A 72,089-nucleotide genomic window follows, 5' to 3' on the forward strand; every position below is an offset into this window, starting at 1 on the left:
TCGATAGATGTCAGGAGTATTTGAAATGTTTGCAGACATAAGGCGGGAAAGGAAATACAAAGAGGAAGGACACGTAGCAAAAGGAGGTTGGGTCAAAGGCATTTGGAAATTTGGAAAGACTATAAAAAGGCTGGATGAGAAAGAAAAGATTTATTCCTGTAAAATAGGAGAGAGAAAGAGTGAACCAGAGAGAAATTGTAACAAATTTTATCATCAATCAATAAACACGTCGCTTTTCTTCAGTTCTTGGAAATCTTTCATTCATTTCTACATCGTGAGTTGTGTGAGTTGAGAACATTAGTTAAGATTATGTGTTCTTGGCAATCACAAACATCTAACTGAGTTTTTCCTACAGTTAACACAAGATATAGGAATATAGGATGTAGTTCAAAAACACCATACCCAAATATTATCAGATTTTGAAGTCATATAAACGACGTGAATATTTAAACATACAAATCTTGCATGTCCGTCAGTTCATGGAACGGCATTTTGATAGTTGTTGCAGTATATTTATGGTTTCCTCTCCTTAGCTTTCTCGCTTGGGCATGTAAAAGAAAGGAGTTGGCTTAGGGTTGTTCTCTGGCAATTGGCGATTAACTGAATACATTCGCTTGATACATTTCGGATTTCCTTTGCGTTTGCAAGTATCGTCATAATATGATAATGTTGCGACTTGCTAAGTAACAAGGGTCACTTCAAAAGTTCAAAGTACTCTATACATCTCCATGAAGAGGAAACCCCAATCCCCACCAGAATTTCGTAAAGAACCACACAGTTCATATGTGAACATTTTATTCGTTACCTACTATTCAAACATTTTCAGTCCCTAAAATCTGCTTAAATAAGCTTTGTAGTGTTCAGACATCAAGCCCCTTTCACGCACAGCTAGCCAGACTGAAATGTTGAAGACTTGATAATTCAGAATCCCTAGCAACATGAACGAAAAAAATACATAATAAAATAAAATTTTGGTTGGAAAATCGGGGCCTCAGGGGGCCTCATAAGTCGAGGGGATAAGTCATCGCATCTGCCTGGCGAAACAATTCAGTTTGGTCCACCAGGTGGTCAATCACCATCACACATTAAAAAAACATAAATGCTAAAAAGTGCAAATTAAAAAAGAGAAAACTGCACATAACTATCTACGCTTTAAAAGGAATTAGTTGCGTAGTGTTTATATACATATATAAAGTTATAAACAACATTAGCCCTTGGAAAACATAATTACAAGGCTTACCATACCTATCATCATCAAACCAACAAGCAATTTGTAATACATTCTGTACACTTTCTCTGCTATAAAAGAATCTGTTTAACTAACTGTACACCTGCATGTAATTAACAACCATGTCAAACCCGAGGATATTTGTGTAATGAAATAAACAGAAACCAGATCATTGGCTCTGCTACCCATCGATTAAGTTAGTTATATCAATTGCAGGTATACCACATGCAACTGCAATAACCTCATATCGTTAAGTATAAGCAATGAGAGGCTAAAAAAGTTGAGCAAATATAAGATGGCAAGAGTAACTTACATTATACAAACACAGACATCACGAGCTTGGTTCCAATCCTCTGGTTGCAAAGCTTTTAGCCTATACAAAAGAGTGGTACAAGGTTCAATACGATAAATTGTGCGCACAATTTATAGATAAGATTGACTGTTAGACTCATCGTACTTAAGAAACAAGGAAGCTATAACAACCGAACCATTATCTGTGCTCCTGAGGTTGAACTGGCCCCAAATATTTTTCCATGGATTCTTTCTTATGTTCAGGATCCAGGCTGCAGATGCAAAGACCACATTTAATAATTCTGTCATAAAACTTCAATAGGAAGTAATTATTCGACCATAATTGAGAAACCATCAGTTAGTTAATAAATTGTTACCTATTTCTAACACCGAGAAGAGCACAATGTACAGCGCGCACAGCAGCAGAGGCAGGAGCTATGGCAGCTGAAGGAGCTGCACAAACAACGCTAGCCAGTGCAGATCCTGCACCCCCACCACGCTGATATGTTTTCAATGGATTTCCAACCAGGGCCGAAGCTGTTTTTCCAAGGCCGTCACTGAGACTTTCATAGGCCTGTCACCAAGCAGAAACAATAGAAGCTTTTCTCATTTATTTAAGTATCAAGTAGTGAATGTTTTAGACTCTATCGGCCTAATCTGAACATCCATATACTCAATGAATGTACTACAGAAGTGAAATGAATGCAAGCTACCTCCTAATAATAAGCAAATGTTCACGCTTTATATATGTAGATGCATAATCGATCTCTAACAGCTGTCATTTGTGGAGGCACACTCCCAATGCTGCCTTGCGGACTTCTAAAGGATACACACACAATGGGAGAAGCTTTCAACAGGTAATTGACAATGTAGACAATCATATCTTATTTAGTCGAGTCAAATGGAGTTACAACATACATTGCTATAAGTCTATACAGTATGATGAACAAGTACTCCACAAGAACCCATCTGTCTTTCTCCACATCAGTCGCCTTTTGACATGTCAACCTAAAGTATGTATGCATTTCAAGGAGTACCTGCATTTCAGGCTGATGTGATGGAAAAGGAGATGGAGTTCCTTCACAGTTTGGTAAATGATATCAACTACAGAGCAATGAACATTTGCCTGTGCTTTTTGGAAAAAACCCATTTTGATATGATGATTAACAACTGCAGCAAAGGGGCAGTTTCTTTTTTCTTTCCATTTTTTGTTGAATAGATTCTACGCACACATATTTGCAAGTCCGCTGGCGCAGTACTTTATACAATGTAAACTAGATCTTAGAAGTCTATTGTCTTAAGGTTAACACCATACATTGTACAAAAATAGACTAATTTAAGTGCATAAGACACTGGTACCTGCTGGATTCCTTGTTGAGCATCCTTTGGTTGGTTGGATCGTACGTTTGTCTTTCTCTTGCATCTCCTAGGTGAAGATACAGGAGGTGGACTGCTTGTAAAAATATATTCTGTTTGGAGCAGGACGTCATGAGCTCCAGCAGCCAAATGTACCCCTAGTCCAACAGCTTCAAGGGAAATACTTCTGAGAAATGCAATGGCACCTGATAAAGATTGTCACTACATCGATGTTAATTTCTGAGAAATGTAATGGCACCTGGTAAAAATTATCACTTCAACTACATTAATTTTTTTTTTGGAAAACAATCAAAGACATCAGAAGAAAAGGTACTGCATTAGCATCAAATAAAACTGAGCCCACAACTCTATACTGCAGCTTTAACAGAATATAAAGGTGCCCTGCATCAGGATAGAAGAGCTATTTTGGTATCACTATCATCTATAACAGTAGACGTAACTTTTCTTTTTGAAAAATAATTATTTATTAGTGGGAAAATAAATATACAACATAATTAAAGTTGGTCGGGAACTCGGGATAACATATATGATTTTAGGAAGGTAAGGACCAATCTGATGAAATTTAAGCCCCTAACTCCAACACAACTCTGTATGCCCAAAACATACTAAAGGGGGGATTTTAATAACATCGGACCATCACAGCATCCATGAATCAGAGCTCCATACTACTAGGCAGGAAGAGCTTTATCATAATCACAGACCTGACCTAAGTCACCAGATCGTCAAGCGGGAGCGGGAGCGAGAGCGGAAACGGGAGCGCAAAAGCGCCCAAGTTGAGAAGCTCCGTGATCTAGAGTGTCCGTGGAGCAGCATTTAATTTGTATAAAAATATATATTTTTTATATCAAACATATATATTTTTGTCCAAAAAGAAATACAATAATAAAACTTTACCAATAAATGAATAAACCTTTTGAATCCTAATTCCCATATAATCCAAATGGAAGCAAACAACAAAGTTTGGACGGGTACATCAAGTAATTACAAAGTGAAACCCATTGGTCTGAACCAAAACCACTTTCTCAATTGATCAAAACCCTGCAACTCTTTCTTCAATTCAATCGCTCAAATGATTCAACCCGTAGTAGATCGCAACGTCATCAACCTTACTAATGCTTAGCTTTTTAATCTTTAGTACTTATTCTATCTTTGCAACCTTAGAACAACGAGGATATGGGGTTCTGTTATTGTGTTTCTTGTGGTTAATCATCAGACAACATATTTCACTTGATTAACTTTGCTTCTTGAACAGTCTACACCATTTTGATGGTTGAATCTTTAAACTTTCCGTGCTAAATCCATCTTGACAAGACTGCAAAGACAAGAATTAGGTTTGCAAAGGTGGTTTGATCAAGATTTTAGAACAAATTTCGAGAGCGCGGTTTTGAAAAATGGAGAGCGCGGTTTTGAAAATGATAGAGCGCGGTTTTATAAAGCTTTCACTTCAAAACCGCAAAAGCGCGGTTTGAGATCGGGAACGGGAGGAGTAGACCACAGTTTGGGTGACTAAGGACCTGACACAGTCACACAGTTGATGCAAAGTTTTTAAGGACGCATACCAAACTCATATTTTTATATTAGTGAATGAGCAGGGATACAATTACAGGCTATAAGTAGTGCTCCTCATTTTCTCTATTCCTTCTAAAAAATTAATATATATGTATACAAATATTAGTTAAGCAATTGCACTAATATATTAATATTACATATATTAATATATTTGTATATAAAAAATTAATATATATGTATACAAATATATATGTATTCATTTTATCTTAAAGACCATCATATTGGTTACCAATTGCAAAATATTAGTTAAGCAAACTTAAAACTAAAGTTTACGTTGGGGGAAACATGATCAGTTTTAAAATTATCATGAGAACAACATTTCAGAGATTGCACTAATAGCACAACTTTCAGACCAGAAATTTATGCACAAATAAACATGCATACATCAAAACTAATGCAATTGATGTCTAAAACATACAGTTGATTGTGATACAGTCGAATTTTAAAATTCAACATTAAGTAAAAGTTGACTTACACTTCTTAATGGCAAAGAGCGAAAGATAAACATTTTTTTTATTTTTTTTCTAAGTTAGCAATTGATGTATTACATATAGGGGTGATAAAAGGGCCAGGCCGGGCTAGCACGGCCCTCAAACCATAAAAGCCCTCATGATTGAGGGCCGGGTCAGCCCGCCCCTATTTGATATTGAGGGCCGGGTCGAGTAGGGTCAAGTATGAAAACTCAAGCCCTTAACCCGCCCCTCGGCCCTCATTTTTGAGGGCCAAATGAGGGCCGGGTCGGGCCCGGTCTAATTATACTTCACTAGTTTACTATTTTTTTTTTTAATTTTTTTTTTTTTTTTTTTTTAATTGATTTAATGATATGTATATAAGTATACAAAACTAATTCTTATATCTTTAGAAAAAAAATAGATAGAGATGGTGGAAGAGATGATGTTCTTAAAATATCTACATTTTTAATACTTAACTATGTTGTTAGGTTGGATTTGCTTTATGTATGACTTATATACATATCATTAAATCAATTACAAAAGTGCATGTATTATATTATGTTATAATTTATCCCCTATTGAAAACTAATTTAATAATTTTTTTTATACAATTTAGATAATTATAGTATAATACATAAATATAATGTAAAATAACAAGAAAATATGGTTTTCTTTTAGGGTTTACACAAATATATAATATAATACATAAATTATCACCTCTATTTTGGGTTTACACAAAATAATCATAATTCACTTTTCTTTTTATATTTGAACTCTTTTACTCAAATTACAAAATACCTCATATGATATGTGGTAAACTACTATTATTAAACATCATTTGTAGTGAAAATATTTAGTTCAAATAGGGATAATTGTGGTACCTTACATATATAATGTAAAAAATAAAATATATCTTATCGAAAAAAAAAAAATACGAGGGCCAAGTGAGGGGGCTTGGAAGGGCCAAATGGGCCGGGCCTATGCTCTTAACCTAGACCCTAGCCCGCCCCTAACAAGCATGAGGGCGGGCCGGCCAAAAGCCCAAATCTGTGAGGGCTAACTTTTGAGTGGTTTTGACGCCAAGATTTTTGAGGGGTCGTCCTTGTAGAAACTCCATAAAAAGGCGTCGTTGAGGGCCTGAGGGCCAAATTATCACCCCTAATTACATAGAGGCCATGGTTATGGTTTAATTGTTTTTAGTAAATCGAAATTTTACTAAAAACAAGTAAACCCAGATTTTATTATTTAAGCATGACTTAGAAGTGTCTAGGAGTCTAGTTTATGGGTTCTAGTGGTCTTAAAAAGTTACTATTATCATATATATAGGTTAGGAAAGTGTTTCTTAATGTTTTAGAATAATTCTACGATGATTTGAAGGAGTTCTCTATAAAAAGAGCTTCTAGGACGAAAATTGTAATCAACTCTCCAACATTATCAATTAAAATTATGTTTCAATTCGCCTCTTTATGTTCTATTGAAATTTTTTAATATCGCTTCCGCTACGCCAACAATATATTAATATGGTATAAGAAAATAAGTTACAATAGATTGTCCAAGTTGGGAGTAAATGGTTCCCAACCGACCTTAGTAGAATCTGAAGTACATTGAATCAGACGATTCCCAACGTTTTAGCCAGTTAGGTCTGCCTTCATACTACTTTTTCTAGCGAAAGGAAAACATAATCATATAGTAATAGAACACATTTCAACCACTACGTATCTCTAAGTGCATGTTCACTTTGAGAAAACCATTTTAGCTATTCAGAAACACAAGTTAATATTGTTGAGATGTTCGATACAATCCCACATAACATGTTTTAAGCCTTGCAATATAATATAAAATTATAAACGTTACTGAGGCCACTCCACTCATTGCCAATTGGTTTTAAGTTGGATTCTCCAAGGGGACTAAAATAGTATCAAAGCAGGCTATAGTAAAATGCCCGTTTACTCCATGTCCCCAAGTATGTTAGGCCACGAGTTAGACTCAACTAACGCCATGAGAGTTGATTTGGTCCGCATGGGATGTTTAATGCCTTGCAACATAGTAAAAATGTTCCTGAGGCCTCTCCACTCATTGCCAATTGAGTTTGAGTTGGATACTCCAAAGTTTACGAAATGTTAGTCAAAATTTGAAACCAGATGTTTGGCTATTAAATGAAATAATCTTGTCAAATGCCAAACTTAAGAGCAGGAAAGAGCCTAAGTAGATATTTTCAAATCATAATAATATACTCAATAAGTGGTCATTTAGCAAGCATGATCTTGTTTTTTTTAGAAATATTTAGAGGGTTAAGACAGACCCACACCGGTTACATTGAGGGACCCAAGCCCGAAGGCTCTCACTTAACTATCTGATAAAATATACAATTTGTCTGATTTCTAATGAAGTAACAACCCTTGAAGTTCCAATCTCATATATAGTAGAATATGGGCCATAAAACAGATGCTACAAATCTAAATGCATGTATGACAAGTGTAGTTGAGTACCTCTTTGAATCCCTTTCAGTAACCTGTGATCCTTCTTATAACTCTTAACAGGCAAAGACACCAACTTAGCAGCACCAGAACTAACAGTGAACAACGAACGAATAGGAGGAAGGCCTCTTAAAAATTTATGAATCTACACCATGAAACATACCATTTATAAACATCAAGTAAGCAAAACTGACAGCGGAATAACATCAATCTCTTAATAATCTACACAATCATATCGAATATAAACCTGATTGTTTGAAATATCTTCCAACCACTCGCCCATTATTGTTTCACAAACACTGCTCCAGCCATATATACCAACAGCATGAACATGTTTGAGCTTTAACTCAACACCCTGCATCAAACATTGCCAATACCATCAGTACTCCTTAGCTGCATATACTCAAGCCACAAAAGCACAAACTAATGTCCAAAATTATAGGTATAACTCGAAGTAGGACCTAGATTTCATATAAGAAAACAATTTTATAAACTACGCTCGCAGATTTCAAACTCAGGCAGCATGCCACTAGGAAATGAAGAAAATGAAGGACTGGGTGTCAATCTAGAGAGTGAAGGAAATTAAGGTACTACTTACACCACAAAGTACACTATCGATCATAATTCATAAGCGTCACATAGGTGTGACAAAATACAACCATTAGGCTACAGCACAAGTAGTGTACCATTGCTAGAGGTCTTCATTAGTTTTGCCAATATTGAGCAATCACATAAACACCAGCACATTCATAGAAAAAACAACTCAATTGCTAGAAAGCTTATACTAGAAAGGCTTTGGTATGCCGTCCTCCTCTGTTTTAACTTTTAAGAGTTTTTGTTACACTTCTTGCCGAAACCACAAACAAATAGAAAGAAAAATATATCCACAGCAATAGTTCCATGCCTCCACGGAACAGAATCTCTTCCATTAAAGTTTCTTGAAATGACTTTCGCATACACACATTTAGAAAAGGCTCTCAATAAGAAAAAGAGATTACGTCCAATAAAAGAATTCACGGCACAAAAAGACAATCATGGATATTATGTGTTTGTTTGGTGATGATAGCGAATCAGAAGTAAATGTTACAAAGAGAAACAAACATCATACCTTCCAAGGAACAAGGTTAACAAGATGTACGTAATTGCCTCCTCGTAATGCTGCTAGATCGACACGACGAGGACTGTAGTCCACACGAACAACAATAGGCCATATGTCGAATTTCTGAGGGAAAAAGGAAACAATACTGCTGAGAAATCGACCAAACTGAAAACTAAGGAAAGTAAGAACTCAGGTCTTATAGGAAAAGACCAACCATTTATTAAAGTATCTTCCAAAGGATGGCACACAACACATGGAAAAATAAATTAATGTCACGTATTTATGGAAATACAACTTCCTTATAAAACAATCATAAATGAAATCATAACGGATAAGAACTCTAAAGTTGAAATATCATTTGGCGTGTTTCCTTCTTTACTTGGTGTTCGGTTTTGGGTAGGATTCTAACCATTGATAATCTTCGAAAAAGAAAAATGATTATTGTCAATTTCTGCCCTTTCTGCTATGATGATTCAGGAGAATCCATTGCTCACATTCTTATCCTTTGCCCTTTTTCTTATGCCATTTGGAACTATTTTCTTCAATCTGCCTCAATCTCCTGGGTGTGTCCTCAGTCTGTTTGTGATCTTTTGATGATGTGGTTTTGTCTATTGTCCCCCACCTGCACTAAGAGGAAGTTGTGCAGCATCATTCCCTTCGCGATACTATGGGGCATATGGTTGGAAAGAAACCAGAGACATTTCAAGGATAGAAGCATTGACGTTGCACATTTGATTCTTCACATCAAAGGATTGATTTTCCTTTGGTGTAAACGGTGGAAGGAGTTCAAGGAGATACCATTCGGGTCCTTTGCTTTTTCTTGGGAGGATATCATCCAAGATGTTTAATTCACTGTTGTTTTTTATTTTTCCTGGTTGTCTATTGCTTTCAGTTCTTAGTAGGATATCTCATCCTATATATATATATATATATATATATATATATATATATATATATATATATATATATATATATAAACTCTAAAGTTGACAAAGAACAGACCATTTTTAATTTCGGATAGTTACAAAATACAAATACAAATGCATGTCAAGTGTAAACCAATGATAAAGGACCCAATAAGATGCAAGGTGATGCTCAAAAGGTAGAAGACGACAAGATAATGAAAACACTTGCCTGGAAAAAAGGAAGCAATGCTTCCTCGACAATAGTATACCCTCCAGATTCACTACTCTTCACAGAATCGTACACATCGCGTGGAGGACTTGGAGATTGGTCAACTAACGATTCCTTTCCCCCAAAGAAGCTAATCAGAAAATCAACCTGATCTTGATCAAGATGCAATAGAATAGGCAGAAGTGCAAGGCGTAACCTAAAAAGGTAAAAGGGCAAATAAAGTTAAAGAGAATACGAGCAACCTTAATGCCACTTCAAAAACATGACAACACGATTTTGCACCCATCAAACAGAAATTAATGAAAGTAGCGATCAAGTTAAATTTTACCTGTACTCTTCAAGAGGAGTTGAAGGATCAGGCCTGACAGCTTCCAAGTCAAACTTGAATGCTTTTGCAGAGGATTCTCTAGGATGATCTTTTGAGTGATAATGTCCAAGTACCTTCAAAAAAATATTAAAATTAATAATTAGTAATTTCTAGGATGACCTCATACGATGAGGATGTGAGTATCCACTCCATAGTCTAGTAATGCACTAAATATAGAGGTATACCAGCTTCCAAGGTGCATCCCGGCTTTGATCATAAAGATTGACATCCTGAACCGATAAAGAAAGCTTTGATACACATAATTGACCATCAGGGTACATGTCATACTGAAGATCCACCGCAGATAATGCAAGTTCTAGACAAACACTAGTATCTCTTCCACTTCCATCCTCACTAAGCATTCCATTCTGTGTTGGAGCATGCCAATCAGATCCACCATACATTCTCCATCTCACACCAATATTCTTAAGAAGTACCCTTCCTCCTGCTATGCAGATGTCAGCTGGACTACTGCAGTTCTTAGAAGGACGCTCGCATTTTCTTGGAATTTCTTCCTGTCCAGGTTTTTCAGTTACTTTAGGAATATGATTTTCTACAATCCTGAGAGAACTTTCTTGATACCATCCAGAACTTGCACGTCCAACATCTGCATGAGCCTGATTTCTGGACTTGCACTTGATTGAGTTTCTTTTGTCAGATGTTTCTGCTAGAGGAGATAACCCAGATATGCAATGGCTTTCTATTAGATTAGGGAAAGAATTTTTCTGTGGAGATGATGTACAAGTGCTTCCCGATCCTCCTAGAGGCACTGGCCCATTAAAGGAGACATTGTGAGAGAAATATTCAGGGTTGCTGATATTTGAGCAGTACACCTCTCCAAGATGACCCTCATCAAGTGAAATGGTATTTTGTAATTCACAAGGATCAGATGCACTGGTTCCAATCCCTTTAAATTGAAATGCATCCTCACATATATCATCCATTAGCCCAACCACCTCATATCTTCCGCTGCCAGATGCATTTTGACCTGAAGGGGATGAAGCAGAACCTCCGACAAAGATATTCGTGTTGTTGATGAAATCATTTGCACAGTTAAGCTGCTGAACGGCTTTCCACCTAGACTGCAAATGCACCATTGACTCTTGCAAATCAGGCGCAAAAAGCTGCTGAAGTTGAGCAGCCAAACGTACAAGGCCAGAAGTAGTGTCATGGCATGTATCCAAGTTAATATGGGAATCACAGCATTCTAATTCCCATAGGAGGCCATTTTGACAATTTGTTCTCAAAACTGCCTCCACAAGAGCCTCACCAGCAACCTTGACATATCCCGTCTTGTGAAGGTATTCTACACCATAGGTGTTTCCTTTTTGTGGCCCAGAAGATGCACAAAGAAGAAGCCCTAAATCCTGAAATCTAATTTTATAGTCATTTTCAACAGAACTTGCAACAGTTTGATTAGAAAGATGCAATGAAGCAGCAGCTACGAGACAGGCCACATGTTCCCCAAATTCTTCACCTACATTTGCATAACTGTTGAAGTCAGGTTCCAGAACTCTGTCACTCATCATTAAATTACTTAGCCAGGGCTCATAACTCAAAGCAGAATCCACCAAGTTAAGAACAAAGGATTCTCCATAACCTCTACTATCTTCTGACTTAGGAGATGCTACGTCACTTTCACAAGGTAAACTGAAAAAATTGTATATCACATTCAACCAATCCAGACGACCTCCTGGTGCAATGATAGTCCCACCTCTGATTGTCACATTTGTGAAATTTTGCAAGATCTGTGGATCAGAGAGATAGACAATAGCAATGCCAGCAGAACCTGAGGACAATGCATTTGCACCTTCTCCATCACCACGTCGCATTGCAGAGGTGCTAGAAGAGATCAGAAGAAATTCATCATCTGGAAATGCATCAACATAACCCTGTAACTGACCTTCACCATGGCCAAGCCAAAAAAAATTGCCACCAGAAATTCCTCCAATATTTGACACAGAGAGCAATTCAAGCTCCTGAATTTGCAATTTCAGTCTATGCCATGAACCTGAAAGTTCTTTCTGTAATGAACATTTGATATCTTCTAACTTATCTGTGTTAATCGATACTTCTAGTGTGTTGCATTCCACAAGAACAGATGTCTGCGATGTAAATGCAACGTCCTTTTCTATGCTGCAAGTTGAAGTTGAAGTCGCATCAAGAGCTACATGTGATAAATCACCCATTATCTGAGTTATAAGACAGTGCAAAAGCTGATACTCAGAACTGGTGAACTTCAAGGAAACAGATGGAAGACGGATATGCAGCAAAACTGTAGAGCTAAAAATCATCTCATGCTTGCAGGAATTTATATCTTCCTGATCTCCCATAGTTGTTACAGATGCGAACTCAGACCCTTTACCTGTCACTCTAGTCCTACTCCTTGTTGAATCATCAGAAGTAGCTAATCCTCTAGCCCTTTTTGCTACCCATGGACCAGTCACAGGACCATCCTGCCAAAGTACACTTATGCAAGAGAAACATTTTGTTCCAGCTGTGACAGAAAAAATCTCCTTAGCCAAATAGGTATGCTTGAGAAATGCAGACATATTCTGACCAACATCTTGACCATTTCCAGCTATTAAGTACATCTTAAGGTTTCCCAAATTCAGATTGATGGAACTGGAAAACTTATCTGCAAATGCTGAAGCTAAACTTGCATCTTTTGAACAAGCATCTACAAATCTTTCCTTACTCAATGCTTGAGTAATATCCAGACCAATGAACCGATGCCAGAAGGAGTTGCAGGTAAAATCTCCATGATTCTCCATTGGAATACATAATATGATCCTTGCATTAGAGAGAGAAATACTTCCTCGTAAGCTTCCCTTTGACGACGAGGTGGGAAGACACGTATTAGTACCTCCTTTCATATCTGTAGGACACGAGGAGTTAAATCTACGACTGTGATCCCCAAACCCAAATTCTTTTCTACTATTCTTCATCTCAGAACAATTTTCAATTCCCTTTAAAAGATCCAAAAGCCTTTTAACCAATTTAAAGTTCACCCAGAAAATGAATGGTGGCAGCTTTACAGAAAAAGATGTTGAAGATGTTGGACCCCCATCCAATTGAGTCTTCTTCATGGTAAGTTGGCTAGGAGTTACAGTTGAAGTTTTCAATAAATTCACCTTCACAAAATCATTCCTGGATACGTTTCCACAACTAATATTTCTTAAACGAACATTCGGACTGATAGGAGAACTACTCAAACAGGACCCAGTTCTTGTTGCTTCTGAATCAAGCTCTTTTAAAAAGGGGAGTGATGGAAGAGCACCTTGAACTTTTGCCTGCATATTTTCGATAAACAGAAGTCGATTCTGAATAGTGCTCTCACAACCCCAGAAGTCAGAACCTACAGCCTCAGTTCCATTACTAAAGTAGTGGTCAAGCTCAAACTGCTTCACTGTTGCTTCAAACTTTGTATCACGAAGACCAATCTGTTGACCTTGTCAAAAGTTTGAAATTAGTCCAGAAATAAAAAGGCAGTCACCTAAAACCACTAGCTGAAAGAGTACATTAACTCAAAAGTAAGGACAACACCAACTCAGCAAGAATGCTGAATATAAAGAGAAAACTCTATAAGCAAAATTATTACCTGCAAAACAAGAAGTAGGCCTTGACACTTCGCACCTAGATACTGTGCACATTGATCATTATTTATTGAATTTCCGGACAAGCCATATCCAGCCGTCTCATCTTCATCGCTCAAATAAAGTTCAACAGAAATCCCAGAAAAAGATGCTTTAAAATTTGTTTCAACTGGCTGCTGTTCTGCTCATGGGTACAAAAATTATTGATTATTAGTCTAGGCCCCTAGGGCAGTACGCAAATAACGTAAATGTATTATTCGAGTTAGATGTAACAGAAACCAGCAGTAGATTCTGTAATTACTAATTAGTAACGACAATGTCAATCCAGATATAGAGAAACAGGTGGTGAACTATACAGCACATGTTATCATTTGCACATCTTCGGATGACTTAAGTGGATGCCTTTTAGCCACGTGTGAATCTAGACACAGTTAAGATTGATATAAACTGTTATTAACCAAGCACATACCAGAGGGAACATGCAGTGACCCAGAAGCAAGGCTTGATGCAGCAGTTATAGCACTGAAAACAGAACACGTCCAGTTCAATATGCCACTGCTTCCCAAAGCTGAGTGCGATGTCCTTAGTCCATCAAAACATTCAAAGAACTGGTCTATGCTGCAAGCAACTCATATAATGCAGGAAATATCAGCATCACTTTGAGATTAAAATCACAAGACAAATTGTAAATGTGAATTAAATATCCAATAATTTAGAACATTTTCTTTTTATTGGTAACGATCTAGACTCAAAAGTGAAAGCGTTGGTTCCTTCTACATCAACTCACTGAGAACTAACTAGAATTGAGACACTGAATTACTCAATAAAGTCTACTTATCAAAAAAAAAAATTGAGACACTGAATTAATAAAATAACACTTTATAAAGGATGGAAAGATAAATGACAATGGATGCTATAAATATGTAGACTATATCCTTGTTAGCAGGATGAGATTCTATTATCATCCCGCTAATAGTTATTCAAAGAGTTAGAAATCACCAAGGTAGTAAGCATTTGAATATTGGGCTCCATCTTTGTACTCGCACAATTTTGCAATATTAATGAAATTTGGTTTAGAAATATTCATATTAAAAAAGAAATCCTTTGTGTAGTACACGATGCAAATAGTGCAAAGCGCGAGGTCAAGGGTAGGCAAAAAAGACAAAGCAAGATCCATCCAGTAGAAAGAGATGGAGGGAAGAGGTCAATGTCCTCAGAGAAGGTTGAAAACGGTTTCTGGTAACGATTGAACGCATGGTGCATTGTAAACAAGCAGATGGAGATAGAATGGAATGTAGATATGCCTCTCACACTCCTTCCGGAGTTAATATTTTCACTTGTGTCTAATGCTTAGCAACCTAAAGCATGCATGATGGCAATAAACCAGTACTAAATCCGCGCTTTGCCGCTCTTACAGCAAGTTTTTATGGAAAGCACTCTCTCCCATCTCAAAAGACGGGCTTTCCTAAAATTTGTAGGGCATGCACCAGGTTAAATATGTACTTTTCATAAGCAAGCACAAGTTTTTAGTCTGAACACTTAAGTCCCTGAACTATTTTCTGTAGCTAAAAGTCGACTCTAGAGTCTAGAGTCTATACTTGAAACCAAGTGCATAAACATACGTATATGTCTGTAGTCTGTCCGACTGTACCCACCATGATTTGTGCTCTCTGAAAACGCACTAAATCTAAAAACCACATTCATCTAAGTATCTAACTAATAACATAAACCCCATAAGACCATAACATTACCTTCTCATGTTTTCAATTACAAAACAAACGTGCTCTAACTAATTTATCAAACACATCAAATTACTTGTTTAATGACTTCTTCACTAAAATATCTTAAGTTACAAAATAATTTGTTTGTTACAACTGGAAATAAAAGGTGTACATGCTTAAATAGATTACATATATATGGCACCCTACAAGCACTCTTGATATTGCAAACTTTGAGGTTAAATGCTTCTTCTTTTTTGAGTGGTAAAAATTGTTCATTTATTCCAAATCATGATCAAAGTTACAAAAGGTTAATCCCCACTTAGCAAGATGCTAAGGTTCAAGATTACCCACACCCTAAACATAAGGAACCCTTCAAGTTCACATTACAATGTTATCTCAATCACACACAAAGTCTTAAAAACTTAAAGGTTAAATGCTTTAACACTCACGCTCACGCTCTCGCTCTCGCTCTCGCTTTCACTCTTGCTCCTGCTCTATGCTTTGGTTGCTTAGATCCAAAGTAAACAAATTCTAAATACACAGAGAGACATTTATTTATCAGACGCATGGGACAGGCGTGCTAGAGACATGCCAACATGTGCAAAAATTAGTTGTTTGCATGATTGAAATGAGTATCACAAGCACGGTTTTGAGAGGTATACTTTAATGGCTAGTGTCTATTCTCTATACGCATGGGGTAGTTATTAGTACAAAAGATAGACAAGTTAAAGAACATGGAAAATATAAGATGAATACATGCTTTAAAGCAGATTTCTAGCTTCAAGTTTCAACCTGTAAAAACCAGTAAGCAACTCCCTATCACTATGGTTTAGTAGAGATAAGATAAGGAAGAGTGTCAAAGTGCCCTTTCACTTTATATAAGTTGATAGATTATCAAATCAGAACGAGAGAAACAGACCTTGCACTCAGATCTGGTTCTGCTTCCGCTCCATCAGTTTGGTTTAAGTTGGTAGACAATGCCACCCAATCTGGTATAACATGTGAACCTCGAAGCAGAGCATCTCTTTGTGTTTCTTGACTTGTTTGAGAGAAATATCCACCCGCGAAATGTCCACTGCTTGTCGAGCCTCGATCTATAGCTATTACAGAAGAACCAGGGGTGGAATAATGGAACTGAGAGGTTGAACTGAAGTAAACAGAATTTGTACTGTTCTCATGCATATGACCCTGGATATCTTGTTCAACATTCTTGAGAGAATGCCAGAAACACAAGATCCACGTTATAGTGCTGGGTTGAAGTCTAATTTTCATTGGATCAACAGAAAGATCAGCATCTACTTTGTGAATATCCAAAGAACCATTTCTCCAAGGTATACTTAGCTTCAGATGCCCTGAGAATCCACCACCTTCCCCAGTCAAAATTGGGGTAGTTTCTGAAGGAAAGCTTCCCATTGGACATTGGCTAAATGTTGGTGTCTGTGTCTGATTCTCAACATCATCCATTTGAAGAAACTCGACTATTGCTCCTTGAAACTTTACAAAGTTTGTTAATCTACTCAACCCTAGAAGGCTGTCCACCCGTGAGTTGGATCTTTTATTAGCATCCTCAGACACACAAGTTCCATATTCCATTTCTCTAATCCGAAGAACAAGTGCTCTGTGGGGTCCCGTTGGCTTAAGCTTGTCTGAATAGGGATCATATGCAACAATCAGCTTTTTTACTTTTATATGGAAACTTGTAAGCAGCCATTTTACCATTTTGGCAATTGTTTTAACTCCTTCATGAACATCAAGGGAAATAGGCGTGGAAGAATTGTTAACCATTTCATGCTCAAGCTTTCCACTTCCAGGACTGACTTGCTGTTTACAACCTCCGATAAGATCAGATGTTTCGGCAGCACCTGATGAATGACTACTTACCCATGGAACAAACACAAGCTCAAGTTCATCCACTTCAATCTGACAATTGCTAACTTTCCATGGAAGTTTGGCTAATAGAGAACCAATAGATCCTTCCTTTAGAATGATAGGCGATGAACCTAACTGGAAGAAACACAAACACAGTATGGCATATAAGTGGCAGGAATATAGATAATAAGGTGCTATGAACTAAGCTTAGAAGGAATGTTCTTTGCTTTTGTAGGTAAAAGTGGAGATATACTATATAACCAAGAAAAAAGGGAAGTTACGAGGGATGTTCTATGAGCAACCTGTGCAAAAAGAATGGAATTACATCTAAAATTTGAAAGAGCGGTGCACTCTAGTACCTATAGACTTAGAGTATAGACATCAAATACCACATTACCAACTTATTTGGGTGAAAAGGTTCAGTTGTCTTTGATTGGTTAACCGACCTAACACTATGATTGGAGCACACCAATTATAAGGTTAGGGAGAAAAAACATACAATTCACTGAGAAATAACATTATTTTCGAATCACAAAAGAAAAAGAGAAAATGGAAGTCTCCTACAGTGCCTTCTCACTCTTTAAGTATAAGTTGATCATTCTCCCCTAGTTGTGGATTTCACTTCTTGTTGGAAACTAGAAGTACACTACTACTCTTAATTCAATCGGGGAATCTTGCAACTCAGACAATTCTTATTTTTCCTATGGCATGCCTTATCCAACTACTTTTAGACTGTCTTTGTCCGCACTTCAATCTCTTGTACAAGGTGATATCCAAAGAAACAGGTATCTATCCTTTCATTTTCCAGAATTCAATCTCCTACTTGTCAAGTGTGTGTGGTGGAGAGTGGTTTTTATCTTTAGGTCCGCGAATTTCTGTGTCACTGTGAAAACAAAAGATAACATGGGTCGCACTCTACACTAATGTCACGTCTCCTAAGAAATAAGCTACATAGTTAGACAGATTCTTATTGAAAAATAGTTTACCGATCAATTATGATTATTCGTGAACCTCCTCTCCTCTCTCTCCTCTCATAAAATCTCACGGAAAGTTCAAAACACCTAGTTGTAAAAACAAGTCGTAACTCACAAACTCGCTCTTCCAACAATTCTCACACACACATACATAAAAACAAAATCCCACAATTAAAAAATAATAATATCATACCTTTTGGTTGATATAATCAACATTAAGAGCAAGGTCCGTAAGTTGAAGAGTACCAGAACCAAGTTGAACATCAAGTTGTTCTAAATCAAGATCACCAAGTATAAACTGCCCTAATTTCTTCTTCAATAGAAATTTCAACACATGTTTAATTGCCCATCGTGAAAACATCGCTTCTGCTGACTTGGCAATATTCCATGGAAACATCTTCAATGAGCTTTTGAGGTTAAAAAGTGTGTTGCTTGTGGATGAAGTTTCCTTCTTCTTCTTCTTCTTCCATTCAATAATTCAATGAATGAAAGAAAAAAGAGAGAGAAAAGAAACTAAAGGAGGTGTTGTCTTAAATCTTAATATTTGTTGGCTATTTACAACTGTTTTAGATATTATATTTTTAGCTATTTGCACCCCATAAACACGTTTTTCTTGTTACTGTTCGAGTCCTGTTGCATCAACGTGGTTTTCAAATTGGTGCAACCAGAAGTGGGCCCATCAAGTGGGCAAGTGGCTATAATATATATTATTTTTATCCTGTTATAGTAATAATATACTTCCTCTTGGCTTTGGGTGGATTAGAGCACAGGGTCAGTGAGGGGCATCTTTACGGTTTTCATCGAGTCAGTGAGTGTATCACGTATGTGCACCACAAATGACAAAAAGAAGATTCCCCAAATTGATAATTGACTAGACCCCATATCATGCATCATCATCATATAAAAAGTCTTGATAAGGAAAAAGAAAGACCAAAAGTTTGAGAGAAGAGAATTCACAATGAGCTGCACATTGTTACAAAAAGGGTTAACTATGGATTTTAGTTTTAATGAAATTTTTATTGGGCTCTAATTCTTAAGATTTTCAATCCATATCATATATCTAAGTTCATATTTATTAGCTTATGTAATTTTTGTTATAAGATTATAGCTAAGATTTTTGCTAATAGGCTCAAAGCTCATATCAATAAGATTGTCTCTCATTTTCAAAGAGCTTTCATAAAATGCATAAATATAGAAGATAATATTGGCCTTGTTAGTGAGATTTTCTATAGTATGAAACATATGAAAACTAAAAAAAAAATTGTAACTCTTAAAATAGATATGGTCAAAGTCTATGATAAAGTTGAATGGTCTTTCATAAATAATATTTTCAAAAATTTTGGGTTTAGTGATAAGTGGATCGGAGACTCCTCATCCCCCAATGTCTTTCAACTGTTTCCTTTAGTGTTGTTAAATGGCTCACCCCTTGAGAAGTTCACTCCTGATAAAAGTCTGAGACAGGGAGATCCTCTCTCCCCTTACCTTTTTATTCTTGTGTCTGAAGTTTTATTTAGAATGATAGCCAAGATTGAGAGCAATGGGGATATCCATGGTATTAAAATCAAAATGAATACTCATCCTATCACTCACATCCTTTAAGCAGATGATCTTATCTTGTTCACCAGAGCTAATCTGGCTGAAAGTGGTCAGTCTAATTAAGAGCATCCTTGAGGAATACTATGAAGCTTCTGGGCAAAAGATAAATTATGGTAAGTATAGTATTTATTATAGGAAACATGTTCATAATATGCATAAAAATATTTTGGAAAATTATATATTTTTTTTTATAAAAAAGATAGGTATTTGGGGGTCTTTATTGTTTTATCACATAAAAAAATGAAGACTTTGATTATTTAGTTGATAAAGTACATGGTAAGATTAGAGGATGGAGAGCAAAAGTCGTAGCTCAAGCTGGGATGACTACCCTCATACAAGCTGTGGCACAGGGCACACTTTTATATGTTATATATAGCTACATATAAACTCCCTAGATCTACTTGTAAGAATATGGATAAAGCTTGTACCTGTAGATACTTCTGGTGGCATGACACAAAAGAGAGCAAAAACATCCACACCATTGGGTGGGATGGCATATGCAGAACCAAGGCCTAAGTCTAAGGAAAGTTGGTGATATGAATAAGGCTATGCTAGCTAAGCTGGCTTGGAAAGCTATCACTGATACATCATCTATTTTGGCAAAAACTTTATTGGCTACCTATGGAAAGAACTGGTTTGACATAAAAGTTGACCCTCCATCTAAGGCTTCTTGGTTCTGGAAAGGCATCCATAGAACAGCCAGAGATATTCTTCTAGGGATAATATGGAGCATTGGGAAGGGGGAGAAGGTTAATGTAATGAAACAACCTTGGATCCTCCTTAAAGATGCTCCTATTACTCTGAGAGATATTGGACCTAACAAACCAAACTTTGAGGACCGTAGAGTGAGGGACTTGATGCTAGGTGATGGTAATGGTTGGGACTATCACAAGGTGGAGAATCTTTTCTCACCAGATATAGCAAACTTGATAAAGCAAGTTGTTATCAGACCATCCAGTTTGGCAAGTGATAAAGTCAGATGGGTGAGAACCAAGAATGGCTTGCTATATGTAAAGTCTGTTTACCAGTTTCTGAAAAAAGATGAATGGCAAGCTAGGGGACACACCCTCTTTTAACTCTAAAGCTATAAAGACTATTTGGAAAACTCAGATAACATCCAGCAACCAAATTATTATGTGGAAGATGCATATGAACATCCTCCCTACAGGAGATCTGTTGGCAAGGAAAAACATAAAAAGGGATTATACTTGCCCTTTTTGCTAGCTAGAACTAGAAGACCCCATGCACATTTTTTTCTAAATGTAAATGGATAAAATCGATATGGTTTGCTTCTGATATGGGAGCAATAATAGAGGAGATGGCAAACAAGTCTATTAGGGAATGGTTGGACATGTTCCTTTAATGGAGTAAGACCAAAGATCCTGACATTGCAGAAAAGGGACTGCTAGCAGCTATCATATTGCAAGAGATATGGGAGATGGGGAACAGGGCCAAGTTCGAAAGCAAAGTTCCTAACAGAGATTGTCTCATAAGGAGAGCTTATGCTAAGTGGAATAGATGCATCCAAGTTTTCAGTGAGAACCAAGGAGTTGATAATGCTAACATATAAACTCATAACTTATTTCCTTATGTGCAATATACCTCTAACTTCCCCTTTATTGAATTAAACACAATTGTAATTAGGTTTGATGCTGCATTCTGCAGGGATACAAGGGCTACTGCAGCGGGGGCTTTGGCATGGGATGAGGAAGGCAAGCTGATGGGAGCAACCACTAGGAGTTTTGAAGCAGGAAGTGTTGAAGAAGTAGAGATGGTGACTTTTGAAGTTGCTGCAAAATTGGCTAGGAGTACAAGAGAGACATCCTTTTTATTTGAGAGAGACTGTAAACAAGTTATTCAGGATTTACATAACTCTCTAGATATAAACTCTAATAAATGGAGACTAGTACCTATTAGATGTATGAGACTTGGCTTATGTAAGCCATTCACTTTTTGTCAGTTTAGCTGGATAAGCAGGATGTCTAACGTATAATCTCATGATCTCGCAAAGTGGGCTTTCCATAACCACGGTGTGAGCTTACTATCTAGACATCTATTAGATTGTAGTATTGTACCTTTGATGTTTTAATGATATATATAAGACATGTTTCTATCGGAAAAAAAAAATGGATTTGGTTTGTGTACATTACAGTGTTTTTTCGATTTGGCGACTCTGCTTTTTTTTTAATCTATTTTGAACTCTACTTTTAATTATTATTTTTTTCCCAAAATCTGGTGACTCTGTTATGTGGTGCTTAATTTTTCTAACAGCCCCAAATATTTTCTTAAGTGGCATTTTTTTATTATTAATTATGTGGCATTTTTTATGAAAATAAAACTGCTCCTAACCATTACAGTATGATTTTGGGTCTGATTTTTCAAATTATCGGGGTTAATTATTGGTAATCAATATGAAGGATATCATAGGTCGTCTTCATCCCCAATTGGTAACCAACATAATGGTCTGATTTTCTCGCTATAATTAAATAAAGTTCATAATTAGAACAAAAGAAGATACTCTCTCACTCTTCTTGTTGCTTGTGTCAACAAATTAAAGTAGGGAGTTCTCTAATCACCTCTACTTTGATAGCACGTATTCTTGCGAGATCATCAATGGAATCAAATAGATTTTGGGTATAGATACGGATTGCAGGAATTCCAACAGAAAATGGTCGTCTATTATGAGATTATGTAGGGGCTTGAGTTGGGTGACTGAAATATATAAGAGCTTCATTTGCGCGGCAGTTGATGGAATCTGGAAAGAGCGAAATGCACGCAGGTTTCAAAATTAGGGAAGGGCAGCATCAGTAGTTTTGAGAAGAGTACTAAGAAATATGAAAACCTACATTCAGGTACAAGTATCGGAAATGGAGGACACTAATCGGGCTTTAAGGTTGGCTCGGACTATCGGCATCCGTCAAAGTTCCAAAGAGCGACAACAACAACACCGTTAATGGATCCCGCCAGAACAAGAGCGAGTTAAGCTGAATACGGATGGGTCATTAACAGGAGAGGGTACAGGTCATGGTGGAGCAATCAGGAATTGCAAGGGGGAAGTTCTGGCAGCATTAAATTTTCTGGTAGTGGTGGCGAGTGGTCAGTCCAATTCCAGGAACTGAAAGCTATCGAGGTTGGGCTGGGCAGATGTATAAAAATGGGCTTTGAGAATGTTGATGTGGCGTTAGACTCTCTTCTAGCAATCCAAATGATAACAAAACTGGCAAAGCCACCTTGGAATTGTCTCGATGTGTTAACACATATCTTAGAAATGTCATCCAATTTTATAAGCTGTAGTTTTGCTCATGTATATCGGGAGACCAATAGAGTCGCAGATCATCTTGATGGACTCTCTAGTTCCCATGTAAGGGATATTTTGCATGTTGGTCCTCCTCTAGATAGATAATTATATAAGCTTGTCGAGGAGGATGCAACGGGTACCATATATGTAAGATTTGGTTGATTAATGCAGGTAGGGGTAGGGCTGGAAATGGTGCGGGTTTTGACCCGAATCCGACCCGATCCAAACCCATTCCAACGGGTTTGGACCTTAATAATGAGTCCGAATAAGAAAATGGATCGGATATGGATTATCCATTTTTAATTCGGATTCAAATATGGTTTTACTTAAACGGTTCGGATCCTCCTAGATCCAATCCAAAATATAAAATTTTGTTAATATATCTTCCAAATAATAATAGGTCTCTCTTGTTTGTAGACACGTGGGTGATTGAGAACTTGTGGTTCGCAATTCGGGTCGGGTCGGATCCGATTATCCCATTTACAAAAATGGTTCGGATATGGTATGCTATTTTGGATCCATTCGGGTCATGGATTCGGATCTGGTTTTGTATTGAAAAAATGGATCTGGGCATGGATATAGTCTGATCCGACCCGAACCCGCTCCATTTACAGCCCTAGGTAGGGGTCCGCCTAACCCCAGCTTAATATTTAAAAAAAAATGTTTACCAACATCAATTTCATCATTGATATATCATTTAAGAAGACTGAAAGAATATCATTGATGGGTATAATAACAAGGAATAGAGGAACAAGAGTTGCTATGAATCAAGGCTAATAACTGGTGGGGTATCTCCAACAAAAAAAAAACAAAAACACGGTATTGGCACCCTATTTTATGGGATTGGCACCCCTTTGGCAAAAAATTAAACAATAATAATTATTTCTTATATGTCCTTTTACACCCCACATACTCATAGTTCTACGGCATTAGGTTGCCGCGAGATCCCATATCACACGACAGGCAGTTGCCGCGAGATCCCATATCCCACGGCAGGCAGTTGCCGCGGAACATTTTTTTTAATTTTTTTTTCACTTCAAATTTTGCGTATTGAGTACACACAACATATGAACACCTCATTTTATTCTTTAAAGCTTCTTTATCACTCAAAGACATAATACCAAAACCATGACAAAAAAAATGTACAATCGAGGCATAATTTTGCTATCTCGTGACAAATATTTTCATATGCTATAAGAAAATTTTGTGATCAAATTAATGAAGAAGAGTTTTGATAATTAACACAAGCAAAGATTCAATTTTAGTGAACGCAACCATCTCGCGACAACTATTTTTTTTTTACGATAGCTATTAAAAAAAAAAAATTACCCACGACAACCACCTTCCATGGGATATGGGATCTCACGGCAACTCGATGTCGTGGATTGTGCGATCTCGCGACAACTTCTTGCCGTGAGTATTTTTTATGTGATTAATGGAGAGATGCTAGTACATTTGAATTGGTCAAATGGGTGTCAATTCCATAAAGTGGGGTGTGAATACTGCGACCCTAAAAAAATAGTCAAATTTATTTGGTGGCTCATCTTGATGTGCTCTCATTGTTATTGTAGAGATTGATTTTTTTGGTCATTTAGATATGGCGAATAATGCTTCTATGGTTAATACTTGGACTAAATCATTTTATTATGGCTCATATGCTCCCATGGGTGCTGATTATATATCCTGATATGTAATTCAAGCATTTTGAAGTATTGGGTGTTGATGAGAATAAAAGAAGCAGTAATAGTGACGTTAGGGAGAGAAGTAGTGGCGGCAACGAGGACGATTGTGAGGCTTGGTTGGAAAGAAGTTGCGGTGGCTTATCCTAGAGATTTTCATGGTTCAGATTTTAGAGCAGTTTTTTGTCTTCAATTTTCTTTATTTGTATGTCTTTAGAATGAGTAGTGCTACAGAAACCTATTTTTAAGACCTACTATTGCGACTCACTATTTACTATTGTTGTTGGTTTGCATTGTAATACACATGGACTTGTATCTCTATGTAAATCAATGATAATGACTTTTGACACATCAATAGGTTCAAATAGTAGGTTAAATAAGTGGGTCGGTGTAATATTAATGCTTTAAAACTTAGAAGGGCAATCAGTATAGTTAATCGAGCAAATGGTGATTTATAATGGGTGATCTTGGACACATCCAAAAAAACGCTCCCATACTTCGTAACTAACTAATTTTTTTGTCATACCCTAACAACCATACCACAACATCCGCTTCAATCCAATAATATCTCCCAAGTTAATTTGGGGTCTTTCCAATAGGGGCAAAAACAACCCCTTTTTTTTTTGGCAATCTTTATCTTTTTCTATTTGTCAAAATTTGATTTTGATTTTTTTTCCTTCATCCTCATTAAGTTGGTATTTATCCTCATTATTTTGGTATTGTTGATTCAAATCAAATGCGAGTGTTTGCACGTTTATTAGTGAGAGAAAAGTTGCTAAATAAGAGGTTATTGGAGAAAAAATCAAGATTATTTTATTTTTTATAGAAGAAGAACACGTTATTGTTTTTTTTCAGTTACAAGTGAAAAACTTAGAGTATTGGCTCCTTATTAGTCCCATAATGTATATATTATAATAAATGAATTGTTTTGTCTTTGGTATGCCTAATAAAAAAAAAAAAGGGAATATAAATATGTTTAAAACAATTTTATTTATTTATTTTAAAATTGGGATATGAGAGTGTTTTTATAGGTGTGTCCAAAATCTCCCTTTATAATCTACTTGTAGAACACAATTAAATTGAGTTAGTGGGTTTATTTCATTGACATATTATTAGGAGGGGAAATTTGTATGGTTTGAATTTTGTAAATTTTGAAAAGAAAATATTTGACTCTGTTATAAAGATTAGAGCACCAACTTAACAGAGTAACCAATTTGAAAAAAAGAGTAGTGCTAGCGGGACAGCTACTGTCTTATATTTGGCTCACAGCCCAATAGGCTAATGCCACATCATACAAGAGAAACTTGTTACTCATTCAGTCTAATTCACATTTTAGTTTATAAAAAAAAATAATAAAAAAAAAAAATAAGATAAAGAAACCAAGGAATTCATCTTGTTCACCTGTACCAACTATGGTTGTGTCTCTTCGTCTTCGACTCGAAAGGGAATGGTAGCCCAAAAACAGTCATGACTTTCACCACTTCTAAATAAATACATATTTATCAAAAAAAAAAAAAAAAATCCCAAATAAATGCATAATTTTGAAAATTTCTCAAATAGCAAATCACCTAGAGAAAACTATATTTCAGTATGCATACAAGATCGCTCATTTTCTAGATGAAATCCAAATGATTGTATTGCTTTCAACAGAAAAACATGATTTTTATTTGAAAAATACAACTTTAATTTGTATTGTTGCCAATTGGTTTTTATTGTATTAGTGTTCTTTTTTTATATTAATGACTTGATTAAGCAAAATTGAAAAAGATAAGTGGTTTTCTGCTAATAGCAGTGGGAAGAAGAGAATTAATATTTGTGTGTTTTCTTTTTGTTTTATTGTTATTTGTTTTTCTTAATTTTCATTAACTAAAGAAAAGAGAGAAAGAGAGAGAGGGAGAGAGAGAGAACCGGATGAAAGAGTAACAAATTTTTTATCTGTAACGTGGCCAACACTTGATTGGGCTGTTAGCCCGGTACAACACAGTAGCTGTCCCGTGTCCCGCTAGCATTTTCGTGAATTTTTTTTTAAGTACAATCCAAGTTAGATTAAAAAAAAGTAGAGTCACCAAATTGAAAAAACATGTAAAATACACTGACCCAAATCTATAATTAAACCTTACAAAAATACGGGAGAAAAAAGAATTTTTACTTGAGGGACCATCGCAACACAAACGGATAAATAAACAAAAGCCATGCCAATGTGTTTGCCGGGAAAAATAAATGTTGAGTGCACCGATCACATAACAAAAAGACTTGGTTCTAGTAGCAAATACTGAAGACTTAAATGGAGTAACTAACTAGTTAAGATTTTCATGACCTCACTATATGAAAATATTACAGGGAAGGAGATTTCTTTCTGTATTTTCTCTATAACAAGAGCTTCGTATATAGTGGAAGTGAACCCACAAACTAAACAATGGGTTGTCACACACACTTGGAATCGTAAAAGGATTATCGAATATGCCTTGCACAAATCATTCCAGGGAGCACACATCTTGGTGCACAACTCTGCAGATGATATGCAGCTCGTTAAACAAATGAAAAGGCTAATATCACTGATTCTCCAATCTGAAGAGCAAAGTTAAGAGATATCTTTGAAGTTTTTCCTGAATTGGAAGTCAGAATGTAGCCAAACCTTCATACTCATCATGGTCAATGAAACAATGATGCCAACGGTGTTAGAGACCTTGAATTTCCCAATAATGGTCAGCTATGAAATGTGTTAGTACCAAAATAATTAAAAATTCATGCTCCAGAGGATTTGCTAGTCACTGTCGCTACTATGGCTAGATCTCCCATCTGAAAATGAAAAGAATAAACCAATTATTCAGAATGATAGGGGCATTGTTATCACAGTTTTGAACTGATCGGGTAGAAGAGGGAAAAAAAGTTGCATTACCACGTGATGGTCTTTTCCCCTCCATGGCTTCTTTCTTCACTTGACAGCTAGTGCAAAGAAAAGGACCATTCCAAGGACGCATTTTTCCACGACTTGATGAACCAGCATGCACCGAGATTCCTTCCTTGGGTTTGATCTCTACCTGACAAACAGCACACATGAACAACTTGAACATGTTGCAGACGGGATATTCTGTGTCTAACCTGCCACCCAAAACATTATTTTCAAGTCAGAAAGCTAGAATATTCACATCGCCAGCTTTACTTTTTCAAGTCAGACTGCAAGAATATTAACTGCACTGATTATACAAACCTTTCTGCAAGCATAGCAGATCCTTCTTCATATATTTCCTCCACCACGTCCGGCTCAGAGTAATCCTTATCCACAAGCGACGGTTCAGATGGCCTTTTGCGGAACATATTCTTGAACACACCCTTTCCATGCTTCTTTAGCGGTGGCACCAGAGGTGTTAGCTTCTCTGGGGGTAATATATCGATGACAATGCAAGTTGTGTCATCTCGAAGTCCTTTGAATTGTACAGCCTCCTGGAGATGTAAGAAGTAGGTGTCAAATATATATATATAAAATAAGCACCCATCAAAAACTGCATTATCATCAGGAAAATAGAAATTTCAATTGGGATTATAGCGTACATGGACAATTTGAGAAGCCGCAGCAGCGGGTGGCATCCCTCGGCAGCAGTTCATAGCTGCTTCTGACGATAAAGCATCCCAAACACCATCACTTGAAATGACAAGCCTACCTCCCGCAGTGGATAACTGCAGCAATCACATACAACAGTTACTAACAAGGTGGTAAATAGTTTGTTTATAACTTCTTTACCTCATAAAATAACTAATGGTTTTTGACTCAGAACAGAGAAAACTTTGTTTTGAAGGAATTCAGAAATGAAAAGACATGCCAGAACAGGTAACGATAATGCACTACAAGTCTATAACCAGTGGTTGGCAAATTTCTCGCTCCTATCCCACCCACAAAGAAGTTTTCTAGGCTACCAAACACACCCTTAGTAAAATTACCACTTCCAGGAGCTCTGGTATCAGGATTTTAGTTTTCATCGGTATGTTTAAACTTGTTCAAACACTAATAATAAATCATATTCTCAAGGAGCACCAAATATTTGAATATAACAGGAAAAAATCCATAATGCATGAAAAAACATACAAAGTACTAATGAAATGAAATTCCCTGCGTGAAACTAAGTAACACAGATCAGCATGTACAGGTAAAAGATTCTAGAGATATACAACCAAACACATGTGGCAGTTGGAGTATGAATATAGAAGTAGCGAACCTTCACTTGCTTTACGTGTGGGACAGGAACTATAAACTCGCCAACATCCATGTCTCCAATGGATCTTGAAAGACACAAACCACCTGGCCAGCATCTGAGAGGGCCAATCTGAAAGATGGAGTTGCCACACAGATTAGTTTTATTTTTCTTCCTTCATAGAAAAAGATCAAGAAGACTTTAAGAAAAATGTTTTCAACTTCTCAGAAAACATAGATGTGAAATCATTCAAGTAGATGGAACCGAACCTTTTGCAACAAAACTATACATGTTTTCACTGATGTTTCACACTAATTGTTAAGTTCTGAACATCAATTACCAAATCCTTTGTCCATAAAAGGAAGCATAATAACTCTGTCCAGATTAAGTCTTCTGAACCATTCTCTCCTTTAGGAAATCGTCTGTGGAGCTTATTATCTTTTGCGATCATGTGGGGCATTTGGCTGGAGCGAAATCGTCGTCACTTTGATGGCATCTCAGTTTCATTTAAGAAGATGATTCTATCGATAAAAGCCTTATTCTATCAGTGGTCTGAAGTCTTCAAAGAGTTTAGAGGATGTTTCTTTGAGTCTTTTGTAGCTAGGTGAGATCGTCTTATGTTCTTAGACATGGGGTGATGGTGGAGTTCTTGATTTTTTTTTATGTAGTTTCTTTTATTCTAAATGTTATTAGTTCTTGTTTCTTTCTTGTAATGTAGGCCTTCTCAGCCTACTTCTCTTTATTAATGATATTTCACTTTACCGAGCAAAAAAAAAGAAAAATAAGATTGTTCCATGTTATTTCTAGCATAATGCCATTATATTTCTCATATAATTATCACTTGGTTTCTCCGCTATCCACACTGGTTTTACGGTTGTACTCGCTAATCCGATGTGCACTGCTTTAACTTTTATATCGATAATATATTGGGTCATTGCCCTCAAGACATTGACCAATTTACATTGGACATTAATCCAGCTCAAATACAGTGTTCTAAATGCCTCTACGACAAAACGTGGTTTCAAGTCCTTAAATACAAACTGAAATTGTCCCCCCTCATATGGCGAGATCTAAATTAGCCAGAACATGAACCTGGTGATGTCAGCAAAAACATATTTAGCAGGAGACACACACCAAAAATACAATAACTTAGATGATCACGTAAGAGTTCAATTTTAACGTGGAGGCATAAATACTTCACTGAAGAGTTGAAAACCCATTTTAATATTAGTCTTGTTTGCTATTCATCGCCCCAAAACAATGTGCTTTGAAGTTTGAAGTTTGAACTCATTTATGTGTATAATAAGGATGTCGATAACTGCCCAAGCTATTATGTGTTACTAAGAGAAAATTCCCTTCCTATATAATCCACCCCTCACCACCAACTTACCATCACTTCACCGTCGATGGCCTTCTATACCTTTGTTTTGTCATCACTTTCATGCCGTCCTAGGTGATGGAGCTAAGACTAGAGTTTTTCTATGATATGAATGTAGTGAGAGCAAGTCTATCAGTAGGAAAAGAAGGTGATGGTCTGCTGAGAAGATTGCACTTGAGCCTTTTAAGGGATGTAAAGCACCACCTAAGCTTGAAAACTTATTTCAAACTGTGTGTAATGAGGAGAATGAGGAAGAAAAAGAATAACTTTAACCAGATATAACACAAACATCATTTTGGATATGAAGTGGTGTTTGGATGAGTTCTCTATGGGTGATGAGGCTCACTTAGAGACGCATAAGACAGAATGTTCAAAGGTAGATTACAGTTCTCATCAGATGACAGTTTCTGAAAGGCTACAAATGAAATCACTCACAAACAGGTAATATGTGGAGCTGAATAAGGTCTTTCCGACAGGGTCCTCACCATCCATTAATTTTAAACAATGGGTTATAAACGAGTATTGTCAGAATAGTGTTGAACCCTAGTTTCCTATAACAAGGATCAACAGATTCAGGGTGAATTAGCTTTGAATTGAACAGATTTCTTTTACCGCAATGTTCAACCCAATTTCCAAACAATTAAATTGCAGCAAATGGAGCAGAATATGTAGACACGAAAAAATTGTAATTTACTTAATCTTGCACAAAGCTTATAGAACAGGTTCCAAAGTTACTCAAACTAATTGAAGTAGATATGTACCCTAGTTAAAAAGGAACATACCTCTGCACCACCACCAGTATTAAGTCGACCAACCTCACCGCCACTTGCTGTTACGCGTTCCACCCTGTTGAAAGGTAGAGGTGAACACAAATGCAAGAGTAACATTTTGAAGTCAAGCACTTGGAGTATCGAAAATAATACACCCTTTTGTGTACACATAAGCAGAGTCTCTCTTTCACAAAAAAAAAAAAAAAAATACGGAACTTACTCATCTTCATTGCATTCCAGTCTATGGTCTGCACTCAATGAATATATAGTACCCTCAGCAGACTCCAGGATACAGCGAGAATCACCAACTGATGCTACAGTTATGACCCATCCATCTATTATTGCGAAGGTAACTGTTGTTCCAGATGTGTGTGCTGAAGAGAGTAATCAGAATAGAAGTGTGAAATTCACAAATGTCATCAAACATATTTATTACACTGACTGAAGGTGGGGAGAACCACGAACCAGCAGAAAAGCATCAATGCTAGAACAAGTAAACAATATTAATGACAATGCATATGTCTTCAACTTTTTGATCCATAATCACACCAATATATACTGGTGGGGGAACAACCGACCAAGATTCAAGATATCTGAAACCTAATGACGTTAAAATCAATTATGTGTTTGCTGAATCTGACGATAACCTAGTTACTATTAAGATCCCAGTGCATCTAAATGCACCATCTAGATACGGCTTGCCGAAGTACTAACTTAATGTGTATAACTCCTAATGGTTAAAGAAATTGCATAAAAAGGTCCATCCATACCTTTATCTTGAAAATCTTTATCAGTTTTTACAAACCCTGCAACCAATGCTCTTGGCAAAGCTGCGAGCCATTCATCTCTGCTAAGGTCAGATGGAATTGCACCGACAATATTGTTCAGTAGATTCTCCCTGGAGTATACAGCAGCTGCAGATCCATTATGACCATCAAAAAGCTGCAGAACATGTCATAAAATTGTTTTATAACTCCATCATAAGAATAGCTTTATCAAACTAGGAAGCAGTATTTGTTCATGTACTGATGGATTGCCACCACCTACCCGGGAAATTCAAACAAAGCACTGCTTGGTTTCCCACAAACAGAGGCAAAGTATAGCATACCAAGAAGAATAATGAGACACTAGCCAAAGAATACAAAAACCTCTAGTATTATTTGAAATTCATTTAAAACTTATTTTCGAAACTTTAGCAAATGTACGAGGATACAAGCAGAAGCTAACCAATGAAATTGCATATGTTGAGATTGATGAGAATGAAGATAAGTAATAATCAGTGCATGTCTGTGTACACACAAATAAAAAGTTTCATGTTTCCCAAACACTTGACCATATTCTGGTGCCTACGTTTTCAGAGCAAGTGAAGCAAGTTTGTCTAAAATCCATCATCTTGACTCCATTCAGAAAACAAAAGTGAATCAGACAATAAGTCAACATAAAAAAGAGATCTCATACATTAATGAATGAGACAATAATGGCAAGGAAAAAAACACGTACCGCGAAAACGGAGAAAGTAGAAAAGGCATCAGCAGGAAGACGTTGACATTCAGTTTTCAAGAGGGTGTAATCTTCTCCTTTCTTACTGTGATTAGCTTCACCATGTATTAAATCCGGCCTTTCAATCTTTTCACTTGACAACTCCCTCCTTAACAAAACAGCTAATGGTACCATTGGGTGATCATGTTTACTTGACATTATTATTATTATATTGTAATCAAAATCAAAGACCATGCATAATAACTCTTTCAAATTTGCATGGATTTGAGAACGGAAGATCTTTAATGTGTATTATTCTGATGATGATGATGGAATTATCAAAGGAAGGAAGAAATGAAGAGAGAGAGAGAGAGAGAAAAATGAGAGGCGCAATTGGTGGTTTTTCTTTCTTTTCTTTTTCGGACATTTACCGCGTTATACGGGATTGCTAACGTGCGCGCTTCTTGTTTTCGTTTGTTGATGATGCCGCGTTTTTTTTTTTGGCGTTGCATGCATGCAGCCTGTCATTTTCATTTGAATTAATCATTCACCTTTGATACGATTACAACGATTAGTCCAGAGAGAGCACTGATACGAGTTACATCCAAATTCATTTTGACATTCATACAAATTCATTTTGACATTGAAAATAATCACCATTGTGAGGGAGTGATATCTTCATATCAGGCACGTGTCCAGTATAGTGGAAATACCACACCCGACTTTTCATTTAGTTCCCCGAACTGTCTTCGGAGTGACCTATATCATCAAATCACATCCATGAGCTACGAGATCGTTCTATAACAGATCGACTCGTACATCTTCACACAGAGCGTTCTATATTATGACTCAGCATACCTTCTAGAATCAATCGTTACCAAAGCCTTACTTACTCAATCACTTACCGCAAATTACGAACCACTGTAACCACTCCCCATCATTACAGAATTCCTACTAACATCATTCTAATACTCCTTCTCGATCTCAACCATACATTTGGTGTTTGTCATTACACGTGTTGGAGAAGGATCCACTCTCACCATCTATAAATACCTCCCATATGAACTACGACAGACCTAATTCTTCTCTCCCCCCAAAATCGAGAGATAGATACGTAGGCAGTTCGCTCAACAACGAACTCGGTCTTTCCAATATTCAATCCCCTTATCCTCTTAACCTTGTATGTAAGGGAAGACCAAAACGCTTCTTTACATTGGCGCCGTTTGTGGTCTCGATTTCTTGAGAAACCACTTCACAAATCCTAAAACCAAAAAGAAAAATCCTCAAGCCCACAAAGCATGGCAAGCCTCGAAGCTCAAATCCAAAGTATAGCAGGCTAGTTAGGTACAATGAACGAGCAAATTACCCTGCTCAGGCAGGAGAATGTTACTTTGCGTGCGCAAGTGGACACGCAAAATGCACCAGGTGCTATAGTAGAGGACGTCATCAACGAAGTAAATCAACAGCTCAACGAGCTTTCACAAAGAATAGATCAGAGCGTAGTCAAGAAAGACGCTTCCCAGATCGTTCAGAAGATGTTAAAAACGTACTGTGCATCCCCTTTACAACTGAGGTACTTAGCAAATCCTCACCTCCAAATTTTGTTCAGCCCACTTTTGTAGTGTACGATGGCAACACGTGTCCAGGTCAATACGTAGCTCGCTACATTCAGATCCTCGCACTCTATAGTGCTCAGGAGTTCGACCACCTCCATTGCCGTTTATTTCCAGCCAGTCTTAAAGATGGCGCACTCGACTGGTTATTTTCACTCGAGCCAGACTTGATAAAGAACTTCAAACAACTCACCAATCTGTTCGCTAGCCAGTACGTCCACAACAGGCGCAAGAAAGCTGATCTTGATTCACTTTTCCAACTCTCCTTAGGTGAAGATGAAACCATTCGCGAATTCTTAGGTCGGTTCAAAACTGAACTATTAGGCATGGAAAGCGGTCTCAAAGAGTCTTTCACCACATTGGCATTCTCCAACGCCTGCTGTGTGTGTAACACAGCGCTCTGCAGTTCACTGATGAAAGAACGTCCAGAAACGTTGTTCGAGCTATACACTCGCGTTGACAAATACATCAAGTTACAAGAGGGCCTGAAGCGTCAAGACCTTTCAGAAAAACAAGAGGTAGCAACAATCTCTAATGATGCCCCACCCTCCAAAAAGCGACCCAAACAACAAGGATAAAAGTCTGGAAACAAAATGAACAACAATTGTGAGTTCGATGTACTCACCCGATCTCCCAGTTACATATTGGACAAAATCAAGTGAGCTGCTTATTACCGACCAGATGTACGTCAACCAGAAGATTGCCCTGGCAAACCTTATTGTGCCTTCCACCGAGCACAATGTCATGAGACCGATGAGTGTTGGGGGCTCAAGCATTACCTCCAGGACCTCATCGAATCAGGACATATCAAGCATTATACCAATATTGCTGATGGCGACCTGCGCCATAAGCTCATGGCTCGTAGAGAGCGCAGTAGATCTCCAGCTCGCCATAAGCGCCAGAGTGTCCAAGCTCGCTCTCGTACCGCAGAGGACGCCCCCAACGATCGTTCCCGCCATGAGCGTCGTCAACATTCGTCAGATAGAGATAATGACAGAACGATACACATGATAACATTCCAGGATGATTCTGTTCCATCTTCCAGAGAAAAAAGGAGACGCGTAGGTGCTCTCCAAGAAGTCTATTAGTTATCTTCACAGGCCGCACCTTCCCCACACAGTTCAGGCCGCAACTCAGGTGATATAACTTTCACAGAGGCCGACCTCAACAAGGTTTGCCTCCCGCACAATGATGCCTTGGTAATCCATGCCAAAATCAGCGACTGGACAGTCAAGCGTGTTCTGATAGATCCAGGTAGTTCATGTGATATCTTGTTCTACCATACCATCCAAGAGATGAATCTGCCCAAGTCAGTCTTCATAGACCCAATATATCCTCTCTACGAGTTCAATGGCTCCAGAGCCGACCCAATTGGTAACATCATACTCCTCGTCTCTGTGGGCTCTAGGAAAGACAAAGTCATCTTCAATACGCGTTTCAGCGTTCTAGACATCCAATCGTTCTATAATGCCATCCTAGGACGGTGTTGGATCCACCAAATGCAAGCTATACCATCTACACTGCATCAGGTGCTCCGCTTTCCCGGCCCTAGGGGTATGATGGAGCTTTGAAGTAATCAACTTGAGGCTTATCATTGTAATCAGGTTCTGTCAGCAAACAAGTCTGCCGACCCACCTATCATCACGAGGAATGAGCCCACCAGTGACACGATGGCCAAGGACTTAATCGCCGAGGTCAGATCCAAAGCACCAAAGCAGAATGCTGGGGGCTCTAGCAAAAAAGTTTATTCATCTGTCAGGACCCCAGAGGTCGCTTCAGCAATGGTTACTCCACTAGTCAGGACCCCTGAGGTTGCATCAGCAGTTGTTACTCCACCAGTCAGGACCTCAGAGGTCGCGTCAGCATTAGTTACTCCACCAGTAGGGGTGTAAACGGATAGGTTCGGATGCGGATATGGCTGTATCCGAATCCGAATCCGAAAATTTATACTGATATCCGAATCCGAATCCGAATCCGATAGATATTAAAAAAATTATCCGAATCCGATTTCGGATATCCGAAACGGATATTGGATAATATCCGATCCAAAAATTAAAATTAATTAAAATTTTATTTGTTTTAAATAATTCATTTTACCACTATAAAAACTAGTATAAATATTATATTTGCCATTTATTATTATTATTTTGTTATTATAGTTTTATATTATTAGTTTATGATTTTATATAATATTTTGTACAATAAAAAATGAATAAATTAATTATATATAATAACTATTAATTTTTTAAATAGGATCGGATATTATCGGATGCGGATATGTCAGTATCCGAATCCGTATCCGAAACTAGTTCGGACATAAAAAAAATATCCGAATCGGAATCGGAATCCGAAATTTTCGGATAATATCCGATTTTTCGAATACGAATTCGAATCGGATTCGAATATTTGGATATCCACTTGCACCCCTATCCACCAGTCAGGACCCCAAAGGTCGCCCCAGCATGTGTTAGTCAATCGGTCCAGATTCCAGAGATCACTCCAGGCCCTGTTGTTATGACCACAGAGGTCGCATAAGCCACTGTTGTCGTTACCACAGAGGTCGCTCCAACTCCTGCTGCCAATTCCTCCATTCCTCAGATCGACAAAGCATCTCCAGGGATTAGTTCCCCTGAGGTCGCCTCATTTTCAAAAGCAACAGTTCAGACAGCAGAAAAAGAGTGAGTGAACTTAGGAACGGAAGATGATCCCAAGTTTGTCTATGTAAAGGCTAACCTTGACCCTACACTCAAGGCCCAGCTTATAAACTTTTTATCAATGAATAAAGATATTTTCGCTTGGTCGTATATCGATGTGCCTGGTATCGATCCTAGTGTTGCATGTCATAGATTAAATGTCAATCCTAATGCTAAACCAGTTCGACATCGACCTAGGAGATTATCACTGAGGTTTCAAAAAGCAATAAATGATGAAGTCGACAAGCTCAAACAAGTCGGTTTCATCCGGAAGGTCGATTACCCAGACTGAATCACTAACATAATAGCAGTTCCAAAGAAGAATGACATTATCCACCTTTGCATTGACTTCACCAATGTCAACCAAGAAACACCAAAAGATAGCCTAGAATCGACCAACTTGTAGACCAGACCTGTGGCCACGAGCTCCTGTCCTTTATGGATGCATACAGTGGGTACAACCAGATCCCACTCGCTAAAGAAGATAAAAAGAAGACGTTGTTCATCACTGAACAGGGAATCTACTGCTACAACGTCTTCCCATTCGGCCTCAAGAACGCTGGAGCGACTTATCAACGGCTTGTCACTGACATGTTCCAGGACATGTTGGGAGATACCGTGGAGGTCTATATCGATGACATGGTAGTCAAGAGCAAAAAAGCAGGTGACCACCTCATTCACCTGGAACATGCGTTCTCCAGATTACGCCGAATTCAAATGAAGTTAAATCCCGAGAAATGCCTTTTTGGAGCATCATCCGGAAAATTCCTCGGGTATTAGGTATCACAACAAGGGATTGAAGCCAATCCAGACCAAATTCGAGCGTTCCTGGAAATGTCTGATCCAAAGACAAAGAAACAAATACAGAAGCTATCAGGAATGGTGGCAGCACTCAACTGATTCATATCAAGAGCGTCAGACAAATGCCGACCTTTCCTGCAGCTTCTTAAAAAAGGAGAACAGTTCTCATGGAACGACCAATTCCACCAAGCGTTCTCCACTCTCAAAGAATACCTGACAACATCACCCGTCCTAGCGAAACCAATAGACGGGGAAATGCTGGGGCTCTACCTTTCAGTATCAAACTTTGCTATCAGTTCGGTTCTTTTCAAAGAAGACAACAACTCAGAGAAATCGATCTACTTTACAAGTAAGACATTAACTCCAGCTGAAAAGAACTACTCTTACATTGAGAGAGCAGTGCTCGCGTTACTATACTCGGCAAGGAAGTTCAGGCCGTATTTTCAAGCACATCCAATTAAAGTATTCATTGACCTCCCGTTAAAGAAGATCCTTCTTAAAGAAAACAAGACAACCCGTATGGCAGTATGGGCAGGAGAGCTCGGAGAGCATCATATCAAGTTCGTCCCATGTACTTCTTAGAAGGGACATGTCGTTGCAGATTTTCTAGCAGACTTTCTTGTCGATGACCTGAATTGGGAACCTGACAGACATCCCAACCACGAAGAAGCAAGACAAGTCTATATGGTCTCTCTTTGTAGATGGTTCTAGTAACCCCGAAGGGAGTGAAATCAGAGTCGTCTTAGTGTCCCCAGATGGAGCAATGATGGAGAAATCAGTTCGCATCGATTTTGCGACCTCTAACAACGAGGTGGAGTAAGAGACGCTAATCATGGGGCTCAGAATGGCGCTACAGCTCGGTGTACAGGAACTTCAAGTTTTTAGTGACTCGCAACTGGTTGTTCGCCAGGTTGTTAAATAGTTCACTACCCATGAAGGTAACCTTTTTAAGTACCTTCAAGTTGTTCATCAGTTACTTCCTTCTTTTAAGAAAGTCACCATGCATTACTTCTTGCGTGATGAGAATCGTCACGCGGACAGTTTAGCTTATTTGGCTACCCAGACACCGAACTGTGCCCCTAGACAGCTACTCATTGAAGTAATTGACCGACCTGCCTACCAAGTCGAACACATCCTAGAAATCAATGACCTTTGCCCACTCTCTGACGATCAGATGAGCCAAACATGGATGCAGCCCGTCATAGAGTACATCCAGCACGGTACACTCCCAGAATAGCGTACCAAAGCCAAACAAGTTCCATATCAGGCACGTCGTTACTGCCTAATCAATAACAAGCTCTTCAAAAAGTCTGCTGGCGGCCCTCACTTGAGGTCCATAAGCCCAGAATAGGGTCAATTCATCTTTGCAGAAATCTATGAGGGCGAATACGGGAACCATGCTGGAGGTCACTCCCTGGCTCACAAAGCGATCTCCGAGGGGTACTTCTGGCCACGAATGCAGATCGATGCCAAAAAGTACATCCTTAAGTGCATCAAATGCCAAACTTTTGGCCACAATATCATTCAGCTAGCTCGCGAGTTAATCAACATTGTCAGCCCTTGGCCATTTCACATGTGGGGCTTGGACATTATGGGACCGTTCATCCCACAAAAGAGTACTGGTTTTCGGTTCGTCTTGGCGGCAACTGATTACTTCAGTAAGTGGGTCGAAGCAATCCCTTTAGCTCATGGCAAAGAATCACACGTCAAAAACTTCATCTGGACTCACGTCATCACCAGATTTGGCTTGCCACCCATGCTGGTGATGGACAATGGTTCCCAATTCAAGGGAAAAATAGTCAAGGAGTTTTTGGCCAAGTGGAAGATCGTCCATACATTCTCCACTCCCTAGTACACCCAAAGCAATGGCCAAACAGAAGCTAGAAACAAAGCCATCTTGGAAAACTTGAAGAAAAAGATTAAAAAGAACAAGAGGTAATGGCCAAACCAACTAGAGAACATTTTATGGGCTCACCGAACTACAGCTCGCTCTAGCACAGGTGAGTCACCATTTACATTATGCTATGGCACAGAAGCCATTATTCCTACCGAACTGACAGTCATCACGACTTGGTCAGAGCTCATCGAGTCTAGACAAAATGACTCCGTCCTAGCTCGAAAGATCAACTTGCTGGAAGAACGCCGTGACCTAGCAGCCATCAGAGTGACATCTTACCATCAGACTCTAAAGAAATCCTACAACAAATGAGTCAATCTGCGATCTTTTCAACCTGGCCGGTGACCTAGTTCTGAAAAAGACACAAGACGACGCTAAGCTAGCACCAACATGGGAAGGTCCATACATAGTGGAACGCGTCGTCGGCAATAGAGCGTACTGGATCAAGACCCAAGAGGGAAAACTATTACCACGCCCTTCGAACACTTATTTGTTAAAGAAATTTTATCAATAAAAGTCTAACATTTTGTAATCTATGTTTTATTTACTGTAAAATTTAGTATAATTTACTTATGCATATTATTACAACCTACTTCAGTCAAGTTCATCAACAGACTCACACTGAAAGAGCCACCAAGATATGCGAACTACTAACATGCTCTCAATGAGCACTACACTTTCTTAAGCTAACACGCTCTCAGCGAGCACTACATTTTTTTAAGCTAACATGCTCTCAGCGAGCACAACAGTTTCTTAAGCTAACACGCTCTTAGCGAGCACAACACTTTCTTAAGCTAACACGCTCTCCGTGAGCAACACACTTTCTAAAGCTACCCTACTCTCCGCGAGCAACACACTCTCTTGATCTCATAGGCTCCATAGCCTCTCCAATTCTCATTGGTTGAAGACCTACAACTCTAGGATCAACTAAGTGGGAACACTCTCTACGAGCAAAGACTCCCCCTAAGCTAAGTACCAGGCTACTCTGCCACTACATGTCTTATTTATTGTGAACAAAACAATATATACAAGCAGATAAGAATAATCATAGGGCCTGCATTCCTTAAACATTCATAACAAGAAATGCCTGAACAAATTCAGGAAACCAGTTCACAAATCCATTGATCTGCTGGGACTACCCAAAAATCCAGATCGGTGTCATTACAACTTTTGGAACTATTGAACTACCACTTGTGTGGAAACCAGTTCGTTCTGTATCTATACTAAAAAGGCAAACTGCCTAGGCAAGCCTAGGAAACCAATTATATAGTTTTAATCTCTTATAGAGAAAGGAACAGTCAAAAGCATTCAAAAATTCTTGACAACTTATGAGAAGACAAATCCAACTTCATACTCAAGAATCAGCAACAATGTGTTTATCCTTCGGAGCAGCACTTGTTGAGGGAGTGTGCCTCGCATCTCTAGGTACGACACGTATACTCGTACCTAAAGCCCCATGCTCACAAGCCTCCTTCAGCTGTAGGTACTTCTCTTCCAGCTCGGCATACTCGCCACATGCCAGGTCGTACGCACCTTGCGCCTTGTGTGCACACCCCCTGGCAATGTTTGGCATACTCCGTCACACCAGTCAGCTTTTCTTGTAAATCATTTATGGAATTAATCAACACAGACTTCTCATCAACAACGCCCTGGTACTTTTTCGTCATCGCTTGCAGCTTCTTCTTGTCAGCCCCCCACGCAACTCGTATGCAGCCCAGCTCGACTTTAGCACTATCATCATTGTCAGCAAGTTAAATAGTACTTTTCAGCTTATCATACCTAGCAAGGGACTGCAAGTAAAATACCAAGGTTAGAGTCGCCCATCCAACAACAGGAAGACATATCAGATGAAGATCTTACCAAACAACATGCTATATCCATGGTCACTAACGGTGTCCCCATATCTTCATCTTCGATTTCCGCTTTATCACCATCCAGTACTATCCCTTCCAAAAGGCAGGTCACTATGGGTGCCGAGTGGAAGTTGCAGTCAGAACGTTTGACAGCTTGCTTCTTCTCCGTCTTCCCAATGTAGAAGAATTCGCTCCCTACTGTAGGAACCGTTATTTCAGAATGAATATTTCTACAAACCGTGAAAACCAAGCACAGTGGAATTAATGGTTCTCACGATTTTGGAATGGAAAACATACCTGTAAATCCGGCTTCTTGATAACTGATATCCACTTTTTACTACATTAGAGATTGTCTCTCTAATTTTGACAAAAGTGTAAATTCAAAGTTTCCTTACTCACAAAATTTCGTGTTCATATAGTTGGAGTAAAAATTCGATCTAACCTAAAGTCTAGGACAACTACAACTTGATTTTTACTCTTAGGGAACTAGTGAGTAAGTTTAAATACTAACATTAGGTTTCTTTTTTACACAAACATAAAAAAAAACATTAAGATTCAAAATTATACAACTAAAACACAATACGATTTACTAAAAGAAAATATGGAGAGTTAATCCTCCTCATGTGAAATTAATTTTTGTTGTTGATTTTAATAAGTTTATTTTATTCTTCCTAGAACTCATAGACAAGTCTATTAGAAGAAAACTTGATCCCTAACATGTATGGCTCATCTCTAAGCTCATACATGCTAGCAAGTGGAATCAAAGCAATGATTTATCTCTAAGCTCATCACTTTGATCCCTAACTAGACACTACACCAACTATCATTTTGGGATAGGGTGTAGGTCTAGTTGTTCTTCCTAAACAACCTACCAAACCAACAACAAAGATTTTTCCCTCACATGAGTTTGATTAACTCCCCAAGGGGAAGTTAGCTCATGATCCTTGGGATGAAGGATTACAAGTTAGAAAGTATAAAAAGAGAGAGAGAAAAAGGAAAAAGAAGACTAATTATCTAACTCACTTGCTTTTGATTTATTTTCCTAGAAGAAAACCAAAGTTTTCTCCATTAAAACTATACAAGCTTTTCTTACCAAAACAAAAAATTAAATAATAAAAATGGCTAAGGAACTAAAATAATACAAGGTAAGGAAAAGAAGTCAAGGGAGTAAATGGAGTGTCCCCCCCCTTGTTTTGTTTTCTTCTCCATTTGAGATACATTTCATTTCCTCCCATGTGAAACATCAAACCACATTTACTTTATTTTTATCCACCACATTAAAACAAAGTGACACATTGTTTTTTTTTTCACTATTAACACCTAATCTAATTAATTACATGCAAGGTGTCAACTTTGGACCAATAATTTGTCATTTTTGTCTTGACATGCTCCATGATTGATGACTCATCCAATCTTGTGGGCCCGTATAGTGGGTCCTATGTGCAGTCTAGTGGTGGTCCGGTCTTTGGGCAATTTTACAACTTCCCGCCTATGCGTAGAGTTCATAGCCCTGATTGTCTGAGCATCTCACTTGTCGCATTCGGAGTCCTGGTTCAAGAGGTAGGAGCTTCGAAAGTTTGATGCTTCTGTGTGGATTTAGAAGAATTCATATATATGTCGTTCCTCGTGCTTTATCGCAGGTTTAAACCATATTTCCATGTTTACTGCGAATACTTGCAAAAGTATGAAAACATATTTATTTCATGATTATTAAACACATAGTTAACCAAATTTATATGTCTCAACGGGGTTTCATAATACACTTTTGGGTGCTTATCATACTACCCCCAAATAGCACTTTGCTTGTCCTCAAGCAAAGAAGAGACATTAAATAGATAAGTGGCCAAAAATGTGTAGTCCTAACTAATTCTCGTTTCGCAGAGTGCGGTTGCATTGACCATATGCAACAAGGCCTTAAACCACTAGGAATTCCCTAGTGGACGAGTTATAGGCTTGTGAGAGTTTTCCAGAAAAGATACTCACAAACTTCATTTATACTACAACGACTTCGATGATAGAAACTCGTTTCCTAAATTAATCTCAGATATCCATACATCTCCTTAGCAAGGAACGAGGATTGATTTCTTTGAAACTCAAGTTAATATGTATTCAATAATTAAAACATCTACATATGATCATGCATGCAGTGAACTTTTCATTGAAATGTACTAGCAGGGTTGTTTCTGAATCCTTTGGAGAGTGTACCTAAATGGGTTCTCACAGGTATGTGTCAAAACACAATTTCACTCAAAAATTTCCACTCAGGTTTTGTTAACTCCAGTGTGCAGTGGGCACACATTTTCTCACATCTCAATGACAGTCAGAGGAGCCGATGTCGATCAATCATGTCTACTACTTATTATCACACCACCCTACTCCTAATTGAGTTAGAGGTCTTTATTAGGTATTGTGGGGCTTAGATGATAGTGTACAAGAAAATGGAAATGGATAATCAAAATTTATGAGTATGAGAGAATAGGGTCTTCATATATTTATATTTGAGAAATCCTTGTTTTCTTTCCTTCTTCTAACTGAGTTTTCCAACCTTGTTCTTAAGCCTCTAATGGATTTTTTTTTAGATGGCTTAAGAACATGATTCTATTTTTCTTTCCTGAAGCAAGTAACTGACTTTTATTTGGGACAAGTCTTTCTCTTTATTCTTTCCACATTTCATCCTATTTCTCATACTCATTACTTAGGTAGGTTCTTTTATTTGGTTTAATAGATGGGTAAGGATTTTTTTTTTTGGTGAAAGTGAAAGGTTTTATGAAAGGTTCAGTGGAGTGACTAGCAGTAAAATTTTTATCAGGTAAGAATTTTTAGCTATGTCGATCCAAAGATAGCCTAAATTCTCGCCTAGGGTTCGGGTGGTGATCAAGTAAGTAGATGCGTGATTTTCTCTAATTGGGAAAACTACTCCTCTATGTCATCACACACAAATCACTCATGTCAATGTTTTTGGTTAGATTCTCACAGTATTTATAGTTTAAGTAACTAACTGTTGGTTCCAGAAACTTACTGCTATGTACAATCGATGATACTCAGTACATGAATGTTCATGAAAAGTGTATAAACTATTGCATACGTATTATCTTAAGTTTCTTAAAAACAAATCCTAATTCGGATACTAATGTGAGATTTATAGACAATTTTCATCATTGAAAAGGAAACAAGACTTTGTCACTAAGTACAATTATTAACATGAAAATAAAAACTATATACAAAGTTACAATTTGCCTAATATTTGCTCTGAGGTTAAAAAGCACCCCAATGAGAATGATGCTTAGTCCTCAAAGTATCAATAATTAAAGAGAGAAAGTACCTGAGAACCGTGAGCAAAATTAGGGATAGATTGCTGGAACAGAAAGGTTGGAGAACATAATATATTATTAAGAAAGAACAATAAAATGTTCAATGGCACACTAGACATAGCACATGAAATAATGAAAAACAATAGCATACGAAACATGAAAAACAATAGTACACCAAACATAAGGTTTAACTAGATATATGTACAATGGCAAGCTCAAGTTTACCATCCAGCAGGATGTGAAGGTCTGACGTCCTCTTTAAGGAAATGCATTTCCTTAGCATCGCGCCAAAAGATAATAGTCTGCCAAATTTCTGCCCATTCTTCATCTCCAGATTTCCTCAAATGTTTCTTCATATTTTCATCCTTCGGGTAACAACGAACATGCCTCGTGTCGCCCGGGGACGCTTCCATTGCCGAAACCTCAATGAACGAATGATTCTGTTTGCCGGGCACATAGAATCTACCTTGACCCAGTCATGAAAAGTAGTTGCAAACTCTGGGAAGTGCGTCTTCATGATTCGGCAAGCGGTGCCGATAAAAGTATATACTGATTAATAAGCACCCAAAAGTGTATTATGAAACCCCGTTGAGACATAAATTTGGTTAACTATGTGTTTAATAATCATGAAATAAATATGTTTTCATACTTTTGCAGGTATTCGCAGTAAACATGGAAATATGGTTTAAATCTGCAATAAAGCCGCGAGAACGACATGTATATGAATTCTTCCAAATCCGCCATTGAAGCATCAAATTTCAAAGCTCCTACCTCTTCAACCCGGGACTCGAGAATCGACAAGTGAGCTGCTTTCGGACAATCGTATGATGAACTCTACGATAGGGGAAGTTGTAAAATTGCCCAAAGACCGGACCGCCACTCGGACTGCATTATAGGACCCACTATATGGGCTCACAAGATTGGATGAGTCATCAATCATGGAGCATGTCAAGACAAAAATGACAAATTATTGGTGCAAAGTTGACACCTTGCATGTAATTAATTAGATTAGGTGTTAATAGTGAAAAAAAAAGCAAGGTGTCACTTTGTTTTAATGTGGTGGATAAAAATGAAGTAAATGTGGTTTGATGTTTCATATGGGAGGAAATGAGATGTCTCTCAAATAAAGAAGAAAACAAAACTAGGGGGGGGGGGGGGACACTCCATTTACTCCCTTGACTTCTTTTCCTTATCTTGTATTATTTTAGTTCCTTAGTCATTCTTATTTTTTAGTTTTTAGTTTTAGAAAAAAAAATCTTGTAATAGTTTTAATGGAGGAAACCTTGGTTTTCTTCTAGAAAATAAATAAAAAACAAGTGAGTTTAGTTTGTTTTTCTTCTTCCTCTTTCTCTCTCTCTTTTGTTCTTCTAGTTTGTAATCCTTTATCCCAAGGATCATGAGCTAACTTCCCTTTTGGGGAGTTAATCCAACTCATGTGAGGGAAAATAATTGTTGTTGGTTTGGTAGGTTGTTAGGAAGAACAACTAGACCTACATCCTATCCCAAAATGATAGTTGGTGTAGTGTCTAGTTAGGAATCAAGGAATGAGCTTAGAGATAAGTCATTGCTTGATTCCAATTGCTAACATGTATGAGTTTAGAAATGAGCCATACATGTTAGGGATCAAGTTTTCTTCCATTAGGGCTTGTCTATGAGTCTAGGAAGAATCAAATGAACCTTTTCAAATCAACAACTAAATGTTATTTTCACATGAGGAGGATTAGCTCTCCACCTTTTCTTTAGTAAATTGTATTTTGTCTTAGTTGCATATTTCGAATCTTAATGTTTTTCTTTAATATTTGTGTAGGAAAGAAACCTAGTATTAATATAACTTACTCACTAGTTCCCTAAGAGTAACAACCAAGTTGTAGTTGTCCTAACCTTTAGGTTGGTTCGATCCTTACTTCAACTTTACGAACGCGAAGATCGTGAGTAAGGAACTTTGAGTTCGCTTTTGCATCAAATTAGAGAGTCAAATCTCTAACGTAATAAAAAAAAAGCTAATATCAAAATGGCACCGCTGCTGTTCTAAAGGCATAGGACTTGTTCTACAGATTGGAAGTTGCATCAAGGGGGAACCCCCACTCTTTTCCTTTCTTCCCTTTCGTTTTTTTTTTTACGTTTTTTTTAAAAAAAAAATTTCACTCGTAAACAACCTGTTCGCTCACGGATTTTTTGCTCTACTTCCAGGTACAAAAAGTTAGCACTGGGAGCGTAAACTACATCCACATATAAGGTTGCTCTGAAAATTTGAGTTTACTATGGGATAATCATCCGCGTGCGCGTGTCTGGACTCGCGTCCGCTAGTGTAACCCGCGTCCGCGGGTGCATTTGTTCTGTTGGTACTAATAATTTACCTCTAGCATACCCTGATCTACCTTGATCCATATCCAGGCCTAAATCTCTGGACCTGTACCTGAAATTTCGAATATCTATTGGGATTAATCACGTCGACGATTGAAACGTCTGTTTCACTCTTTGGCGGACTAGCGGGAAGCTATAGGTTCCAACGTTTTACTGTTTTTTTATTTTTATTTTGCATGAATGCCATGTACGTAGTTATTATAAATTAGTTTATGGATTGTTATTTACGTCTTAGGCTAGAAATATGCATGAATCATATTAATACGCCCGTAAATATTTATATGCGATTAAGTGGGTATGAATTGCATATTAATGTATATGTACATACCAATGGTACTGTTTTGCATGGGTATCTATATTTATATGTATAAGTGTCTATTATTGCATGTTTAGTATTTCTCTCGATATCGCATTACCCGTATTGTCTAATAAGTCGATTTTGTCAAGAAAGATGAGAATATTCCAACGATGGTTAAAATCTGAGTTGGGTAAGTTGTTTCTAAACCCTACGGGGTAAAGCTGCTCTCTATATGACACTCGCAATCTCAATGAGTATTGTCGAAATCGAATTATTATGCAATACAAGAGTCGTATTTTAGTTTATGTATAATACTTTGCATGTTTAGTTTTGTCGTATTTATCTGCGTATGTACACTATATTCGCATTTTAATGTATTTAGATACGTATGAGTGATTCAAATTTGCCTGTTACTATTGATATACGTTTACATAATATCGATTTACAAATTAGCGTACATATACGTATTACTGATGTATATTTGCCTGTACGTATGGAAGTATTTATCGATGACACAAACTTGCCTATTCGTATAGCTATACGTATGAGTAGAGTATCTTCACATGCTACTGCACCTAGTATTGTATGAGTAGATCGTATTTGCATGTTTGTATTTTAACCCTTGCATAAAATAATAATAATAATAATAATAATAATAATAATAAATTAATTAAAAAAAAATTAAAATTAATACCGCCTTTGCATAAATTTTAATTCCATAAATCTTAATCATATTCCAACGGTGTCTAGGAAACTTGAAAGATTGAGGTTACTTAATTAGAACTGTGCTCACACAGAAAGCCTCCCTCATATCTATCTTGTGACCTGGCCGTTGGTTTATGCTCACGTATTCCTAGCTTCACTGCTATGTTAGCAGCAGTCTAGGCCAATGTTTTTCAACTCTAATGTTTAAGATAATAATAAAATTCGAGTCCTACTAAATTCCTTCTGTAAGTTAGATCTAATTTTATGCTTGCATGAGATTAAGGTCTGGTTCCACTAAAGAAATTGAACATACCTATCGTCGAAAAAAATACGATAAGCAATTGCGTAAGTTCTCACCTAAAAATTGTTCTTCTTCTGTTAATTACCTTCATCACGATCCTTCGTCGCCATCAACTTCTGTCATTATGGCCGACGATCCTCCACTGCCAGAGAAGCCCCTCTCGGACTTCTATAATGCATTCATGGGAAGGACCTTCTTCCCTGCATCAAACTTGAGGACATTGTAGGTGATTTTCAGATCCCACCAAACGTTTTCAGTTTGTTACCTATATATCATGGTTTGGAGCATGAAAAACCTTACAATCATCTTCGTAGGCTTCAACAAGTGGCAACAACATTTCACCATCCAACAGTCTCTAAGGAGCAACTCTTACTTCGACTGTTTCCATTCAGTTTAGCGGAAAAAGCGTCAATTTGGCTAGCAGGACAACAGCCACAGTCCATAGACACACGGAATAAACTAGTTCAAGCTTTTATGCTTCAGTTTTACACTCAGAAAAAAACAACTAAAATGCTTCAGAAAATTCAATTCTTTCGTCAAAATTCTCATGAATCCTTTACAAAAGCATGGAGTCGTTTTACTGATCTTCTGTTAGAATGTCCTCATCACCAATTGGACAAAGTTGTCCTTGTTCGTTCATTCTTTAATGGTCTTTCTGATCATCAAAAAGAAACTCTTGATATAATGAACGGCGGTTGCTTCATGGATAAAGGAGCTACTGAAGCTTATACTTTTCTTGAAAAACAAGCGAAAAAAGGTACACACTAGGGTAACACTGAGTCGTCTAGGTCATCAAAGGACAATGTTACAAAGGCCACATCTATTTTTGAGGTAAAACCCGATCCCGAATTAAAAAATTTGATAGAATCCCTAACTAAAAAAGTAGATGCCCTTGCAGTTCAAGTAAACGATCAACTACCAAAACCGGTCATGAACGCGTTGACCGCCCCCATGTGTCCTTTGTCTTAGTCCCGACCATCCCGATGCATATTGTCCCTTGTTATATGCTTCCCCTACTCAACAATCGGAGGAGGCATGTGCATTCAACATTCCCGATGCACCGTGGAGACAACATCCGATTTAAACGCCAGCCAAAATAACCAACAAATGGGGGCTCCTCGGGTTTAAGCTAATCCACCTATTCGACCTACCAACAATTTTATTCCATACCGCCAAGGAAATAATCAACAATACCAACAAGGTCAATTTCAAAATAATACCAATGCTAACTATCAAACCAACCGCAGCCTTGTTTCCGAATAATCCAGATCCCAACTATAATCAACAACTTCTCAAAGAATAATCGTGGAACTACTACCATTGTACAAACCTCGCGCAAGAACCCATTTTGGATAGGACAAACGAGACTTTCTTAGCTTACATGAACCAACAGTCTCAAATTTTAACGTCTATCCAACAATCACTTCAACAATTGGCGCAAGAAAAGAGTCAGAATGGCGTGTTTCCTAGACAAGCAGTTCCAAACCCTAAACCAGCAAACACAGCCTTTGAACTTACTAATGCACCTGGTACAAGCACCTCCAATCAAGGTGAGGTGCATGCAATCACTACTCTACGATCTGGAAAAATGGTAGACAATCAAATACGTATGCCAGATGATAAACCAAAGGAATCCGAAGGTTCCAATGAACCAATTTCTAATAATGAACCTATGGACGATTCACCAGATCAAACAAAGTCAACATCTCAGAATTTAGGAAATAAGCAAGAAGACCCCTTTTCCAAATTCTGTCCTAAGGCACCGCTTTAAACGCGCGCTTTGGCAAATAAAACCCGATGAGAATTTTGCTGAAATTCGAGAGACTTTTAAAAATTTGACGATCAACTTGCCTTTTCTCGATGCCTTAAAACTATTACCAAAACATGCAAAATTTCTGAAGGATATGTGCACCACAAAAAGGAGAACTAATGTTCCTCAACAAGCGTTCCTCACCGAAAAGTTTCCATCCATCACAGAACATAATGGTATAGTCAAATACAAGGACCATGGTAGACCAACGGTTCCATGTACCTTAGGTGACAAATATATGGCTACTGCGCTTCTAGACCTAGGAGCTAGTGTGAACTTACTTCCATATTACTTATTTAAACAACTAGGTCTTCATGAGCTCAAACCTACCACCATGACTCTACAGTTAGCCGATCGTTCCATAAAGTATCCAAAAGAAATTGTGGAAAACGTCCTCGTAAAAGTCCAAGACTTCTTCTATCCTGTAGACTTTGTTATTTTGGATACAGAAGTTGCATGTGATTCCATTCCTATTATCTTAGGACGTCCGTTCCTAGCAACTGCTAATGCTCTTATTAAATGTAGGGATGGTTCAATGACCATGTCCTTCGGAAATCTATCGGTAGAGGTAAATGTGTTCAAATTGATGAAACAAATTCCAGAGCCTGACATTGATGGTGAGGTGAACAGGGTTGACAGCATTCCGCAAGAGTATTTAACAAACTCGTTTCCAGAGGATGAAGTGTACCAATTTCTTTCCTTTAGCGAATCCGAGTTTGAGGACGATGATTATACACAAGAAGTAAATGAGTTATTAGAGTCAATGCCATTATTTGACCCTACGATTGTGATGTCCAGTAACTTGGATGAACATCAATCTGTTTACTGCATGGATGATGACTTTCCTCAAGAATCTTTAATGCCCACTCCGCCCACCCCTGATTTAAAACCTCTTCCTTCGGAATAAAAATACGTACAGCTTGATCCAAATGGTCGTCACCCAGTTATCATTTCTTCACAATTAACTGACGATCAGGAAGCTCGTTTAATTAATGTCATTCAACAACATCGTTCTGCTATTGGATGGTCCCTCGCTGACATTAAAGGCATTGCACCTACTGTGTGCACCCATCGTATACACCTTGAAGAAAATGCTAAGACGTCGCGTGAACCGCAGCGTCGACTAAACCCTACCATGAAAGATGTAGTGCGTAATGACGAAGTTTTAAAATTACTCGATCGCGGTATTATTTACCCTATCTCTGATAGTGTTTGGGTGAGTCCAATGCACATTGTTCCCAAGAAATCTGGCATTACAGTTGTGAAAAATGATAAAGATGAATGCATTTCCGCTCGTATTCCAGTGAAATGGCGAATATGCATTGACTATCGCGAAACTTAATGCCGCCACTTTCGTAGGGATCACTTTCTACTCCCATTCATCGATCGGATGCTCGAACGTTTAGCCCGTCATGCATATTACTTGTTTTTTGATGATGGTTATTCAGGTTATTTTCAGATAGTCATAGACCTGCGATCAAGACAAGACCACGCTCACTGTCCCATTGGTACATTTGCATATAAACGAATGCCTTTCGGCCTTTGCAATGCACTGGTACTTTCCAACGCGCATGCTTCACATTTTTAGTGATATGGTTGAACGCGTTTTATGGAAGTGTTCATGGGCGACTTCTCCATATATGGAGATTCTTTTCGATAGTTGTCTATCAAATCTTGAAAAAGTCTTTACACGTGAAGAGAAAAACCTTGTTCTTAATTGGGAAAAATGTCATTTCATGGTTACAAAAGGAATAGTTTTAGGACATATCGTTTCAAAGGATGGAATCGAAGTCGACAAAGCTAAGATAGAAAAAATTGCTTCACTTCCTATACCAAAATCAGTTCGAGACATTCGCGCATTTTAGGACACGCAGTTTCTATAGGAGATTTATTCAAGATTTCTCAAAGGTTGCTTTCGACCTTTAACCAATCTCCCCGCTTAAAGATGCCGCTTTTTATTTCGGTTTCAATTGCAAACAAGCCTTTGAAATTTTAAAACCGCATTAACTACCGCTCCCATAATTCAACCACCGATTGGTCTAAACCTTTTAATTAATGTGTGACGCGAAATAATATGCTATTGAGTCATCTTAGGGCAACGCCGAAGATAAGCCGTTGTCATTTACTATGCAAGTAAAACCCTTCATGAAGCTCAACGTAACTATACCACCACTGAGAAAGAGTTTCTCGCCATTGTATATGCTTTGGATAAGTTTCGTCCTTACCTAGTGGGTTCTCCAACTATTGTCTACATCGACCATGCGGCGCCGTTATATATTAGCGAAAAAGATGCAAAACAAAGGTTGATCCGATGGATTCTCCTTTTGCAAGAGTTTACTCTAGAAATTAGAGATAAAAAAGGTTGCGAAAATGTGGTTGCAGACCATTTATGACGACTTGTCAGTGATGTTGATACTAATACCGAACCTATCTGTGATTCCTTTCCAGATGAACACTTGTACTATATTTTTTCGTCCCCTTGGTACGGTGACATAGTAAATTACTTAGTTACCGAAGAAGTCCCTTCATCTTGGTCTCGTTGACCGGAAAAAGTTCTTCTCCACTGTGAAATTTTATTTCTGGGATGATCCCTACCTCTTCAAGTATTGTTCCGACCAACTAATCCGTCGTTGCATCCCTGATTGGGAACACAATGATGTGTTATCCTTCTGTCATGAACAATCTTGTGGTGGTCATTTTAGTGGTAAGAAAACTGCGGCCAAGGTCCTACAATATGAATTCTATTGGCCAACTCTGTTTAGAGATGCACATGAGCATTGCAAAGCATGCAATCGCTGCCAACAGCTAGGACGCATTACTCAACGAAATATGATGCCCTTAAATCCCATTTTAATTGTGGAAATCTTTGATGTATGGGGCATCGACTTCATGGGTCCATTTCCAAATTTACATGGCTTCCTATACATTCTAGTAGCAGTTGACTATGTATCAAAATGGATTGAGGCATTGGCATGTCGTGCTAACGATCATAAAACAGTCGTTTTGTTCGTAAAAGAAAATATTTTCTCTCGATTTGGTGTTCCAAAAGCTATAATTAGTGATGGGGGAAATCATTTCTGGAATAAAATTTTTGAATCATTAGTAAAGAAATATGGAGTCACGCACAAAGTGGCAACTCCGTATTATCCTCAAACCAGTGGTCAAGTAGAAGTCTCTAATAGAGAGATCAAATCCATTTTGGAAAAAATTGTCAATCCATCTAGAAAAGATTGGTCTCTACGATTATCTGATGCCTTGTGGGCATACAGAACAGCTTTTAAGACACCTATAGGGATGTCTCCTTATCGCCTCGTTTTTGGAAAATCTTGTCATCTACCGGTTGAACTTGAGCACCGTGCTCTATGGGCCATCAAAAGCCTCAATTATAATACTAATGCAGCAGGCGCGAAGAGAAAATTGCAGTTAAATGAGCTTGAGGAAATTCGAAGTGATGCCTATGATCTCTCAAAATCCTATAAAGCCAACATGAAAAGAGTGCATGACAAACACATATTGAGAAAAGAATTCAAAGTGGGTAAAAAAGTTTTGTTGTACAAATCAAGATTACACATTTTTCCAGGAAAATTAAAGACTCGATGGTCTGGTCCTTTCACCGTCTCTGCTGTCACCCCTTATGGGGCTATTTCTTTGAAAAACGTAAATGATGACAGCGAATTTCAAGTAAATGGCCAACGCCTTAAACATTATCATGAGTTGCGCTCTCCAGATGTCGAAGAGACTCTTCTTAATGATCCAGTTTACATAGACTAATAGATTCGATGGTGTACTTCTTTCCATGTGTTTAAACAGAGAAAGTACGCCATTTGGGTAGCCGGGACCTCTTCTATTTTCTTTTCTAAACATCCCTAGAGTGTGTGGTTGCAAGCGCCGGAACCATAGTCCACAAAAACTCTACTTCAGAACTGAGTATAAATGTCTTCTGATAATCGAGCGAACGTGCCTCCTGGAAAACAATGGGTACCAAAAATTTCAACTCCTTCTATCTCCTCCCTTTTCTATTCTCTTCCTCGCGAACTCCAACTCATCATTTGGTCCAAATCTCACCCATCTCGAATAGGTAATGGTCGTAGTACTTTTGCTCGAAAGCTACGGGCGAAAAGGATGGGGTGGTGTATGAACCGTCAAACTTCTCGTCTGTGTCTTGATCTTCTATCCCAGATGAGCGGTATAAGGTATATTATTTTCTGACACCAGCTCAGCAGGATAAACTTCGTCATCGTTCCATTGTTCCCACAGGTTGGGATTCGTCTTGAGGATCTGACGTTAAAAGACTCACATTCGTTTTGAGGATCTGACGTTAAAAGACTCAACATGTATATACTCGTTTTTCCCTTAGCACCAAGCATGGTGCCCAAAGAGAGTCATGATATGCAACATCGGACATTTCCTAGTTCGTGCGGGCAATGGATTCCACCAGGCCAACCCCGATCGGTTTTCTATGTGACTGTATCAAGGGGCGGTTTGAGGCTATACCATATGTACTAAGGGTAATATTATTACTAGATCATTGCCGATTGGTCAGGGATGGTACCGTCCTGAACCCTAGGACCCCATAACATAAAGGTTAAGCCACAGTCTGGCAGGATTGGGTTCGCCCCAGAGCCGACATGAAAGTTGCCTGAGTTAAGCTGTTGTGATGTGTTGTTTTATTTGAACTTCCGGTGTTGTTGACACGTTTCTTTCGTCTTGTACATTTGTATATAAAAGTGTAAATAAATAAAATCCAAAAAAAAAAAAAAAAAAATTGAGTTTGAATGTGATTATGTCATATTCCAGTGAATGGAATTTTTAATGCCGATCGTTTTGATATATCATTGGTTCAATTTGGAGTTAAAACGAATCAAAATTCCAAGTTTGAAATTTCGGAACAATTCAAGACATAAGGGGAATTTCTGGAATTCATTTGGGCTTCGGCAAAAAATTGGACCTAACCCAAAATCACTGACTCGGCTACAAAAACCCACACGCGGGGAACCCACACATCCAACCCTCTCATTTCTTCCCCCTAAGAATCCGGATCTTGGTCTCCCCTACACTCCCCTCGCGCACGCGACTCTACAGCAGTGAATTCAACCCGTGCACGCGGGCCAAACTCCACCAAATTGAAAATCCTTCCTCCAGCACCATCTCCTCCACCAATCCTAGCTATTTCAACCCTCAAAATATCATCTACACTGCGCTATGGCAGCACGAAGGAGAATCATAGTTGAGAGGAATTTCGAAAACCTCTACAATTTCGGGATGTTTCACCCATTTTTCGATGAGGAAATTGCTAGTAGAGAGTGAGAATATCTATTGCATCGAATTCCAGCTCAGTACTCCGAAGATTTAGTGTTGAAATTTTACAACAATGGAGGTTTCCAGGGTGATGAATTTTGGATTACGGCGGATGGGTTGGAACGTGAACTCACGCTGGAGTTAATATCGAATACATCACAGATTCCGATAAACTCTGATAGTCCGACCCTATTATTGTCAGAGTATCCGACTACGAGGGATTTGATGTTTGACACGCTTCTCGAGGGAGAGTACAATGATGGCTCAAACTGCGTGTACCAAGACTTTCGCTCGGGCGAAACCAACTAGCCGTCCACTCAATGGTCAAGGGCTTGCAACGTCCATTGAACTTCAAAGACGCGTCGACGTGAACAAGACATTCTTGCACTGCGGTGGATCCTCCAGAGAAGAAGCTCAGATGGTCCATTTTCTGGGCCATATTCTTCGACAGCGTCAAATAGGTCAGCTCCTCTTGCTGTACTTGTTACTCAGCTTATGCTTAATTTAGGGTTCCAGTCCACTACTCCTTTCATTCCAACAAGGTCTTTCGAGAATTTCGGAATTTTTGAGACTTGTGTTCTGGACCACCGGGACCCAAAGAGCTAGAGATGACATTGAGTGTGATAACGTACCTCGATCCTCCTCCCCTTCACCCAGCCGACATTTGTTTTAATGAGGCTACCATGCACCAAATCAACACTCCCATGGAAGCCTTGAGACACATGAACACTAGTATGCGCGGATGTTTCTTCGTCGGAAGAGATGATTACTTCCCAAAATGACTTCCAAAGAAGAAATGCTAAAATCGCCAAGGCCGTTTCCAGAGAATGATGTTGGCAAATCAGCTACAATTCCAAGATCATTTGCTACTCTGATCCATAGGCCACATTCCGCACCGATTCGGCTTCGGCCGAAGTTCATCAAATTGGCCCGGCGGCGGCGTAAACCCGGTTCATCTTCGCTAACCCGCAGGATTCCCGATGGAGTGCTTTATTTCCCTTATGCATTGCATTTTTAGTTTTCTTGTGATAAAAATATTATATATCGGTTGATTTCTCATAATTTTGTATCTCCAGACGGTTTGAATGAGAAATTATTTAAGTTATGCAATTATTGTAATTCCTACTATATTAGTTGTCCCTTGATGAATTGGGTATACTCTCAAAGCCCAACGGTCAGAACCAAATGGACTGATTCCAACAGTCAGATGCCCAACGGTCAGAAATCAAGTTATAAATACAACTCTCCTTTTCCACTTTCACTCATTCCCTTCTCTCCCTCTTCACAAATTCTTTTTCACATATTCTCAATTTCTTGAACATAATGAATCAAATAGAGCGATGGGAAAAAGAGCAACGCGAATGGGCTATCACAATATTCGTGATAACAGTGTTTATCATTATTCTCCTGTCACTCATGCATAACATGATCCAGAACATCTAGATCTATGTAACCATCTCTTTTTCTGATTTTCATTTTGTATATTAGTATGGTGTGTTAAATAATTCTCACACATTTGTACGGGTTACGTATTAAATGGAGAAGTTCCGTATTAAATATTTGTGTATATTAGTTGTCTTTTCCTCTCTAAAAATAAATAAATAATAATAATAAAATAAAATAAAATAAAATAAAATAATAATAATAATAATAATAATAATAATCATCATAAAATAAATAAGTAAATAAATAAACAAACCATAACAAAGAAAGGCCATCCAAAACTCACCAAAATAATTAATTGATACATATGGTGTTTAGAGAAGATCGCGCACGCTACAAGGTACGTATAACACTTGTCACACATGCAGCTCGATTATTCTATTACTGAGTTATGATCATCATTTCTGAAATTACGTGTAAGTCTAACTACCCTGTGAAACTTTCCTCCGTATTTTCTAACATTGAACCATCTCATTAATTGTATTAGGATATCTGACATGACAAGACTTACTGTGGATCCCCTATGATGCTGTTCATAATCACATGGGTCATTAACTACACTTGGAATCCAGATTGGTACAGACTCATAGATTGGCTATAAATCTCTTCTTTTTCAGCCATTCTTATTCAAACAATTTTCACCATCCTTCCCTTAGTAATACTACCAATGGATCAACCAAGAAAAATAACGGCAGAGAAAGACTACCTGAAAACTTTTGAAGATGGCCGGTTTTCTCCTTATTTTGACACCGAAATCATACGTCGCGGATGGGCGCTCTTCTATATCATTCAAGAAATGGTTATTCCCGAGAATTGGTTTTGATGTTCTACCAATTTAGCGGATCTGAAAATGGAAAATTCTACTTCAATGCCTATGGACAACGTTCAGAATTGACTAAGGAAATGATCTCCAACATACTTCAAATCCCAGTGAATACCCAGGGGTCCCTTTTTCAAGAGTCATCATTTGATTCCGCCAAAACTTTACTACGAGCTACCGTATCTCATGACGAAGTCGAAAATACACATCACATTGTTCTTCAACGCTCTTTGAAACAGAATCAACGTGTTGTGCTCCACTGGTTGGGACACAATGTGGTAGGTACATCACACCAATCAGAAGTCACAAAGCCTCAACTTCACCTACTTTGGATTTTGCAGACTCAAAGAGACGACTTTTGTCTAATCCAACACCTCTGGAACGTAATCACCAAGAAAACAAGAAAGTCAGCACCCCTACCCACTTTAGTAATGCAGATTATGATACGTTGGGGTTATCCAGTAATTTCTCCAGAGACACCCCTTCAAAGAGCACAAATAAAAGTACTCCAAACAGATTACTCCGTTGGTTTTGGACTCGATACTCTCGATAGGAACGAATCGACCCAAGCTCAAATTATGACCATTTATTTGATGAAATGCCATGCTGAACATTATTAATCCCATGGAAGGCATTAAACTTCTTCATCATGGTTTGAGGGAACTACACGCTTCGTCGAATATCATCATCACAACTCTTCAGGATTTCCAAGATCGTCAAGCAATGCATGATGTTGAACAGGAGGAGATCTTGGAAAATCATTCTCGATCCTTGCAAAATCACGCTCTCTTAATGGAAAATCAAATCAGACTCTCTCGCCCAAGGGGACATTCAGGATGCAACTTGGCTAACAAATGGCGGACCTAAAAATCACGGTGCACGATATCGTCTCCAAGATCAACAACATAACAATCCATAATTTTCTACTATTACTAAGTCCATAAATAAATACTCATATATGTTATTACATTTTTAGTCAGATTATGAATTTTGTCTTACTTTTGTGTCTTCTTTTGTATGAAATGCTTAATAGGATTGTCATCATTTGCGTTGTGACTAATATAATTTAACATGTGCTTACAGGAGGGTCTATTCTCTTACATACTCATTTATCCATCCAGTTTGCCTTTGTCGTTACCTATTTCTTTACTTCATCCACTATGACGTCTTCATCAATTGCATCTTCATCAAACATGGTACCTCTCAAACTCATTCCTGAGCAATCCTTTCAGTCTATGATGGATTCCAATACCTATGGCCACACTACCAAAAATTTGATTTTTCCCAACAGTCGAGCAAGAGCTTCCTCGATACTCATCAATTGTCGTTACCTAGCAACGGCTTAAGACTGCAAGTACTAGTAAATGACCGTCACAAATTTTTCGAGTTCGTCATATTTTATAATTGCAACTCTTTGACACTCATTTTTTGTTGGGAAATGTGTCACATCATAGATGTCGGTAAGAAAAACCGTCGCATTGTTATCCTCGATAGTTTTTTTAAATTTGCTCGATGTAATTTAGCCGTTGGAAATAGTAATTGTTCCAAATTGTTGCAGAAACTATCACAAAATCTTCTATTATCATTGTTGATTTCTCTTAATTTCTTTTAACTGAAATTAAAACCTTTTACATTAATATTATTATTTTTTATTGTTTTTCGAATAGAAGAAGCATAATTGTAATAATTTTGAATATGGAATGAGGTTTAAGATGATATATATTGAGACTACATACAAATACAACTTTAGACTCTTTTAAATATATTCAGCCAAGTTTTTGTTCAAATTCCAATAGAACACCAATATTAATTTGTTCCATTCAAGAAACATTCATGATTCACTTATATATACTTATCGAATTAAACTTTAAAATTAGTGATAATCATCTAGCTAGTTACAAACTTCGAGATAATTAAAATCAAGAAGTGATGATATTATTATTATTATTGTTAATTAATTATATGCAGTTAGGTACAGTTTAAAATTAAGTTTAATATTATAATCTAATTAATCAATAGGACGAAGCAATGTGAAGAGTTCAAACATCAACTATATATATAAAGTTTAAACTATATATATATATATCGGCAAATATATATTAACCTACAAGTTGTTAAAAGGCATGAGCATCACATCCCTCTTTAGTTACTCAAGTGTCATTTGTAATTAATTAAGGTTGTCGCCTCCAAGTGACGTCGAAGTTTAAAATCTTGTTTTTTTAGCGTCTCTCAATCCATTGGCGGGGAACTATAGGGTGTAGATAGTTATAATTTATACATTAGTGTGAAATTGGAGTATAATTTGAACCCCCGCCCCTGGCACACCCAGTTTGCTAGACATGTTTACACCCCCACCCACGGCCCCTACTAGTTTGTCTCACTGGTTTTGTAGTCACGTGGCTGGACCATGTCACTAATCTGTGTGTTTCTTTCTCATACTTACGCAGATAATATTTGGGGATGTACAAGAGAAATCGACAATGGCCCTTCATTGTTGGATAGAAGCGGCGAGGATATTTTATTCAATGGCCGATTCATGAAAGTCATCTCAAGATGATCTTCCTTGTTTTCTTTTTGGATTCTATAAAGAGTAGTTACGGCTTCTCTTGTGAATTAGGCCCCATCACAATGTAACGTGTAATGTAATCTGCAATTCAGTAATCATACTTCGGTACATAGTTTTTTCTCGCCGTTCTTTCAATTTTATATAATTGACAACTTATCGAATAATCTCTTTTACCTTTAGTTGCATTTCACGGAAGGTTAATGTGGATTTGGCGATAAAACCGTTGATTCCGTTGATATGGGGATATAATTGGTTTAGCTGGTCTCGCTACAAAATATGAGAAATTATTATTTTTTATTAGCAACCCATCAACAACAGTTTATAACCGTTACAAACGAATTTTAATTTTTTTTTTTAAATTAACTAACAACTTTGCAACGGTTACAAACCGTTGGTAAAAAATTTAACAAATTACCAACGCTTAAAAAGCGTTTATGAAATAAAAAGCGTTGCAAAGTTTTTAAATATGTGTACGAAATAGTTATAATAAGCGTTGGAAAGTTCTGTTTGCAACGCTTTTTAAGCGTTGCAAATATTTCCAACACTTTACCGACGCCATATTTGCAACGCTTAAAAAGCGTTGCGAAAATTATTAGCAACGCTTTTTTGCCGTTGCAAATAGCCTGTTATGGTGTAGTGTTGACGCCACCAAAAGGTTTGTCAACGAAAATTGGTCTACTCTAAATCCATCGGTTTTGATTCAATCAGGGCCGACTCTGAGTTTTGGATGGCGTTTTGTTTTGTTTTTGAGAAATACCAAAAATATTCGGAAAAAGAATTGAAGAAGACGAGCGGAGTTTGTTTTTGTTTCGGGCCCAATTAGTTGGGCTGGGGAGAACATTTAATATTTTAAGCAAAAAAAACATAAAAGTGTTGGCTAGTGACTTAGTGGGCAGTGGTCATTCACTAACTAGGCCAAACTTTTAGTGTTTTGAACTTACGTGGACATTGACTTGCCATTTGTATGCATTATGTTTGCCAAATCATCAAATACGTATACATACTTCACAGTATAAATATACGGTACCCATATTAGCAATATTTGAAATCTACGGTACCCTATTTTGCAAAAAAATAATAATATAGTGCCCATAATGTAAAATCTACTATAGTTCAAGTACCCATATCAATAATTTTTTCAATTCAAGAAATAGGAAGATAGGAGAAATTGAGATATGTACTAAAATGACAATATTGATTTTTGGAAGTGTGAGAGAGACAATGTTCTACTTCTCAAGGATTTTATTTGGTCTCAGAAACTATATGCGGTTTTAATTTAGTAATAACTATATAAAATAAACCGCTATATGTTAAAAATGCGGAAATTAATCGAAATCAGATTGGATCGGATTTTGAAAACACATCCAATTCGATCTAATTATTTTTTTTGGAAAAATCGGATATCAGAATTTGGGATATCGAACACAAATATTATGGCCAAATTCAGAAAAATATCGAATCGAATTCGAAAAATTGGATTTTCAAAAAAGAGACACCCCTAAGTTTGGGTAAACTACCAATGAGTTTATGACAATTAATTGAAGTTTATTAAGAATGAAAAATTGTTAAAATGAAGAGGAACGGGATTAATAGTTAATGAAATTTTATCATAAAAGTCAATTTCGGGTTTAAGCCTCTTGCCATAAGATGTGATCTTACCGTTGAGATACGAAGCAACATACATCTCGATGTGAAATGACTGATGGCTTGTGAAGCCGCACATGTAGGGCAGGGAATGGGTCGGATATGGCTATATCCGAATCCGAATCCGAATAATTTCCGCGAGATCCAACACGAACCCGATTATATGTGAAATTTAATATCCGAATCCGACCCGAACCCAACCAAACCCGACTAACCCGATCGGATAACACTAAAAATTAAAAAAAATCCCAAAAATTATATCTGTATCCGACTTGAACCCGACATACCCGAATACATAAACGGATATGAGAATAGACCCAAACCCGATGTATTCGGTAATTGGGTCGGGTCGGATTCGGGTCTACCCGACCCGATTTCCTGCCCTACGCACATGTGTTTTAGCGAGGGATATCGATTTGAATTCCAACGTCTAAAGAACTAAAATGGGAAGTTCCCATAAAACAGTTATACAAACTTCCAATCTATCTTTTCTCTGTCTCCTCCTTCTCCCTCAACACACCCTTTTTTTGTTACTCTCTACCAGTTCCATCGATTAGTATTAACCAGGGTTTTCTCTTTGATCAAGTAAGCACTTTTCTTCAATATTAAATCTTATTTTCAGTTGTCTCTTTGTTTTTTATATATATTTTATCTTGCCGAGGATTGTTTATAATTGCATAGATATATGCCTTTACCTATCTAAATTATGCTTGTTTTAAACATGTTGCAGAATGGAAATGGGTGACTCTGCAAAAGATGACAGGGCCTGGATTGATCTTAGTTTTCCTGATCAACGTTTTATTGATGGTGTGTTGAGCTTTGTGAAATTCGTGCAAGTTCGTTTTCCTGATACAGAGACGACACAATGCCCATGTAATATGTGCAAGAATCAACGAATTCCAGTTCCTTATGAAGAAGTGAAGATAGATTTGTTCAAACATGGTTTCAACCCGGCTTATAAGATTTGGTACTTGCATGGTGAGAGTGAAACATTTGAGCACGCCGATAATGAATCAAGATTCCATGACCACCAAGAAGATGTATACATGGATGACTTTGACGAGCTTCTCATAAACTCAATGGCTCAAGATTCTGGTGGTAATCCAGATGCTTGTGTCCAAGATAAACCAAACACGGGGACTCAAGGTGAGAACAGATTCAGAGAGGTACCACCTACTGAGTTAGGAAATATGCCAGAGTATCTGAACCCCTTGTACAATGGTAGTAAGTACAATGTGCTCAGGTTTACCGCAGAGTCCATGAACCTAAAAGTGGGCCATGGATGGAGCAATAGAAGTTTTACTGAGCTCCTTCAGCTTCTAAAGGATGCGTTACCTCCAGATAACAACACCCCAAAAAATACTCATTATGCGTCGAAAGTCATTAAAGAAGTGAAACTTGGATACGAGAAGATTCATGCTTGTCCAAATAATTGTATGTTGTATTGGGGAAAACAGAATTCCAAAAAGATCAAGTGTGACACATGTGGTGTGTCTAGGTTCAAGTTTGATGGAAGAACAAAACAACGAGTCCCTGCTAAGATATTGAGATATTTTCCAATAACTCCAAGACTGCAAAGAATGTACAGCGTGCCCTGGGTGGCTAAAGAGATGACTTGGCATTCAACCGGAAGAATGACACCCGGAAAGATGAGGCACCCAGTCGACTCTAACACATGGAAGTCCATGGATAGAAGGTATAAAGATTTTTCATCTGATCCTCGTAATGTTCGCTTGGGATTATCCACAGATGGATTTAATCCTTTTGGCACGTTTAGCACAACACACAGTTGCTGGCCTGTATTGTGTGTACCCTATAACCTTCCACGGGTTTATGCATGAAGCCACAATTTACAATGCTCACACTACTCATTGAAGGCCCAAACCCAACCGAGGAAGGACATTGATGTGTTTTTGCAACCTTTGGTTGCGGAGTTGAAAGTTCTGTGGGAGAAAGGGGTCACAACATTGGATGCGTTCACTAATACCGAAGTTTAATCTTCGTGCTATGTTGTTGTGGACAATACATGACTTTCCAGCATATGGGGATGTTTATGGTTGTAGAACGAAGGGTAAATTTGGTTGTCCTTGTTGCGGTCCAAAGACAGATTCTATGTGGCTTCGATATGGAATGAAACATGCATTCATGGGTAGCGAGGAGGTGGCTGTCGGCTACAGATACAAGCAGAAAAGACACAAGTGCTAACACTTTTAATAAGAAAGAGGAGTCTCGTGGACAACCAATACGTTTGAGTGGGGAAGCAGTGAAAAAAATGACTGCTGGACTAGATGTGGTGTGGGGGAAATCTAAAAAAAAGAAAAAAAGAAAGGTGGGAGAAGATGATGAATTTGCGGATGGTGATGCATCGACTTTGCTTCAATAAGATCAATTTTCTTTAAGTTTCTCGAGTACTGGGAGCATATCCCTGTGCGCCATAATTTGGATGTTATGCATATCGAGAAAAACGTTTGTGAGAACTTGATTGCATTGATGCTGAACACAAAAGGAAAAACGAAAGATGATGCTAATGCACGTAGAGATTTGAAGCGCTGAAAATCAAAAAGCGACTATGGCTGCAAAAACAGAATGGAAAGGAAATTCAGAGGCCTGGTCGGTATTGGCTCATGAAAGAAGAGAAAAGACTATTTCTCCAGACACTACGTGATTTACGTGTCCCTTTTGGTTTTAGTAGCAATTGGAGGAATATTGTCACAGAAGATGGTATGGACTTAAAAGGTGCACATATGAAGTCTCATGACTATCACATCTTGATGCAGCATTTGCTTCCTATGTTGATCCAACATGCATTTAAGGATAGGAAGGAAATTAAGCCTTTAATTAAAAGTTTCTCTTCATTTTTAATGCTCTATGTTCTAAGATTATCGATGTTGATTCACTGTTAATATTAGAGAAGGATATGGCAAGGACCCTATGTGAACTTGAGAAGTATTTCCCCTCCGTCGGTGTTTGTTGTCATGATGCACCTGCCTATCCATTTGGCTTATGAGGCTCGGGTTTGTGGACACATTTTATTATCGATGGATGTATCCATTTGAAAGGTATGGTGTAATTTTAATTATTTACATTGTAGACATATTATTTGAAATATGTTATACTTAACACGCCGTTAATATTGAAGGTTTATGAAGACTTTTAAAGGCTATGTTGCAAACAAAGCTTCGCCGAGGGTTGTGTGGCGGCCCGATACCTTGATGAGGAGGCAATAATATATTGCAATCGGTACAAAGGAAAAGGTAAAACAAGTATTTTGAAAGAATTGGAGGAGAAAATGGATGACTCTGCTAAATCTTTAGATGATATTGATGACAATGGTGAGGCCGGACCGGTTAGGCGAGGGTCAGACCCTTTGTCATCCATGGTATTGAATATGAACAAGCTTCGCCATTGGGTACTCAAACTGTCATCCTAAATATGAAACGTGGCAAAGGTATGCGTTATTGTAACCCTATATATTAAATTATCATCGTGGCATCTTATGTAAGCTTAAATGTTCCCCTTTTGCTTTAAGGAAATACACTGAATTCTTACAAGAACGTAAAAGGCAACTTTAGGAAAGAAATCGGACACTATAAGGTACCTAGCGAAGAAGAGTTTTTTGCCTCGGTTGCAACAGCAGTGTACTAGAAAATAACTTAATATTTGCCTCTTTTTTGATTGATCAAATCTAATTCTTTGTTGTTAATATTTACGCATGACAGATCGTTGACTCTACGGATGTTGATTTCTTAGATATTATTAAAGGACCTTTGTCGATTGCTTTCTGGCGCTACAAGAATCTTCATAAACGGCTTCCTCTATGTTACCAAGGACCATGAGAAAACTAAAAGGTACCAAAACAGTGGGGTTAGCACAGATTGTATAACCGCTTGTCGATCTAGTGCTAAAGACAAGACTCCAATATGAATCATTGATGTACTATGGAGTTCTCAAAGATATCATCCAGCTAGAGTATCGAGAAGGGTACAAGCATGTCCTCTTTAAGTGTGATTGGGTTAAAGTGACTCACCATGGTGTTAGATGTGATAAGGAAGCGAATCTAAGATTAGTAAATTTGTCGAACTTTGCTAGTTCTAATCAATTAGGTGACGAACCATTCATTTTTGCACAAGATGCTAACCGTGTTTTACTCTAAAAGATCCCAAGGAGCCGGAATGGCATGTTGTACTAGAGGTTCCAAAGAAGGCATATTATGAAGATAAAACTTGTATTCTTCCCAATGAATCGGTCGTAACCGGTGTTGAAGTTGGAACCAAAGAATAGTGAACGAGCAATGGATGATGAGCTGATCTATAGCGATCCCGCGAAAAAAATGTAGTGGTTGTTGAGAAGACTAATATCTGGCGGTCGAGGAAGCGTTAGGTATTATTATTTGTAGTTGTTTATGTGGTACCCTTTTTGTCGGGCTAAGAAAGTCATTTGAATTGTATATTATTTGACAATTGATAGTTTGTCTTTTTGAATGTATTATGTGGTGCTAGTGAATTTTAAATTACCATCTTCTAGGTAAACCTTTAAACTCCGCCAATGCCAAGTTTTGCTTAGCATTGCGGTCCCAAGCCCGAATAAAGGAGGAGGGAAAAAGGTAGGTTTAATCTTTAATAATGGAACATGGTGGTCTTACCAGGTATCATCTCAGCTCTCTCTTATTAGGAGGTAATTATTTGATAAACTCTTCTTGAGATTTTACTATCTTCTTTATTTATTGCTGTTTTACTTAAGATGTTGGAATGTAGCTTTGTTTCCTTTCTTAAATACTAGCTTAGAGGAAAGAATGGCTTCTGCATATGACATTTGCTTCGGGAAAAGCTAATTGATTTTGTCCCAACTATTAGTGGGATTTCATTGGCTGAATCCCCCACATTTAAAAAGGCTCTAGGAGGTGCACCTGTTAATGTTGAATTGTTGATGTTGGGATCGTACGACTTGGTGGTTCATCAGCTTTTATTGGCAAGGTATTATTTTTAAGGTTGTTTACTTTCCACTCTTTTACACGAACGAATGATTTCTTTTTTGTTAGTTTGTTTTTTTAGCTCCGCCCTTTTTGGAATATAAAAGTATCTACCATTAGTACCATGAAAGGTCAAACTAAGTCGACTACTTAGGAAAAAATTAATATTCTTAAGCTCGATCTGATGTCATACTTTACTAAGGAATCTAAATGTACAAATGTTGTACCTTCCATTTTTCTGTCTATACCTTCTATTTTGTAGTCTATAACGTCTATTTTTCAGTGAATCACTTAATATCCCTTAAGGCTTGAGGAGTTGTGATTAGAACCTCAGTATTCATCATCTTGGATCAAATCAATGATTTATTTTTTGTTTCACATACTTTTTGGAACTTCGCTTGTTATAAATCCATTGCGTACATTGATATCAATCTTTACACGCTGTTGGAGATGCTTGGTGAAACAAAATCCATGTACAAAGAAGTAGTTTTAGGCGGTGATGTTTGGGATCTTCTTGACGAGTTAATGATTTATATGGGAAACCCTATGCGATGCTACTGAGAGAGAGAAGTGCAGTTTTGTTGGACAGGGTGTTCTTCTCTCGGTCCTCCGGAGAATTAAAACACTTTTGCACGGACACTTGCAAAAGAGAGTGGAATGCCGTTTGTTTTGCTTCCGTGCAAAGTTCAATTTGGACTTGACTTTGGTCCCTTCATGAACATCGGTTTAAACTTCTTAATTAGTAGGTGCTTTCTTCTTCTTCATTTTTTTTTTGTTTGTTTCTTATGGAGATAAGCTAATGGTTCAGGACTTCGGTATTTATATTTCTCAGACTTGTATAACACTCTACGCATACACATAGTTTGAAATCGTTTAATTATATTAAATAATGGCCAAGTTTTGGGCGGTGGTGTTTGTTGCGTAGCATTTCACTTGAGCTGATTTGCTTATGCCAAGTTGTTCTATTCTGCTTGAGCTAATATAAAATGTTCAACTGTTTTGCTTTAGGTGAGTTAAAAAAAAAAAGTTTTGCTATTTTCTCGAGTCCACTCTAAGATCAAGTAATGAAGGACGAGATATGGGTCCTTTCATGAGTTATACAACAACCTGTTGAGGTGACTCGTGATAGTTTAGTGCAACTCATCTACTTGTTTCAGTGATTACTATAAACTATGAGCTTTCAACATCTCTGTTCTGATTATATTTTGGCGGGCATTTATTCCCATAAAGTAGGTCATGGCATACAAGGTGCAACATCCCATTGCCTCGGTCGTCAATTTTGCCAAGATGTTGAGATAACCTTCGAGAATGAGATCGAGAGAAGGCTATGGTCCAGCGAAATTCACAGGGCGCATAACACTTCGAGCGGAATCTCTCACACAATTTCTTTTGTTATTTTTTATTTCACATAATTGCTTAGGTACTTAACAATCTTGAAGTTAACCATCTCTGTGAAATTTTATAAAGGCATTGGATGAGAAGCACTTCTCTTGATATTTTCCAACCGGCCCTAGAATAGTTAAAATTTGAGTGTGAAAACCAATAGACTCTTCGTCGGATCAAGAGTTCATTTAATATAGAACTTATAGAAGTCGATTCATTCCGAAAGTAATTTATATCTCCTGTTCACTTAAATTTGTTTGTAGGACTTTTTCATTCTTGTATATGAAGAGAGCGAGATGTGCATTTGACAAATCTGAAAAACATAAATTTGCTTGGCAAGTCCTTTGTCGCTATCTGCCCAACCAAAGAAAGTAGTATAATGTACTCGTTTCATTCTCTTTACTTCTACAGATTGGAGTCATGGTGATGGTTCATGGTGATGACAAAGGTTTGGTTCTTCCACCTAAAGTGGCATCCATCCAAGTTATTATGGTTCCCGCTCCTTACGAAGACGTGATATGCAAGTCATCTTTGATGTGTGCTCATCACCTTTAGGAAACATTGAGCAATGCGGTGTCCGTCTTTGAAAAGATATAGAAGAGGATTCACCTAGTTGTAAATACTCACGATTGGGAAATGAAAGGTGTTCCTTTAAAGATTGAGATTGGGCCAAAAGACATGGCTAATAATCAAGTAAGCTGCATTGAGGTCCGCGATCTATTACAAGATCTGCATTGAAGAAACAAACTATTGGTATTTGTTTCCTTGTCCTAGAAGAAAAAATATTTACGTGGTGATTCATAGTCTTTTTATTAAGTTATTTGTTTTTCGTAGGGGAACTAAAACCAATAATTATTTGAAATTTTCAAGTCTACATTTGTTTCCCTCAATGAACACATGTTTACACCACTACATTACGCTTCATTGCAGAGTGCCATTGAGATGGTAGAGGCAGAATTAAGAGATTCTAGCGACAATGAATGAATCCACACCCGAAGAGAATGCATCATCGGATCTATTTAAACCTCCTTTAACGAGTGCTTGCTTAAACAGGAAACTAACATTGTAATCTCTTTTTAGCGAGAACATTGTTAAGTCCAAGTTCAATTACATAATCATCCAAAGTAGTCATCCTTCTCCTTTTCAATTCCATGAAGGTTTTGACTTCATTTGCGGGTAATGGTTGTTCATATGACTTTAGCTTTGTCAAAGACATTTAAATCGACTATAGTGGATACCATACAGATCCAACGCCTCAACATCAACAGTCGGTTCTACTTAGTTTCCATCTAGTTATAACCGTGTCATACACTATATCTATTGTTTTCATCGAGGTCAACTAAAATGTAATTGCAAAACCTAAATTCTACACATTTATAGCCCCTCGTAATTATATCCTTGCAACTTAAGTTCACTTGTAAAATTTATTAGCACGGAAAAACTTGTAACCAAGTTCTTGCTCGTCTTAAAGGCTGTAAGGAAACAAACTTCTATATTATAAAAGGAATTCAGTTTTGCCCAGTTTTTAGTTTGTCAAATACTCATTGATGGTTTCATGGTTCTTGGTAACTGAGTGCGGCTGAAAAACTTTAATTAGCCCTTCCCCGTGCTTTCACATTATAACATTCAGGTTTTGTTTGTGAGTTACTCATACATTTGTCAACTGCAGATCGTACTTTGCTCTATGGTGAAGCTTTTCCGTGGAACTAAGAAGGATACTACCGTTGGAGAGGTGTGCTCTCTTTCCTTAGATTCATTTTAGAGTTTGAAGTGGCCATTAAGATACTCATTGCCTATTTTTGGTGCGGTGATAACACAAATTAAGTTCCATTCCCTATCCTTGTTTACAAGGGCATCGTCCGTGATTATTCATATATGGAGAATTAAGCGAGTTTTCAACTTTCTTGCAAACGCAACAAATGGTTCATATGGGCTGAGGAAATATTACAAGGACCTTCTTTGCCATTATGAGCATGTGTATTTCCATAGGCGGATAGTCCACCTCTAAGTAAAACTCCAACAGTATCTGATTACAAACTCTCTGTTTGATTTGTATCTTTCCATATCTTTTAGGCTTGTAGTTGTATATATAATTATATATATTGGTATTTTTGGTTTCTTTTGAGTACAAATCAGGTGTCTCTTATTTGCGATGAGTACTTCCCCGATTTGAACATATCTCTTTATGACCGGGAATTTGATCCTCGATGGTAATTTTTATGTTCACATTTACGTACTTTGCTTTCGATCATTATTTTCGGTTGATTCATTAGTTATAACTCCGTTTCATATTATGGTCTCTCCATGTAAGAGTGATTGAGTCACGATTTATAGTGATGACCTCACACTTAGACTCGAGAAAAAAGAGAGAAAGAAACAGCAGTATGAATTATATTCATCAGGTATCATTTGACATTGATATATATATATATATTTTTGATCAGCAAGCGAGGTTGTTTACGGGGTCCCCTACCCCTTCTCATTAATAATAAAAATATAGTGAGTTACAATCGGATATAAGTTTTTCCCATAGCGTCGTCGTATACAATTTTCTTTATATCCTCAGAAAACGAGCTAGGGATAACTTCTATGAAACTAACAGATGGGATATTACAAGCTAAAGCATCTGCTAACTTATTACATTCCCTATAAACATGTTTAATATCAAACATTTCCAAGTGGTCTATAATTTCGAACACATCTGCTAACAACTTCCGTCCTGGCCAAGGCACTTTACTTCGTTTTTGTATAAGCGAGATAACATTAGTCGAGTCTGTCCTAGCTTCCACCTTGCTGCATTGATGCTGCTTAGCTAGCTTTAAACCCTTGTACACTCCCTCCAATTCAATAAGGGCAATAGTGTTGAACTTTGAGTTTCCTTTTGCTGCTGCCTTTACTTGCCCCTGATGGTCGCGTATAGCTGCTGCCCACCCTCCATTGAGCCCTTGCAGCGTACCATCAGAATTCAGAACTGTGATGCCTTCCCCTGGTCGTTCCCATTTGCAGCTTATAGGATCGTTGTTGCTGACTTGGACATTAACATTCCACTGTCGCATAAACCTCACTCTATCGGGCTCATCCTCCATTTTCAGTTCCAGGCTATGCAATTTGATCTTGACATCTTGAATAATCAGTTCCACAACCTGCTGGGCAATGCGATACTTGTTCTCAATATTTAAGCGCATTTAAATCCTGCCAGACCCAGTAAAAAAATACATTTGTACACAAACGAATCGCATCTTTTTTACATCCCTTCCCTTTACTCAATCCAATAATCCATTCCAACTCATCCTCCCATTCGACAGCCACCATTCTCCGATATCCCACCCTCAGGAGCATTTCGTTCCACACATAGCGTGCGAAACTACATTCGTAGAACAGATGACGCTCTGTTTCATCCTTCTGTCCACAAATTCCACACAACACCGAATCAACCACCTTCTGCCTCTTCAATTTCACAAGAGTTTTAATTCCTTCCTGGAACAGCATCCAACCAATAAAAGAATGACGAGGTATTTTGTTTTGAAACCATACCAGATTTCTCCAAGCTACCGGCTGTCTCTTCCTCCTGATCGAGTGATAGGTTTCCTTGAGCTGGAATTCACCATGCAATGTAGCAGTCCAAACTACTTTGTCTGAGCCCCCAATCACCTCGACTTCATCTTCTGCTTGCTTCATAACCTCAGGCATATGTCTCTGCAGTACCTGCGGCACTTGCCAGACCCCATTATGTAACTTTTGCATTTAGACTCACATTTGATACATAGGTGAGCCCA

At 37.8% G+C, this 72,089-nt stretch overlaps 2 protein-coding genes and 1 long non-coding RNA gene across 10 annotated transcripts; 1 reads left to right on the forward strand and 2 right to left on the reverse strand.

The window, feature by feature from the left end:
• Nucleotides 1-676: 676 nt before the first annotated feature.
• On the reverse strand, nt 677-18,670 carry ATG2 (autophagy 2). 7 transcript variants are annotated; one of them, XM_086568846.1, is made up of 16 exons: nt 18,348-18,667; nt 16,231-17,315; nt 14,060-14,208; nt 13,596-13,771; nt 10,180-13,437; nt 9,956-10,068; nt 9,628-9,823; nt 8,503-8,616; nt 7,642-7,749; nt 7,407-7,539; nt 2,879-3,081; nt 1,897-2,093; nt 1,717-1,791; nt 1,542-1,601; nt 1,246-1,331; nt 677-897 (listed from the first exon to the last, which is right to left on the reverse strand). In XM_086568846.1, exons 1-13 carry the CDS (start codon nt 18,549-18,551, stop codon nt 1,719-1,721), a joined length of 6,009 nt encoding a protein of 2,002 aa, XP_086424972.1. In that variant the 5' UTR covers nt 18,552-18,667; the 3' UTR covers nt 677-897; nt 1,246-1,331; nt 1,542-1,601; nt 1,717-1,718. The 7 variants fall into 7 exon arrangements, with proteins under 7 accessions (XP_086424972.1, XP_086424973.1, XP_086424970.1 ...); XM_086568847.1 differs by having other exon boundaries at nt 677-930; XM_086568844.1 differs by having other exon boundaries at nt 1,686-1,791.
• An 839-nt stretch (nt 18,671-19,509) lies between these two features.
• LOC147492267 (uncharacterized) lies at nt 19,510-21,651 on the forward strand. The gene is made up of 2 exons (XR_015199698.1): nt 19,510-19,863; nt 21,416-21,651. It is a non-coding gene; the product is annotated as an uncharacterized LOC147492267 (long non-coding RNA).
• A 5,277-nt stretch (nt 21,652-26,928) lies between these two features.
• Nucleotides 26,929-32,999, reverse strand: LOC147492268 (Protein phosphatase 2C family protein). 2 transcript variants are annotated; one of them, XR_015198710.1, is made up of 10 exons: nt 32,566-32,981; nt 31,836-32,007; nt 31,286-31,439; nt 31,078-31,141; nt 28,942-29,049; nt 28,280-28,405; nt 27,939-28,171; nt 27,627-27,829; nt 27,363-27,526; nt 26,929-27,235 (listed from the first exon to the last, which is right to left on the reverse strand). XR_015198710.1 is itself a non-coding variant. In XM_086566074.1 (9 exons), exons 1-9 carry the CDS (start codon nt 32,797-32,799, stop codon nt 27,492-27,494), a joined length of 1,329 nt encoding a protein of 442 aa, XP_086422200.1. In that variant the 5' UTR covers nt 32,800-32,999; the 3' UTR covers nt 26,929-27,491. The 2 variants fall into 2 exon arrangements, 1 of the variants encoding a protein (XP_086422200.1); XM_086566074.1 differs by having other exon boundaries at nt 26,929-27,526; nt 32,566-32,999.
• Between the last annotated feature and the right edge of the window lie 39,090 nt (nt 33,000-72,089).

The sequence above is a fragment of the Coptis chinensis genome, chromosome 6, assembly GCF_015680905.1.
Source record: "Coptis chinensis isolate HL-2020 chromosome 6, ASM1568090v1, whole genome shotgun sequence".
NCBI lineage: Eukaryota > Viridiplantae > Streptophyta > Magnoliopsida > Ranunculales > Ranunculaceae > Coptis > Coptis chinensis.

What these genes read in the sequence shown, in the direction of transcription:
- ATG2 (XM_086568846.1), bottom strand. Translation starts at nt 18,551, where the DNA reads ATGTTTCCATGGAATATTGCCAAGTCAGCAGAAGCGATGTTTTCACGA. An exon ending in GAACCAGATCTGAGTGCAAG is followed by an intron (nt 14,209 to 16,230) that starts GTCTGTTTCTCT and finishes AGTTGCTTGCAG; the next exon opens with CATAGACCAGTTCTTTGAAT. An exon ending in GCCTACTTCTTGTTTTGCAG is followed by an intron (nt 13,438 to 13,595) that starts GTAATAATTTTG and finishes CAAGGTCAACAG; the next exon opens with ATTGGTCTTCGTGATACAAA.
- LOC147492268 (XM_086566074.1), bottom strand. Translation starts at nt 32,799, where the DNA reads ATGGTCTTTGATTTTGATTACAATATAATAATAATAATGTCAAGTAAA. An exon ending in TCTGCTATGCTTGCAGAAAG is followed by an intron (nt 27,830 to 27,938) that starts GTTTGTATAATC and finishes TTTGGGTGGCAG; the next exon opens with GTTAGACACAGAATATCCCG. An exon ending in GGGGAAAAGACCATCACGTG is followed by an intron (nt 27,527 to 27,626) that starts GTAATGCAACTT and finishes TTTCATTTTCAG; the next exon opens with ATGGGAGATCTAGCCATAGT.